This window comes from Chrysemys picta, chromosome 25, assembly GCF_011386835.1.
Source record: "Chrysemys picta bellii isolate R12L10 chromosome 25, ASM1138683v2, whole genome shotgun sequence".
Lineage (NCBI taxonomy): Eukaryota > Metazoa > Chordata > Testudines > Emydidae > Chrysemys > Chrysemys picta.
Genome location: NC_088815.1, coordinates 3,006,192 through 3,076,049, shown reverse-complemented (window position 1 = coordinate 3,076,049; position 69,858 = coordinate 3,006,192). Strand labels below are relative to the sequence as shown.

Below are 69,858 nucleotides of genomic sequence, written 5' to 3'. Positions count from 1 at the left end.
CTACCAGGCACAGGTCTACATCCCTATTAACACTAAATGGACCTAAGCAGTGCTATCATAGGTGAGGAGCTGATCCTCCCCATGACCCCAAATGTGGTGGTCTGAGCTTCTTTCCTTATCAGATGCTAATCAGCCATTATGTGGGCAACAGACAACTTTTCCCACCAGGAGCTGTAGAACAGCGAGTTTGCATCCTCTTTTTCTTTTTAAGCAATGCAATGGTAAGGCTGTAACTTTAAATACAAAAGTTGGGAAACAAAAAGTTAATACACCTCTACCCCAATATAACGCTGTTCTCGGGAGCCAAAAAATCTTACTGTGTTATAGGTGAAACTGCGTTATATTGAACTTGCTTTGATCCGCCGGAGTGCGCAGCTTCGCCCTCCCAGAGCACTGCTTTACCACGTTATATCCGAATTCATGTTATATTGGGCCACGTTATATCGGGGTAGAGGTGTATTTCCACAGCAATATTAATTCAGCTATGTGAAACAGGATTTTGAGTTCTTTGCAAGGCTAAAAAGTAACTATCATGCAATTATATGCAACAGAGAAAGTTAATGTTGCTATTGAACTCTTAAGTGTGACTGACAAAAGAGAAAAAGTAGGTATTGCTTCTTTAGGAAGTGTAAAGAGGTCTGAAAACCTTGTGGGTTTTTTTCCCCAGCTTTATTATTTACCTTAGAAATACCAGGACAGTCCAGTCTGGTTTTGCACTCCAGAGGTCTCAAACATAGTTCTGAACACTTTTAGTCCCTGATTGGTTGGAGCACAGTCTTAAAAATTCAATATGTTTCTCCAGCATTTTAATTAACTATAATAATTTATTTAAAAAAAACCCTCACAGGTGTAAACTGTTTGAATAAAACTCACTCCCCTTCATGATCAAGTTTTCCTTGCGTGGCATCGGATAGGATTACGCTATTAGATCCTCAGAGTTTCTGCCCCTCCCTGCCTCCCAAATAGAGAGACAAAATTTGCATTTCTAATATAAAATAAGCAGAAAGCAACAGAGGGCAAGGAGAAACTTTCAGGTCTTTATGTACTGAACTCGGAAAATAGCACTAAACCATTTTTCTACTTTTGAAGGTCTCCTTTAACTTTTACAGTTCCTGAGATTTGTATTTAAATTGGTAGCAACAAGTTACTAATAAATATGATAATTTTGTCTAAAGTTTATTTTATCTTCTGCGGTTACATTTAAAGTTCCTATACGTGAAAGATTAGTGAGAACAGTTGTTTTCTCTCTTTTTACGCTAAGTTGCCCGTCTGTATTCAACAGCAGTTTGGGTCCAGTTAAGCTTCCCCCTTTCCGCTTTGCGGTTGGAGAGTTTCAGCTGCAGTTGGTGCGGAGTTTCACACACACTAACAGAAGGAGAAGGGCTTGCCTAGGAGCAGTCCAGCTCTGTCCCCATCTCCCCGGATTTACCTCTTGGAGATCTCCGTGTACCGAAGCTGCAGCTTGGCTTGAAGGTCCCGCTGTAAAGAAGACGAGAGGGTCTCAGGGAGGTGCCAGCCCGGGGACAGGGGGTCACAAGTGCCCGGGCGCAGGGCGGGAAGCACAGGCTAGTAGCCCCCACCCGGGATTCGGACAGGCCCGCGCAAGCCCCCGCTTACCCCCGCCACCCAGTTGCGGAGCCACTGGATGAAGCGGGTGGAGGACACCATCTTGGCCGCTGCGAAGGGCGCCGCCGCGGTGCTCTCTGGGAAGCGGCGCGGCGCTTGTCGGGAACGGAGAAGACGCAAGCGGTGCGCGGCGCACGCCGCGAAGGGGACAGAGCGCGGTGCACGCTGGGTCTCGCGATAGCTGAGGTTATATAAACGCGCGAGGGGGCCGGGCCCCCCCTCTCCTGTTCGCACCCGCAGCAGCCGCCATGGATACGAGCCGCGTGCAGCCCATCAAACTGGCCCGGGTGCGAGTGAGCGAGGGGGCGGGCGGGCACCGAGGGCGAGCGAAGGCGGGCGGGGTCGGGGCCGGGGCCGGGGCCGTGCCGGGCTGGGACCGAGGGCGGGGCCGGAGGGCGAGCGGGGCCGGGGCCGTGCGGGGGGGCCGGACTGGGACCGAGGGCGAGCGGGGCCGGGGCCGTGCGGGGGGGCCGGACTGGGACCGAGGGCGGGCGGGTCTCTGCGCCTGGCTGACCCGAGTCTCTCCCCGCAGGTCACCAAGGTGCTGGGCCGGACGGGCTCGCAGGGCCAGTGCACCCAGGTGAGCGACCGGGCGGCGCTGCCCGCCCCGTGACCGGGCTCCCCGGGGCTCACCCGGCGCGGGGCTGAGCCGCGGGCGGGCGGGCGGGGGACGATCCAGCGCTGCCCTGGCCAGAGCGGGTCAAGCGCGTCCTGGGCTCCCCTCCCCAGTGCGCTGTGACTCGCCAGGGGCTTCCAGTGGCGGAGAGTTCCGCAGTTTACTTCTCTCCTCTCGCCCCCCCCCCCCCCCCCCCCCCCAGCATGGAAACGTTTCCTGTTACGGTTTTGATTTGTCCACCGTTTAATTGCCGGTTCCCTTGTCCCCGTGTTGCGAGATGGGGGCACAGGCGTTCCCCATCTGCCATTTGTAGACAGTCCGTTTTTATATCCTCTCATCATAGCTCCTCCTGCTCCTCCCCTGGGACTTCCAGAGTGCCCTGAAACTCAGTGGGGCATGTGAGCTGAGGCCTAGGACCCACGAACTGAGCCGGCATGTCCCAGGGCAAGTGGCCCAGTAAAATGGGTGTTTAGAGCATTTCTGTTCATTCTCTGCTGTGGCTGTCAGGTTCGTGTTGAATTCATGGACGACACCAGTAGATCCATCATCCGGAACGTAAAGGGGCCTGTCCGTGAGGGGGATGTCCTGACGTTGCTGGAATCTGAGCGTGAAGCCAGGCGATTACGCTGATCTGCATGCTGCAGCTCGGTAACTCATTTCATTTTCGGGCCGTAATTAAGCCCTTATTGTCTCTGAGATGTTAATCTTCATTGTGAATAAATTAAACACCCAGCCAGAATTTTTTTTTAAAAGTGAGCTTCTGGTTAAAAAGCCAGAAAATCATTAGTTTGTCTAGGTCTAGAGCATGTGCCTGGGTTCTGAGACCCCTTCTCTGTAGAGTGCGCACGGATGTTTGCTTTGAGGCCATAACAACCTTAACACTGAGTATTTGAGTCTTGTGCTTTGTCTTGAAGACATAATAAGGTTAACCCTAAGGTTTGCTCTCTAGGGAGTGGTGCACATCGCTTTATTGCGTATAACTGTGACATGCCATGTGTTGGTCCGCACTCTAGCAGTGTTTACAGTGTGTGAACACAGCTGTGAAGAATTGTTAGCAGTCATGAGAACCGACCACAATTTGTCTGTCTACACTAACTGCAAAATCATAGTAGTTGCTTGTCATCTAACTCAGTTCTTCATAGAAACAATGTTTTTCAGAACTGTTCAAATACAGTAACTTTTTGTAGTGTAGACAACAAAACAGATGGAACGATGAGATCCTGGTCTGTGCCTAGGGCTCCAAGGTGTTATGATAATACAAATAAAAAACTTGTTTGAAGGTGATTTGTCCAGGTGCAGCCTTCGATCCAGGCTGAACCTCAGGCCAAAGAGGAGCCGTATGTAATTGTTATGGAGTGCTCAGGTTCTGCTGGCTGTGGCCTTTCCTATGTGTAAACTGGAGAGCGCAGCCTGTTTCTGTAGTAGAATGTTCTACTTCTGGGGCTCAGGCACGTGTCTGGGCAATTAACTAGCTATTCTGAAAATGGCCCAGAATATTTCCATTTATGTAATGATCTCCTGGCCACGGGAAGCTGTAACTGGTCCTCAAGTTTCGATGAAATACGGTGGGTGAGAGCAGGCGGGTGAAATCCTGAATTCCACTTACTGCAGTGACATGTGCAAATGCCCCATTAACCACGTTAGGGCTGTTTGGCTCCTGAACTAACTCTAGGAGCAAAATGAAACTCTGATTTTTCAGTTATCTCTAGTCCCTCTTCCCCCCACCTCCCCTCCCAAGTCTTGGAAGATAATGTAAGACTCAGATCTGCATTACACTTTCTTTATAGATGGCAAGCCTGATGTGACTACCATTTCTGATTTCCTGTAATGAAGAGGCGACAGTTCATACCTACTCCGCTTGACTTAGTGAAGAGGAATGTTGTGTTTCAGAGACTAAAATAAAGGATTTTTTTCCAGTAACATCTGTCCTTTCTTTCAGTTATTTAAGAAACAAATGTTTGCTGAAACTTCACGCTGGAAGCCAGTGCATTTCTATACATCCTCAGACTTCAGCAGTACCAAGACTGACACTATTCATGAACAAAAAAAGCTTTGAGACCGTGGACTGTCAGGCATGAGATAACAAGTGCTTTTCAGTTGTAATTAAGGCTAAAATGATGTCGTGGAAGTCACAGAATCCATGACTCCAGCGACCTCCGTGACATTGGCTAACCAGCCGCTGCCAGCAGCAGGGGACCCTACAGCAGCCCAGCCTCTGCTGGGCAGCTGCGGGTGGCAGGACCTCGGCAATTGACCGGCCGTTGGTGACGACCCCTGAGCTGCCCAGCTGCTGCAAGCAGCTGCCCCTCCCCAGCCCAGCCACGGCCACCAGCAGCAGAGGGAACCTGGAGCTGCTCAGCGTTGGCAGAGGGTCCTCCGCAGTTCCCAGCCCCGCAGGGTGGCAGGGGGACCTCCCAGCCACTGGGCAATGGAGTCCCTGCAGCCCCCAGCTGCTGGGTGGGGGTCAGGGAAGACGCTGGACCCTCCCTCAGGGACAGGTCATGGCTTCTGTGGGCTTTTTTTATTGCCTGTGACCTGTCCATGACTTACTAAAAAAATTACCCATGACACAATTGTAGCTTTAGCCATAATTCCTTTTGGCGGGGGGGGAGGGGGGGAGGATTAGAGCTGTTTTTAGTAGCTGTAGTAGCAGCTAGAGGCCTCAACATAGATCAGAGGCCCATTGTGCTAGGTGCTGCATGTGTACAGAGTGAATGATAGTCCCTGCCTTAAAGCTGCCCTGTGCTGGTCTTAAGCTAAGAGCTTCTGTGTCTGGGTAACTTGAACCAGTTGAACTTTGGGTGTGAGTTAATTAAACCAGTGCAACTTTCTCAGAGGGACAAAATAAGGGGACTTGGCTAAGGTCACCCCAGCAGAGCAACAGCTGAGCTGGGCCAAGAAGCCAGGTGTCCTGACTTTCATTTCACTAGCTCTTTCTGCCTCGTGTAGGCTGTTACCCCAGAGTTATCAGGACTGGGTCATTTCCCTCCATTCTGGGTACAAATACCTGCATCTTGACAGGCTCATCAAGAGCCTGTGCTTTTCTGGACCTGCCTCTTACAGCCAAAATATGCATGCAGGCCCCCTAACCTCTCACTGAGACTACTGTAGCCGACAGACATTGCCCCATCCAGTCAATCGCTCTCCTGTTGATCCTTCACCCCTCCCCTACATCAAATTCAAACTGCTTCTGGCACACAAGTCCCTGCTTCCCACCTGTCCAGTCTTACTGTGGAGCCTCCAGCCTCCATTAATGATGCCCCATTTGTTTATTTTCACAGCCATGGGTGCAGGCTTCCCCTCAGCATAGCCTATGCAGAGAATATCAGGCCACTCCCCCTTATCTCACGTTCCTTTTCTACCACAATGTCCATAAAGAATGAGTTAGCCATGGCTCTGTCAGTGTATTTGTAATATAAAAACAAATCTCCCCTGGTTGTGCCCACAGCCAATGATCCTCTGCCTGATCTTGTTGCTGTGTCCCCCCCACCCTGTTTTGTCCCCCCCACCCTGTTTTGTGTCACTTAGAATCTTTTGTGGCCTTATGACACTTATCCTGCTTTGGGCACTTAAGGGGCCTGTGTGCTGGTTCTGGGTCCACTCTGATCCACAAAGCTCCCACCCCACACCGTAGGCATGTAACGTCACTTGGCACCCAAGTTTGCAGGGTAAAAGTCCCCTCAGGGCATGTGGGCTGCTGCCTGTTAGCTATCTGAATGCCTATCACTTGCCTAAGCAATTCACAAAGCTGGGGAAGACAGACATTTGTCCACCTGTCTTGTGGGCAGGGCTCTGGCTGGTAGGTGTGCTCAGAGACTGCCTATTGGATTTGGTCAAGTTCAAACTCTAGCAGTAGGAGGTGCTACCACATTATAACTGACCCAAGCACTTGCCTGGGGTGTGGGAGTCCCAGGTTCACTTCCTCCTGCTGGAAGAGGAGAAAGGCTTCAAAGAGATCTCTGTATGGTCCACTTTGGTCAATTTCATCATCACAGGATTTTTAAAATAAATTTAAAGATTTCAGATATTTAAATCTGAAATTTCACAGTTGTAACTGTAGGAGTCCTGACCCAAAGATTATTATAGTCAGGTTGTGGTATTGCCGCTCTTACTTCTGTGCTGCTGCTGGCGGCTGCGCTGTCTTCAGAGCTGGGCACCTGGAGAACGGTGGCTGCTGTCCAGGAGCCCAGCTCTGAAGGCAGCAGTGCAGAAGAGTGGCATGATATGGTATTGCCACCCTTCTGTGCTGCTGCTGGAGGGGTGCTGCCTTCGGAGCTGGGTACCTGGCCAGCAGCTGCTGCCACTCTCCAGTCATCTAGCTCTGAAGGCGGCACAGAAGTAAGGGTGGCAATACTACAACATCCCCCAGGGTCGAGGATGGACACACACACACAGTTTGAGAACTGCTGGTCTCCCCTGTGAACTCTATATAGCATAGGGTAAAAGTACACAAAAGATGAGATTTGACGGCTGTGAATTTGGTAGGGCCCTACTGATAGGTGCAGTGAGTGCACAAATACCAAAGAGATGATGCTAGCACTTGAGCTGGCCTCCAATATAACCATGTGGGCCTTAGTCTAACCAGCACATCAGGACAGAGCAAAGGGGCCAGGGATTGCAACTGAGAAATTAATTCATAGATTTTAAAGTCCAACGTGAACATTTTTGCTAGGCTGACCTGCCTAACACAGCTGAATATTTCACCCAGTGATTCCTGCATCCAGCCCACACCTTCTGGAATGCTGAATGGGGGAAGGCAGGCAGAATTGCTTCGGCCAACGCATGATAAACTTGGAAGAAATCGGGTGAAACAACAAACTGTGGTAGCCAGCTCAGGTCGCCTTGTTCTGTAAAGTTCAGGTTCTGGACACCTCAATTGGAGGCGGCCTTAAATGGTTAAGGGGAGGCTGATGGCACCTTGACTTGATTTTAAAATAGATTTAACTTTACATTTTATTTATATTTTAAAAAATAAACAATATTAAAATATTAGCAGAGACACCAGGCAAACGCATTCTAATGGGTGGTACATACAAAGCGAGTGTAAGCAGCTGGGTTTCAGTACTAGAAAGTTGCTGGGAGCATCCCACATCGATTTCACTGTATAGCAGACACAGGCCTGCTGCAACAAGCAGGGAGCCTCAGCCCAGATCCTTAAAGGGATTTAGGCACCTAACTTCCACTGAAATCAATAGGGATTAGACGCAGAAATACCTCCGAGGCTCTGGGCTTTTGCCCATCAGAAGAGCAGTTCTCAGATGCTATAAACTTGGCTCAGACAAAGTCTGATTGGGATAAACAATAACAACTGGTCTGGGAGAGCCAGGCTAGAACTGCTGGCTCTATACCAGTAGTCCCCAAACTGTGGATCGTGCTCCTCTATGGGGGCATGGAGAAATGGCCAGGGGCTGCGACGGCACCCTGCTCTGCCCCACTCTCAGCCCATGGTCCCCACCTCCAGCCACCACTTGGCTCCCGGCTGGGGTGGGGGGAATGTGGACACATTCCATTACTGGTAAGTGGGAGGGAGAGAGGAAAAGTTTTGGGACCACTGCTCTATACTGATAGCATGGAAGCAGTCAGTGATAACAAACCCAGCTGTAAGCTCTCAAATGCTCCAGCATGGTTGTCCACTAACCCAAGGGCGTGTATGTGTGTCCTGGCCCAGCCTTTGCTGTTCTGAGCTCACACACCTGCTATGTGACGGGAAGGTTTTTCACAGAGCTGCTGGACAGCATTGCTGTACACGAGAGAAGGCGATCACTTTTTCAAACCCCCTTACATTTTTCATGACCAAATATTCCGATTTTTATAGCTGGCGGGAGGCCCCTCCCAGAGTTAGTGAAACCTCACAGTGCAGTTGCTAGTACCATGCCCTGTAAGTGGAGTATGTTCGGCCATGCAGTACGTTTGACAGGTTTTGCGTCCTTCGAGAAGAGCCGAGTGAAAAATTGGGCTGAAAAGGGGCTAAGGATCAGATCCTCAAATGAATTTAGGTGCCTAACTCCCATATAAGCCTAAGTGAGCAGGCCCTCTTGGAATCGGGGATACCAGTCCATCCCATGCACAAGGGGCATTGGGAAGCCATGGACTATGATGTGTTGGATTGTGAGTGGAAAGGTGCAGTGCTGGTGTGAGGCCCACACAGTGTCTCCTGTGCGGAGATCAAGGGAAAGGAGTGGGTCTCTCCACCTGCTTTTCAGACTGCTTCCGGAGGGCATCACCAAAGCTCCAGGCGAGAGCTTCTCAATGATTTCCAGCGGCTGGGTCCAGCTCCTGCCCCAGTGAAGGAGGTGGCAGGTCTCTAGGAGTGCCAGCCCTTTGCTCCCCCAGCTACTGGAAACTGGCGGGGTCACTTCCACTGTAGCCGAGCAGCAGAACCTAAAGCCCAGTTGTGACGTGGCCCAGGAAAGCCCTGCTCTGGTTTAGATATTTGCTGTTACATTCCATGGGTGTGTCGCCCCCCCCCCCTGCATTCATCCTCATGGACCTATAATCTTAGCTCTTCCCCTCCCCGCACGAGCTCGGCTGCCCTGGCAGCTGCTACTTCCACTTTTCGCTCACTTATGTAACCTTCCCAGCTGCCCCTGGCTCCTCCCCACTGGCAGGGCCGGGTGGCAGGGCGGGTAAGGGGCAAAAACTGCCAGATTCTTTAAAAGGGGGGGGGGGGAGTTCTAAAGGGAATTTCCCTGCCTCCCTCCCCCACCCCATTGGAGAAGGGGGCCGGCCCCAAGTGGGAGAAGGCAGTACCAGCTGTGGGAACTCCAGAAAAGCCCCAGCTGCCCAGTCTGAGTGGATTCCTGGGTATGGGGCTACCCCACTCTGGCCCACTCTGGTATTCTAGCCCCCTCCTGACCCCGTGCACTACAGCCAACAAGAGCTAGCTCCTGCCACGCTGATTAAACTAGTAATTTAATTTTCCATTGAAACTTTTTAAACTAAAATATATTTTTTCATTAAAAGTGCAGGTTCTCCTACAGAAATGTCAGATTTTTTTGTTGAAAAACTGAATGCCTGAAAACCAAAGTATTTTGATTTGGAAATACTGCCATGTGCCTCATGGGAGGTGTAGTTCAGGTACTTCATGTCCCCATTATCCTCTGTGGGCCTGCCTCACCAGATGGACTACATCTCCCATGATGCACTCTGGCCATGGACTTCGCCAAGAGAGGAGGCTGGTGCATCATGGGAGATGTAGTCCAACAAGGGAGCACAGCCTATGTGCTGAGGCACAACTCCAGGAAGAGGTAGCATGATATCTTGCAGGAATTGAGCGCCAGGTGCAGCCAGAACACAGGGCAGTGATCAGTACCACAGCCACCACCCAGACCCAGAGTTATGTTTCAAATGCTAAATAAAATCCTTTCTATAAAACAGCATCCGTTTCATAAAGTAGCAGAACAACACGCGGTACCAGAAGTGGCCGGAGGGAAGAGCACTTTCTGGAGAACATTTAAAGGCAGCATGTTAAGGAAAGAGGGATTGTTTCAAGCAGCCTTACATCAGAGGAGCTCCCCCCTCTCCCTGCTCCATAAACCCACCTTCTCTGCAACACAGGCAAAAAAAAAAAAAAAAAAAAAAAAAAGAAAGGCTAGCATAAAGCCACCACTGGAACTCAGGTTAATGGGGAACATAGAGGAATCCTGGCCGAGGTTTAAACATTGTTTGTTCTATACGTGATGGCAATAGATGCAGACTCCTTGAGTGGAAGCCCAGAAAGCAGCCTCATTGCTAACTGCAGCTGGAAGGGAAGCTCTAGATCTTGTTAACAGCTTCTAGCTGTCCCCTGAGGACAGGGAAGATTTTGATAAGGTCTTAGCACAATTTCAGACTCATCACATTCCTAGAAAGACGGAAACTTAATTTTTTCCCCACACATAAGTGCAAAAGGAAAACAAAGGCATTGAGGATTACGTCACAGACTTCAAGCATAAGAGCCAGTCTTGCATCTTTGGGCCCCTAAGAGATTCCTTGATTAGAGATAGGCTGCAATGATCTACAGCTACAGGAATGTCTACTGAGAGACTGACTTAACTTTGGAGAAAGCCATAAACACCTGCAAAGCAACAGAATAGGCAAAATACAGGCTTTAACAAAGAGGGTACCAGGGACATGGTGCAGGAAGTCACTGCATAGCAGGACAAGGAGACGCACACAAAAAAAGTGATAAACGGACACCAATCAATATAAGAAAGGGCAAAAAAAAATAATTCCGTGGAAGAGCCATTCCAAACAAATGTATGGGACGTGTGGAACCAAACTTGTGTACAAACAATGCCCCGCATTTGGACAGAAGTGCAGTGTGTGTCTCAAGTACAACCATTTTGCTAACCAATGCAGCCAGCAGCAAACGGTGGATGCAATCCAGGAATATGGTGATAGCTCCAATGAGGAGGCAGTGTATGTTGATACCCTACAGCTGCTAGAAGACAAGAACTGGTTCATCGCTCGTAATAATAATGGCTCACAACTCATATAATGTAGATACAAGATTGACACCAATGTACAACCAGCACAATGGTGGTGAACTTTAAAATATAAGACCCCACTGACGAAACAGGTAAACATCCAGACAGCTCATGATGGACTCCTGTGGTGGGCTGATGCTGGCTCATTCTCACATGCAAGAAAGAAAAGACTAAGTACACCTTTCTTCCTATATTGGGCCTGGAATCAGGTCAACAGTTGGGACTAATACACAAGCTGATTAATACAGGACACAACTTGTCGCAAGGCACCAAAACTTTAGTAGATACAGATGTGTTCAAAGGCTTGGGAAAATTGACAGTCATGCATAAAATAACTTTGAAGAAGGATGCAAACCCTGTTATACATACAGCCTGGAAGGTACCTGTGGCCCTGAGAGGCAGACTCCAGCAAGGACTGCCATGTCTCTAAGCCATGGAAGTAATAGAAAGTGCTGAGGAACCCACAGACTGGTGATAGTACAAAAGAAATCTGGATCTTTGCGCTTGTCTCTCAAACCCAAGGAATTAAACACTAACATAACACGAGAGCATTATCACATACTGACCAAGATGAACTCTTGGGAGAGATGGCGGGTGCCAACATTTTCACCATTCTAGATCTCTTAGAGCTCACGATTGTGTGCAGTACTTGTAACACTCCTTTTGGCAGATACTGCTTCCAGTGTCAACCTTTCGGAATTTGCTCTGTACCTGGAGTATTCCATAGAACAGGGGTGGGCAAAGTTTTTGGCCTGAGGGCCACATTAAGGTTGCAAAACTGTATGGAGGGCTGGGTAGGGAAGGCTGTGCCTCCCCAAACAGCATGGCCCCCGCCCTCTCCCACTTCCCGCCCCCCTCAGAACCCCTGACCCATCCAACCCACCCCTGCTCCTTGTCCCCTAACCGCCCCCTCCCAGGACCCCCCACCCCTAACTGCCCCTGGGGACCCCACCAAGCCCCCCAGGACCACACCCCTATCCAACCTCCCTGTTCCCTGACCCCTATCCATACCCCCACCCCCTGACAGGCCCTCTGGGACTCCCATACTTATCCAACCGCCCCCTCCCCCCAAACCTCCACCCTTTTCCAACCCCCCAGCCCCAGCCCCCTTATCATGCCGCTCAGAGCAGCATGTCTGGCAGCCGCGCCGCCCGCCCAGAGCCAGACACGCTGCCCTGCAGGAGTGCCAACCCCGCAGCCCAGAATGCTGCCCGCACGGAGGCATGGCTGCAGGGGAGGGTCCAGGGGCTGGCCTTCCCGGCCGGGAGCTCAAGGACAGGGCAGGGCCAGATGTGGCCCGCGGGCCATAGTTTGCCCACCTCTGCCATAGAACCATGCATGTTTACTGGATGGCACTGAAGGTGTCAAGGTTACATAATGATATTTTCACCTGGGGCACTACAGAACAGGAACACTGTGCACAGCTTGCCACTGTTCAGCAGCTTGCCAGGGACAAAGGATTGAAGTTGAACAAAGGAAATTGCCAGTTCATGAAGACAGAACTTCTCTGTACAGGGGAAATCTCGTCAGAAAGTGGTGTCAGGCCTGATCTAGGAAAAGCAGCCTTAGGATGCCAAACCCAAAGCAAACGAAAGACTTACAAAGGTTTATAGGTTTGGTGACTTGGCTGGGCAACTTCATAGATAACCCGGCTGATACAACAAAAAATACGAGAAAACTATGACTTAATGGTGTGGAATGGAAGTGGACTAGAGTGCATGAAAATGAATACAGCAAACTTGGATATAGAGACATGCAAAAGAAGGGCATGGGAAGCACTCGATTGGCCAGGCATGAATGACGACATCACTGATATGGTAAATACCTGTGCCACATGCCAAACCCATAGGCCAGCCATATCCAAAGAATTATTGTTACATATAGATGTGTCAGCTGGTGTTCGGGACACAGTGGGAGCAGATACCTTTACCCTACTGGACAGAGACTATGTGGCTATATTAGATGCATACTCAAACTACCCAGAGGTAGAAATACTGATGGATGCCACATCCTACCCGGTCCTACTGAAACACAAAGCGACTTTTGCCAGATTCGGGATTTCACAAGTAGTGAGGACTGACAATGGACCTCAACTTGTGAGCAGAGACTTCAAGCCTTGTGCAGATGCATATGATTTGAATATACGACTTCTAAATACCTGCAGGATAATGGGCTTGAAAATGGGGCATGACATTTCAGAGTGTTTAGAATGTGGTAAGTCACCTGTAGAGCTTGTGCTAGGATGTCAGGTACGAAATCAACTTCCTCAGCCTAAGATCAAACAGGGTGCAGCTAAAAAACAGAGGCACAAACAGGTACAGAAGGAACGAGAAAGATGAAGGCATAAAAATGTGCTATTATGACAAAACCGCGGTGCACCCGAGGGAACTACGCCCTGGAGAATCTGTTAACATTTGGAATAATGGTTCGGGGGAGATAAGACTGAGGTGATTTGTCCGGTTGCTCCAAGATCACACGAGATCAAAACAAGGATTTTTGTTGAGACAGAGCCATAAGCATCTCTTACTGGTACTGGTGATAAACGTCCCAGATGAGCTACCTCCACATACAGTGCAGAACTTCACAGTAAAACCACCCACACACCAAACTAGGAACATCCTGATAGCAACACTGACACATACCAAAGTGATATCTACACTACAAGGGATGTGGACCTATCAGACACAAGCTCATTGGATACCCGGGTCGGTTATCTGGGAAACACACCGCCGTGACCACAGGAAACTGATGCTGTTCCAAGACTCCCAGCGGAGGTGAGAACACATTACGACACAATGGTCAAAAAACCCGAAAAGACTCATTGAAAGCTACTGAGCAGCAGCAGAATCACATCTCACCGTTGTATGAACAATGAGGGTATTGTTTTATTTGTAGTTTGTTTGTTTTTTAAAAAAAGGAAAGATGTGTGGAGTATGCTAATGAAGTTATGCATATGCATGACAAGGGCACAAACCCAGGAAGTGGCAGACAGACATCTTGCAGGAACTGGGAGCAAGGCAGAGCCAGGGTGCAGGGCAGTGACCAGCAGCAGTTGTTATGTTTCAAAGGTTGGTACGACAGAGTGTACGTGTCAGAGAGCAGCGGAACAATACCGCCCGGAGAGGAGACTGGGACCTGAGCAACTACAGCTGCAGCTGCATTTCCCAATCAAACGGTTGATTTTTGGCCTTTTGTTTTGTTTTCAGCCTCAGGTATTTTGGTATTCAAATTTCCACTGAAAAATTAAAATGTTCTGTGGAAAATTTAGATGCAGATGATTTTTTCCTATTTTTGCTGAAAATTTCCATGATGAAACCCAAGTTTTCTACCAGCTCTAGGTCTGATGTTATAAACAGTGCTCATGGCGGCCCCGGGTAGGGGACTTGCCCGGTTTAGCTAGACGAGCATCAAGGTGGGGAGAAGAGAGGAAATGCTGGAAGTGACCCTCTGTTTCACTCTACAGCAGCCCCCGTGACACAGATTAGTGCAAGTTGCTTCCCTTCAGCGGAGATTGGGTTAATTAGGCTGAGAACAGATGCGTGTCACACTTGACAGGAATATAAACACATGGGACCTTAGGGGATGGTACAACATATGGACTGGGCTCGAGTTCTTGGATGTGATGAGATATGGGGGAGTTTCCGTTTTCAGGACTATGAGGAGAGAGTGCCTGGAGAATCCAGCTGCCTGGGATGTGAAGGCTGCTCTAATGTTTCTTCATTAGGTTGCTAGAGCTCTTCAAGGCTATCGGTGGGGTCCCCTGCTGCAGAGAGAGAGAACGTCAGTCACTAAACTCTTCTAGGATGCAGAAACAACAGCCTCCTCCTCAGCCCCCCTGTGTGTGTGGGACCAAAGGGGAAACTCCTCTCGATCCAGCCCCCGATGCGCTGTTCAGCTAGGGCAGTGGGAGGACAGGCCCCAGCAGTTCAGTCTGGGGAGCATGCAAAGCCACGCCTGAGCTCTGCTCAGTGCCCAATTCCTTGTTGATGCCTTATGAGAATTTTTCATCTACATTCTGAGTCACCCCTTCTCTTGGGTGTAACCCAGATGGGCATCTCTGGGTGAGCCCCTGCGGAGAACGCCAATCACTGCAGAACAGCATGGATAGGGTTAAAAAAAAACTCTTCCAATTTCATCAGTTCAGCAGAGTGGCTCCTTACCCCTGGCCCAGGGACAGGACACAATTAAAAGTTTGATGCTGCTTCAGAGTCAACTAAGTGCAAAAAAAAGCATCTGAAAATATATCTGAGTGCATGAAATTACCTCTCCGCTTCCAAACGCAGAGAACTTCCTAATGGCTGAAGCTGTCTGCTTCAAACTTTCACCCAAAATATGCATCCCAGCTAGGAACCACCCTGAGAAATGCCAGCCTAGCTCTTAGTCTTCCTAGTGTGTCAGTGCTGCAGCGCTAGGACATATACTGACAATTCTGGAAGTTCGTCCAACTTTATAATACAATCAACGCCAAACAACAGAAAATCACGTACAGTTTAATAATTGTTTCAAATATAATAATGTAATTTACTTCCTAGATTCTGCTTTCCTACCATGTATTGTGATTTATATGCATTTGTATGCGTGTGTCATTGGGGCACTAGGTAAAGCTGATGTTCTGATTGAGAGCAATAATTCCTGAGTCTAGAGGCAAGATGGAAAAATAACAACTGCATTTCAGAAGAGCTGAGCACTAGAGAGGAACTTCTGGGATGTTCCTTAGAACTCCACCCCCTCGTCTCTCCACCACCAGGTGGGTTGAGTGACAGCTCACTAAGCCAATGAAACACCAAGTGGGAACTTAGCACAAACTCTCATTGAGGTGGGTGGCACATAGTTCTGAGGCCATTCAGAAAGATGCCTTTTCCAAATTCCCCCTTTCCTGGGTGTCAGAAGCCAGTTTCACATACATTGTAGAGCAGATCACTTGACGGTTGCCCTGTTCTGTCAATTCCCTCTGAAGCACCTGGCCACTGTCGGAAGACAGGATACTGGGCTAGATGGACCTTTGGTCTGGCCCAGTATGGCCGTTCTTATGTTCTCATGAATAGTTCTCGCATATATGGAAAATCCCAGCTGTTTTGCCCCCTTAACAATTCCTAATATATTCAGTACAGATTATTCTCCCTCAGCCTGGGCAGGCCGGTCCCCACAGAGCCTACCCTGGAGCTCGGTCTTGCTCAAGGGTTAAACAATTCCAAGGCTGGGGCTTTCACCACTTCCCTTGGGAGACCTCGCCACTAGCCCTGATGGGAAAGGTTAGTTCCTATCCATCTTAACCTTGCCTTTGGGCAGGTCCATTGGATGACTTCTTGTTATTCCTCCCCGAGCCCCACCTGGCAAGATCCTTCCCTTTGATAAGCTGGCAGCAGAGAGTTCAATTCCTAAGAGATTTATTTGCAGTCAGTTCACCCTGCTGTTGTCTCAGGTTTTCATAAGCCTCCAGGCTTGGAGAGGGCCGATGCTCGGACCTGTGCTAACCCCCTGGCCTATCACCCAGTGAGAGTTCAGCAGCCAATTGCATTTAAAAGCCAGCTCGGGAAATGTCCGGACAGTGCTTTCAGCAGGTCCCGGTGAGCACGGTGACCTGTTTCCTGCACAGTACTTTGGACGGTCTGGATGGGGCCAAAGCTGTCATGATTTCCACTGGGGGAGCCTTCGGTTACTTACGGGTGACTGTGCCTTGGAGTTGTTGAGGTGGGCGTACATCAATACTGCAATGTTGTTGTGACCGGCCTCCAGGGCGATGGCCACGGCATTGTTCCCATCCTAGGGAAGAAAAGGAAAAGGGTTCCTCAGAGAGCTCCTAGCAGGAGACTTGGTGTGACCATTTAAGTAACACAATACTGAACGTTCGGCGCTTCCAACCCCTTGGAACAGGCAGCAAACCACAAGGCCAACAGCCAGGGCCTGATAGGCTGGGCAAGTTACTGAACTTCTCTGCCAGGTAAAGGTCCGGGGCTGGAATAAAGGATGGTGTGATGACATAGGAGACAGGTTCTAAATGGGAACTGGCATGGCTTTTAAAAAGCAGGGCCTGCCAGACCCACCTCCCCTCTTGCTTTTGGACTGGCCATGGAGTGCAGGTGTGACAGGGCCTGGTGAAACCTGCACAGCAATGCTTTCATTCTGCCGTTGGCCCTCTAGTTGTGGGCTGTTTCTTTGAACGGGTTGGTGTTTCCATGTGTTTCCATGGGGCAGTTCTCTGGCCCGTATTGTACAAATCAGACTGTGGGCCCTTCTGGCCTTGCAGTCTCGGAATGTCTGGGGCACAGCTGTTCTTTACAATACCTGGTTTCACTTGCAAACAAGGGCATGCACTGTGCACTAGTCCCTGTTAGGCAGGCAGGCAGCAGAAACACCACCCGAGGCTGTAGATGATCAATCGGATGCTGTGTACGGTGACTAGTCCAAGTGGACGGTTTGTCAGCTCCTGACAGGCTGAGGTTTGTTCACATAAAGGGGTTAGTCAAACAATCACTGAGCACAAATACACTGGGAAAAATCAAACTCTGTTTGTGGATAATTTGCAGGCCAACAAAAGGTGAAAATCCCCAGGCAGGAGTGATTCACCCAGCTCTGTCATACAGGGAACTGGTGAGGTGGCAGCACATCGGCATATGCAGCACAATGCAGCAGGGGTGAGAACCCAGCACTACGGTCCCTGGGGGTGAGTGGGGCAGGCAGTGACTTACGTTATCCACAATGGAGACGTCACAAGCTGGCTGGGCCAGGAGCAGCCTCACGGTCTCCAGTCGCCCGTGCTCGCAGGCGCACATCAGGGCTGTGGAGCCCTCCTCATCCTGCAGGTTGACGTCGGCTCCGCAGGCCAGCACGGCTTCAACCATCTCCTGCCTGCCATGGCTGACGGCCAGCATCAGTGCCGTCTGGCCAGCCTGCAAGCGAGAGGAGAGGTGAGGGGAGCTGCATGCAGGCGAACATGGAGAAGAGACATGGCACGGTCCCCTCCAGCTGGGAGAGGGGATATTAGTAACAGCTGGATGCTCTCCTAGACAGACAAGTGCCCAGGACCCACAGACTCATACTAGGCCAGAGGGGGTCACGACTGCAGGGAGAGGACAGCGGCTACTCAGCCATGGCTCGTGTGCCCCACAGGGGGAGGAGGGATTCTCTCCACTTCCGCTGGGTCTTCTCCCCCGAGGACCTGCTCGGCTTTGCCCATCCCTCAAGTCTGCTGGCTACCCTCTTCGCCCCCAGACCTGGTTCCCAAGGGGTCCCAGGCACCGAAAAGGGGCAGCTTCACACAGAAGGCAAATCTAAATAAGGAACATGCTTGGTCCTGCCAGCGACAGAGCACTGAGCACAAGCAGGATCCAGCCAGCAGCTGCTGACGGCGACAAGTACTATTTGGGAACCTTTCGGAGACTCTAGAGTAGGCTGGCTCGGCTCGTGTTCCCGGCCCCATGTGGGGAGCCGCCTGCAGCCAGCCTGTCCCACCCAGAGCTCACTGGGGGTAAAACAAAGCTTGTTTTGGTCCAAAGCAGGAGTAGCTGCCGAAGCTTAGGGCAACCAATCAGGGGACAGACACGAGCCCTGTCACTCAGGTGAGCCGGCCCACCTGCTCACAAGCTGTTCTTTCCAACAGTCGAGGACAGAGGCGCAGCCTGGGAGCTCAGCAGGGCTGAATCTGGGGGTTTGGAGTAGAGGTGACAGCTGCAGGGAGCAGCCCTGCTAGCACTGACCTGGCTCGCCTTGGCATTGACGTTTCCCATGCTGAAAAGTCTCCTGACAACGTTCATGTCATCTTCGTGCTCCACCGACGCCAGAGCTGCCAGCATGAGGGCTGTGTAGCCGGCTTTATTCTGATGGTCAACGTTGCAAACCCCTGCAGAAAGAGAAGTGGGCCAGAGCAAACCCCAGCAGGCCAGAACGCTCAGCAGCAAAACTGCCCTCGGTTCTGCTTCCAAGAGCTTGTCTCAAGTCAAGGAGCTGCTGGTGCTGAGCTACGGCGCGCGGGGACGTCTGGATTCGGGGTGGCCATGCTCATTGTGCGGTGGATGCAGAGCACCTCTTGCGCTGGCACTGCTAGGCCAAGGCACAGTCACCAGACCGTCTGGCCCCCACCCTTCTCAGGCGCGGGGTCAGACCCACTCGCCGTGGGATGCTCTGCAGTGTGGAAAGGCCTTGTTCCCTTGATGTTGCCATATGGTACATGTTTGCTGGGCAGCCCCCGCCTCCACAGCTGCGGTCCTGCGGGGAACCCCTTGCTGGCTTCCTGGGGCTGCAAAGGAGGTTTGACATGCTCTGTGCAGCATGGAGCCTTGAGCAGCTCCATGCAGGACTGGAGGATCTGCCGCTGCATGGAATCTCCTGTTCTGTTCCCCACCCTGCCAGGGGTGGGCCACATCAGGGCCCGCGGAAGCTATTTCAGCTACCTGGGCTCATGACAAATGCCTAATGACTGCACACAGTGTTCTGCACAGGGACTCATTTTCACATGCCCCTGCAATGGCCACTGCCTGGGCTGCGTCTTGCTCTCTGAACGCAGGCGGCACCTTGAACTGCAGGTGGGGCATGAATGAGGGCAGCGAGCTCAGGCCCCTTGTCACAGCACAGACACCAAGACCCCGTCTATGTGTTTGTCACTGCACCCGCCCTGTGGTGCCCATGGGCAGCACTTCTGCATCAGATTCTACCACTACCAGAATCTGCTGGCAGAGGAACTGGGGACCCTGGAATGGATGCTGAGGGCAGGAAAATGCTTGTGTAGTAGGTTCATTTTCAGGCCTAATTCACTTGACATGTCTGTAACCCCAGGGCATGGGCCAGTGATGCGTTCTACACCTGGAGCACAGGCTAGTTTCTTGGGCTAGAGCCTGGCCGCTAGGGGGCGCTAGGAGAGGGAGGCAGACTGGCTCCTGTCGGGAGGAGGCGGTGGGTCAGGGCTCCCGGGTGAGTGTGTTTCATGGGAGAGCTCGGGGATCAAGGTCTCTGCTTCCGTCTCCTAGTGCAGAACCCTCAGCTGAGCCATCCCCACTTCCGGGCTGGACAGGGTTACATCGCACCCAGGGGTAAGCAGAAGGCACTTTGTGCTACTAACCTGTGTCCAGGAGCAGCTGCACGATCTGGAAGTTGGAGTGTGAGACGCTGTAGTGGAGAGCTGTGTTACCGTTCCCATCCGAGAGATTGACCACGTGGGCCAGCATCCCCGGAGAGACCTCCGCGAAGGCCAGGAGGTGGCTGGCGACCAGCTCTGGGACAGAGGACTTCTGGCTGGACACTCGGAACCACTCCTGGAGAAGGATGCTGCTGCTGGCCAGCTGGGGAAGGAGAAGCGCAGGCCTCAAGCTGGGAAATGCTGATCTCCAAGGGAACATGCTCATCGGCCAAAGCCGTTGCTGCTCTCAACACTTCCTCTGCTAAGTTTCACCCTAACACGAAGCCCGGGGAGCCTGAGTTCCCACGAGCAGCCACACCATCCCCAGCCAATCCTCCCATTGCCACAAATACAGAGCAGTGCAATTCCCTCCACCTCCCCCCTCGATAACATGGCACGGATCCGAGCTGCACCAAGGCTCTGGATGACAGGCCAGTGCCGAACCCTCTGGACTGAAGCCTTACACATGGCGCTTGGCATTCCCTGGGCGGGGAGTGGACACGGACAGGAAGCCCCAGGAGGGAAGGCACAGGTGTCTGGAGACATGGGTAGCAGGCAGCAGCTGGCTCTGTGCCGGCTCTCAGGGCTTTCTCAGCATGCCGAGGGGATTGTGTGTGCAGGGTAAGAGCAGCCCTGGATAAGTCCCCTGGGGTTCTGGGGATGCAGGGAGCACGGGCTGTTCGGCCTCCAATCTCTTCAGGTCTGTGATGCCTGGAATGTCAGGCTGAGCCCAGCCGGGAGGAAGGGTTAGTGACTCAGACCATGACTCCACGGTGATCGTCTCATCTGACCTCCTGCACGACACAGGCCAGAGACCTGCCCAGAACAATTCCTTCTGCACTAGAGCAAAATACCCCACCCCCACCTCCCCAACGGGGCGCTCCAGGGTGAGCAGAGTGTCCAGCGTGTGGCATGCAGGGGAAGGACTAGTCTTCCATTGTCCTGGCTCACACTCCTTTTCCTTGCGCTCAGTGTGGCGGATTACGGGCTCTAGCCGTGGGGCCAGGCAGGGCTGGTGTACAAGGGGTTGCAGAGGAATTTGTGGATCCAGTCTCTGATGAGCTAACGGAAGCCTCTTTGGGGAGAATACCCCCAACTGCTGGTCTCCATCCCACCTAGGGCAAGCCCAGCTGTTTCACTTCTCGGCACCCCCTCCTACTCACCACCTCTTTGCTCTTCACGGCACTGGGATGGCTGAGGTGGTGCTTCACAATCATGCAGGCCTCTCTCATCCTTGGGCTCAGTTCAAACCTGTGAAAAGCAGTGGTGGGACGGAGCTGTCTGCAGTGTTACCCCAGAGAAGTAGGTGGCCTGCAGAACAGCAGGGGCAGGCCTCGAGCGGGCGCAGCTGCCGGCTAACAACCTGATCCCAGAGTTCCTGACGGGCATGTGCAGAAACATCACGCCAGCTTCTAGCCACGCCTCAGGCACGCCGGCACAGCCAGGAGCAGCTTTTAAATCTCTGGCAGGACAGGCTGGGGGGAGGGGGGTTGCAGCAACTAAGTTAGTTGCTCATTAAAGCACAAAATGGGGGGGGGGGATTCATCAGCAATAGAGTTAAAGGATTGTTAGGAGAAAAGAAAACGATCCACGTGCTGCTTCCATGCATGAGTGGAGACAGCCCTGAACCCTCCCTCGGTACGCCCTGGCACTACCTAGCAGAGACATCTGTGGCTCCCCTTGTCAGCGGATCTCAGCACCTCACAAACATTCACAGATTCATCTGCTTCTCCCCATTTTGAAGACAGGAAACCGAGGCACAGACAGGAGGGTCCCTGGCTCCCCCAGGGAGCATAGAACGGAGCGAGGCATTGAACCAAAACGTCTGAGTCTAAGGCAAGTGCCAGAGCCACAAGATTATCCTTCCTCTTCTGCAGTAGGGACGCTCTTACCACTCAGGTGTTGGGCATGGGATTCTGACGCATCAGACATTGGTAACAGCCAGAGACTGGATCCCAGAGTAAAGGCACGAATATCTGATCTGGTGCAGCAGGGAGGGTCAGGCTAAAGGGGTCAAAGGGCCGATCTGGATTCCTGCCTTCCCAGGGAGCTGCCCTGGAAAAAGCCCCCATTATTTCCATCATTCAGAATCCCATTTGTGTTCTGCACGGGCCCAAAGGTTCCCGGACTGCAGCACTCAGGGAGCGTGCGTTTCAATCTCTGCTTCCCAGGAGCTCCCAGAGAAATGATTACAGGCCCTAGCAAGCAGCAACATTGGAATGGAGGGACTGCCCAGCTGGGTTAGACCAAAGCTCCATCTAGTTCAGTGTCCCGTCTCCAACACTGGCCAGTCTCAGATGCAAAAACCCCACAGTGGGCAATTATGGTATAACATGGGCACAGCAGAAATTTCTTCCTAACCCAGGGGTTGGCAACCTTTCAGAAGTGCTGTGCCGAGTCTTCATTTATTCACTCTGATTTAAGGTTTCGCGTGCCAGTCAGACATTTTAACGTTTTTAGAAGGTCTCTTTCTATAAGTCTAGAATATATAACTAAACTATTGTTGTATGTAAAGTAAATAAGGTTTTTAAAATGTTTAAGAAGCGTCATTTAAAATTAAATTAAAATGCAGAGCCCCCCCAGACCGGCGGCCAGGACCCGGGCAGTGTGAGTGCCACTGAAAATCAGCTCGCGTGCCGCCTTTGGCACGCATGCCATAGGTTGCCTACCCCGATTAGTGGTTGGCTGATGCCCACAGCATGGGGTTTTTTAACCATTCCAAGCTTTGTGGGTTTTTTAATCCTAGCCAATGTGGATGTTCTCATATAAATGTTGTACCTATTTTTTAATCCTGCTGGGCAATTGCCCTCAATTATATCCAGAGGCAGTGAATTCCACTGGCTAATCTTGTGTTGTAAAAAGGAAGTCTCCCTATTTCAGTTTTAAATTTTCTGTCTTGGAGGTGTCTTTGTTCTTGTTTCAGTGGTGCCCGATCCAGCTTTTCTGTACCATTCATTATTTCCTATACCCTTATGTTCCCTCTTATTTGTTTCCTGTCTAAATTACATGTATCATTGTACCTTGCCATTTATGAATGGTTTTCCAGTCATTCAGAAGGGCTGCACTGGGGAACACATGCTACCCCTTCTCAAAAGTACAGCAAGGCTCTCCTGGACACATGCTCCCCTGATTGCCCCTGGAGGCATTATGGCTTTTCTTGCTAGGAGCTTCAGTAAAGGGCAGTGCACTTCCTTCCTCTGGCCCTAGGAGCGGGTGACTGCACCTTTAGCAAGCTGGGTGCACCTGCAGATCGAAGGTGGCTTTCTTTGTGCATGCGTCATCACAGATTTCAAAATGGGCGGATTGCTAAATTGAAATCTGTTTTTTCCCCCAACAGAACAATGTCCCCAGAGTAGTTTGCACCCAGGCCTATTTTCAACCTTCCACTGTTTTAATGAAGCCCTGCTCAAAACACCAAGCAGGGAGAATTCCCCCCTGCCCCCCCCCCCTCATAACACAGATACAGAATTTTGCTCCAGTTTCCTGAAAGATTCACCTTCTAGCAGAGCCCAACCAGGACAGATGCCAGCCCCCAAGGGGGGATGTTCTACAAAGCTAGGAGCAGGTGGAAATGGGGGTAGAATGCAAACTGTTTAGCAACCTTAGCTTCACTGGTTGCCACTAGTGATGGCTCTAACAGCGTCTGCTGGCAGCGTCCAGCTGGGAGATGCTGGCTTGCCCGGGGGGGTGGGGCTAGGATGAGTTTGAATGGCCGATCTTTTTACTAACCAATTCAGCTGAGATTAGGGCCGGTCGGATTTTTTAAACTCAATTATTTTTCCTGTCAAAAAAATACAATTCAAATGTTTCACCAAATGGGTCCAATTGTGGCCACAAAGAGTTGGGAACGAGATGAACATTGTAGCTCTGTTTTGTCTTGTTCACTGGGGGAGGGAAGGAAGTGTCTATGGCAAAATTAGAACGAAATCGTTTCCTTGGACATTTTTGCAGAAATAAAATTGGCTTTTTCGGCCAGGAGAGGGAGACGGCAGCTGGAACTGCTCCTGGCCTGAGACGTTTCTGTGGAAGGGGCTCTAGACAACTCCTCCTCCCTCCCCATTGGCTCCAGGGGGTTTGGGGCTGGAGTGCTCTCATATAACTGGGCCTTTCTGACTAATTCCAGCCCTGGGGAGACTACCCTGCACTTACTTCTCCTTCACCTCGGTGGGGTCCAATGCTGGTGCACTCTCTGTCCCCTGCTCCCCGTTTCTCTTCCTCTGCTCTGTGCCCGGCTCAGGAACCTCCACGCTGCTCGCAGTCTCACCCACGTTCGCACCGATCTCCTCGTCCCAGGTGTTTGCATCATCCTCCGCGTCGCTGTCAGAGCTGGTGGGTGAAATCTTCTCAGAGGAGCTGTCTTCACTGTCCTCCTCCTCCTCCTCACTGGACGTGCTCTCGTACCTGCCGGGAGAAAGAGCAGGGTCAGGGCACTGCAGTGAGATCTGCCACCTTCTCCCATGATGCCCGTACTGTGCAGAGGGAGAGCTGGGGTGATGCTGCTCCCTGCCCCCAACACACACATTGCATGTTGCAATCATGGCAGCTTCTTGCCCTGCTGTGGGACTAGGATGCAGCCAGGTTTACAGAGATCTGCGAGTGCTGGAGCTTGTGCCCTGGCAAGAGATGGAATGAAGGGCACATACTCCCCATTCAGCACGCCCACGAACTGCAGGCTCTTCCTCCCGCCCTCGGCCTCGCTCTTCGGAAACCCGTCTCGCTTCTTCATGATCGACTTCAGTGCACCTGAGGAAACAGATGGGAAGTCACATGGTGGAAAGCTCTGCCTCTGGCATAGACACAGGGCCAGGGTCTCACTCCACCCACCCCAAGTTCCTGGAAAGGAGGCTGGGTGGGGCGGGAGGCTGTCCAGGAGAGGCTGGGGTGGGAGCGCTGGGGGTGAGAACAGGCTGTTCCTGTCCAGAGCCTGCTGGGCTGGGGGATTCTCCGCTTGTCGCTCCGTCTCCCGCCCCGAAGGCCTGGAATTTGTTCTACCTTCGTCTCACTAGAGAGCAACAAAGCACAGGGGAATCTGCTGCTCTGTCCATCTGGACACCCCGAGCTTCAGCAGAGCCACAAGCCCAGGCAGTGTCCTGCATGTGCCGAGGAAGGCAGCTCCAACCCACAGCACTCGGGGCTCTAATTCGCAATGGCTGCCCAGGTGTGGGAGCTCCTAGCCATGCCCAGGTCTTGTCCCCCCAAACACAAGCGCACAATCCCTGCCCTCTTACCCCTCCCCCAACCCCCCCCAACACAATGGCTCCACCTGTCCTGCTCCACACAAACACTGCGCTCCCCCTCCCCCAGCCTGAAGATCCTCAGTCACCCCACAAACCTCTGGGCTAATTCACTGGGGGACTGGAAGCATGTGGTTACCAGAATCGCTGTCACATGACCTATGATGAGGTCATCTGCCCAGGTGCCTGATCAACACAGCCTCCTCTCAGGTTGGAAGTCTCCTCTCACTGACACTGCTGAGTAGCTCCATTGAAGTTAATGGGATGGTGTCAAACCGGTGTGAGTGAGTGGAGAACCAGGATCCTGGGGGGTCAGGCTCCAGCTAACTGCTTGAAAAGAAATGCAAATGGGCGTATTCCGCCAGGGCCTGACAGATGCGAGACTTGTCAGCATGCAGCAGATGCTGGCGTAAGTGACTCACCAGCCCCAGGACTCAGAGGAGCGTTACTGTCCTTCTCCAGAGGCCTTTCCGGCGTTGCACTCGCACACTCGTGCACCCCTTTCCTGGAGTCCTGGGGAATTAAACGTGACCCTTGCTCCACTTCCACCGTCCCTGTCCCTCCCTGAGGCATGGCTGTCTTAGTGCCACTGGCGACGCCAGACTCAGCAACGTCCACCTGGTTTCCACCTTCTCCGGCTCCATTGGGGGTTTGTTTAGACTTATCACCAGCCACACCTTGATCTGTTTCTTCCATTGCTGCATCGATTCCTGCCTCTATATCAGCTTGGGTGTCCTTCTCTTCATACAGGGCTGGTGAATCTGGACCTACAGCAACTTCTCTACTTTCCAAATTGCAGTTGACTCCAATGCACAACATCTCTGGCGAGCAATCCACACCCTTATCGATCATTTCCAAGTGGCTGCCCACCCCCTGGCTCTGCATTGGTACCGCAGCCTCTGCCTGTGCTTCTACCATCTGAGGCTTGGCCATTATTTCCTTATCTATCAAAGTTCTTGGCCTTCTGGAACAAACCTCTACTCTTAACTCCTCAAGCTCCTTAGTCGCGTCCTTCAAGTGGCCTTCCATCATGGCGATGACCTCTCTCTGGTGGCCAATCGTGTGCTGCAGCAGCTCCATTTCCTTCTCTGCTTCCGTCGGAAGCCCTAACAAGGACTCCACAACCCACACTGCAGCGTCCTTGGTCTCAGTCTCTTGGCCAACGGCAATCTCATGGCATGGCTTCTGAGATCGGTAGTAGAACACGGCCTCATTCATGTTCACCCCCTCGCCCACACCTACAGACTTACACGCTTTCTCCATGGCCTTTGCAGGGCGGGCAGCCGCCTTGCTGGCTCGCACGTTCCTGTCTGAAGCAGACAGTTTCTCAGTGAGTCTCCTTAACTCTGTGATTTTACTTGCTCGAGCCTTCACCGACTCCAATTCCCTTTCCAGTTCCGCGGGAGCCTCCTGGCTTGCCCTGGCAACCTCTGCACCGAGAGACCTGGGCGGAAAGCTGAAAACAGAAGCCTCGCTCGTTTCGGGCAGGGGTTGCTCCTGCAAACCCGCCATCAGCTTCTCCTTCTCCCGCTTCAGTTTGCAGATTTTCATTTCTAGGACTGGGATCGTCTTAACTTGTTCCTCCAGCTCTTTGAGTTGCTTGAGGGCAGCAGCCATCTGCTCCCGCACATGCTGCAGATGCGCTGGGCTGATGTTGGTGGCCGGGGTGCTCCTTCCGGAATTCAAAGGGCTCATTCTCATAGAGCCCGTCAGAGACGGGCCAGGTGTGGCTTGGCTGTCCCCATTTCCATTCAAAGGGACAGCAGAGGAGGAGCGGGTCTGGTGAAAAGAAGCGGTACTGGAGACAGAGATCCATGTTTTGGAGGGACTGCTGGGTGGCCCAGTCATCTGGGCATCTCCACTACTCAGCAAATGGAGCTGTTCTAGCTCCAGCCTCCTACTTGTCTCTTGCAGGGTTTTCTCCACCCGGGGATTTCGCATGAGGGATTTGGGGGCAGGAGGTGGGAGGAGATTTATAACTGGAGTTGGAGACACAGGGTTGGAAGCCTGTTTGCTCAGGGGCTCTCTCATTTCTGAGGACCCAGACTGCGTTCTGATGCGTGGAGATAACAGGAGCACGTTCCTTCCATCCTCGCTGGCCGTGGATGCCAGAGACTCGGTGGAGGTCCATCCACTGGCGTGGCCGCTGGGGCTTCTCAGGGAACTGGGCTGCTGCTTGGGCCCTTTCGCTTTCCGGTGCTTCGGCACCTTCTTGAGAGTTTGGCCACTCTCAATGTCATCGACATATTTCAGAAAATCGAGGTCTAGCAGGAAGCCATAGGGGGTTTCCACAGAGTAGGAGCTCTTCTCCCCATCGTCCTGATCTCTGTACAAGAAGGGGCCACCTAAATCTGCCAGGAAAGCCAAAAGGAAACCATTGGTACAGTAAAGAAAAACCTAAGTTCGTCAAACCCATCTCCTGTCCCTGTCTCCAGAGGTGCTGGAAGTAGGAGTGTGGGGGGTGCGGTAGCACCCCCTTGCTTGAAGCGGTTTCCATCATATACTGAGTTTACAGTTTGGTTCAGCTCTCAGCACCCCTGCCTGTCTCCATGTTCTCAGCTTTTCCTGCTGGATGCAGGGCAAGTGTTAGATGCCACAGAAAGTTCACGTAGGTGCCCAGACTGGACAAAAAGGCCTGGGGCTTTCTCACCTGGCAGAAGATGGGAAGCAGGGGTCTGGAATAACCCCATGTGCCCTCTGCTCTGAGCACCACTTGGAGCCTTTGGGGAAGCCTGGACCCATGTGAGTGTCACACCCAAATTTGAGGGTGAGGATTAATTCAGGGTCTTTAAGAGGGAGGTGAAGCAGCATGGTCAGTCCATGGACAGAGGATGCTAAACTGGGGCATGTTCAGCAGGGACAGGGCCATGAGACAAAGTGACCTAGGGCCTGATCCAATGTCCATTGAGGGCAGCGGTGGCAATAGTCTTTGGATCAGGCCCAGAGAGAGGTTAGGAGTCTGCGCTTCATGAAAAGGCCTTCACTCTGGTGTTAAAGTAGAGGGGAGCAGCGGGGTGGGGGTGGAGGGCTGGGCGGGGGAAGGGGGAGGTGCCCAGCTCCCCATCCCTGCCTGGTGCAGCTGCCACTCAATTCAGGTGTATGGCTGAGCCCCAGAGCATCTGAAGGAAACCCTCCGTCATTAGTACGAATGGACCGACAGCGAGAGTGTCTGAGCCCTGGGATCCCCTCTCCACTTGACTCAGGTGTGTGACCCTCCCACTGGATTAGCTCTGAATCCTCACTAGAATCCTGCTAGAGCTGGTTGGGAATTTTCTGTCACAGTGATTTTCTGACACAAAATGCAGTTTCCACAAAGTCAACATTTTCAGTAGGAAAATCTTGATTTTACCAAAAATTTTCAATTTTCCATCAGTGATAAATCAAAATAAAATATTCCACTTTGTCTGCGTTTGACCCAAATCAGAATATTTTATTTTGTTGAACTGACCCAAAACAGATCATTTCAAATCTGTTCAATAAAACATTAAACTACATTTCCCTGAAGCACAGGGCCTTGTAGGAATTGTAGTTCAGCCCTGCCCCCTGCGTTAGAATCATAGAATATCAGGGTTGGAAGGGACCTCAGGAGGTCATCTGCTCAAAGCAGGACCAACCCCAACTAAATCATCCCAGCCAGGGCTTGGTCAAGCCTGACCTTAATAACCTCTAAGGAAGGAGATTCCACCACCTCCCTAGGGAACCCATTCCAGTGCTTCACCACCCTCCTAGTGAAATAGTGTTTCCTAATATCCAACCTAGACTTTCCCCACTGCAACTTGAGACCATTGCACCTTGTTTTGTCATCTGCCACCACTGAGAACAGCCGAGCTCCATCCTCTGGAACCCCCTTTCAGGTAGTTGAAGGCTGCTATCAAATCCCCCCTCACTCTTCTCTTCTGCAGACTAAATAAGCCCAGTTCCCTCAGCCTCTCCTCGTAAATCATGTGCCCCAGCCCCCTGGTCATTTTCATTGACCTCCCCTGGACTCTCTCCAATTTGTCTACATCCTTTCTGTAATGGGAGGACCAAAAGTGGACACAATACTCCAGATGTGGCCTCACCACTTCCCTCAATCTGCTGGCAGTGCTCCTATTAATACAGCCCAATATGCCATTGGCCCTCTTGTCAACAAGTGCACACTGCTGACTCATATCCAGCTTCTCGTCCACTGTAATCCCCAGGTCCTTTTCTGCAGAACTGCTGCTTAGCCAGTGTGTCTGCAGCCTGTAGCGGTGCATGGGATTCTTCCTTCCTAAGTGCAGGACTCTGCGTTCTCTCCTATGAGCCAAGCTCCCTGGAGGACTACATCTCCCATAATGCAGTGTAGATTACCCTCAGCCCAAGCTGTGTGGTGCATCATGGGAAATGTAGTCTGGGAAGGGAGTCTGGTTCATAGGGAGAATGGGACTCCTGAGCTCCCATGAGGCAAAGTACCAAAGGTCCATGCAGTTTAATGTTGAAATGACTGGAAAGAAGCATTTTGAGTCATTTCAACGAAACGAACAGTCAGCATGGATTCACCAAGGGCAAGTCATGCCTGATTAACCTAATTGCCTTGTATGACAAGATAACTGGCTCTGTGGATGAGGGGAAAGCAGTGGATGTGTTATTCCTTGACTTTAGCAAAGCTTTTGATATGGTCTCCCATAGTATTCTTGCCAGCAAGTTAAAGAAGTATGGGCTGGATGAATGGACTGTAAGGTGGATAGAAAGCTGGCTAGATCATTGGGCTCAATTGTTAGTGATCAATTGCTCCTGTCTAGTTGGCAGCTGGTATCAAGCAGAGTGCCCCAAGGGTCAGTCCTGGGGCCAGTTTTGTTCAATATCTTAATTAATGATCTGGAGGATGGTGTGGATTGCACCCTCAGCAAGTTTGCAGATGACACTAAACTGGGAGGAGTGGTAGATACGCTGGAGGGTAGGGATCGGATACAGAGGGACCTAGACAAATTAGAGGATTGGGCCAAAAGAAATCTGATGAGGTTCAACAAGGACAAGTGCAGAGTCCTGCACTTAGGACCGAAGAATCCTATGCACTGCTACAGACTAGGGACCGAATGGCTAGGCAGCAGTTCTGCAGAAAAGGACCTAGGGGTTACAGTGGACGAGAAGCTGGATATGAGTCAACAGTGTGCCCTTGTTGCCAAGAAGGCTAAAGGCATTTTGGGCTGTATAAATAGGGGCATTGCCAGCAGATCGAGGGATGTGATCATTCCCCTCTATTCAACATTGGTGAGGCCTCATCTGGAATACTGTGTCCAGTTTTGGGCCCCACACTACAAGGAGGATGTGGAAAAATTGGAAAGAGTCCAGTGGAGGGCAACAAAAATGATTAGGGGGCTGGAGCAGATGACTTATGAGGAGAGGCTGAGGGAACTGGGATTGTTTAGTCTGCAGAAGAGAAGAATGAGGGGGATTTGATAGCTGCTTTCAACTACCTGAAAGGGAGTTCCAAAGAGGATAGATCTAGACTGTTCTCAGTGGTACCAGATAACAGAACAAGAAGTAATGGTCTCAAGTTGCAGTGGGGGAGGTTTAGGTTGGATATTAGGAAAAACTTTTTCACTAGGAGGGTAGTGAAGCACTGGAATGGGTTACCTAGGAAGGTGGTGGAATCTCCTTCCTCAGGGTAGGTCTACACTTACCCGGTAGTTCGGCGGCAAGCAAATCGAACTTCTGGGTTCGACTTATCGCGTCTTGTCTGGACGAGATAAGTCGAACCCGGAAGTGCTCGCCGTCGACTGCGGTACTCCAGCTCGGCGAGAGGAGTACGCAAAGTCGACGGGGGACCCTGCCTGCTGCGTCTGGACCGAGGTAAGTTCAAACTAAGGTACTTCGAACTTCAGCTACGTTATTCACGTAGCTGAAGTTGAGTACCTTAGTTCGAATTGGGGGGTTAGTGTAGACCAGGCCTTAGAGGTTTTTAAGATCAGGTTTGACAAAGCCCTGGCTGGGATGATTTAGTTGGGGGTTGGTCCTGGTTTGAGCAGGGGGTTGGACTAGATGACCTCCTGAGGTCCCTTCCAACCCTGATATTCTATGAAAGGTTTCAACATTTCCAAATAGAAATTTCTCAGACTTTCCATTTTATGAAAAAGTTCTACATTTCCACTTTTCATCCCAATTTGTGTGAAAAGAAACGTTGCCATACAGGAATTTCCTGCCGGGTGGAAATGCCGGGTTTTGCTCAGCTCTACCAACAGCCCCCAGAGAGATACGGCTGCAGCCAGGGCCAGCCTTACATAGGGGCGAACTGGGAGAAAGCCCAGGGCACCGTTATAAACGGGGTGCCCCTCCCCCTGCTGCTCTGCTGGGGCCTGCAGTCCTGCGGCTCTGCCCCCTGCCTTGGAGCCGCCCCTGGCCAGCTGCTCCTGGGAGCTTCCTGCCTGCTGTATGGGGGGGGGGGGGGTGCTGATGTCACGGTGTCCCCTGCCCTCCCCCCCACCCAAGTACCCCATCTCCGCAGAGCAGGGTGTGTGTGCGTGAGGACAGGGCTCACCAAGAGAGGGACTGAGCAGCTGGCGGCGGCTGCCGTGTCTGAAGGAGCTTTCCTTAAGAGAGCTGCACTCAGCAGTCTGAAAGGGCCAGAGCGTGGTCTCTCACACTCATCCCCCAACGCATACTTATATTGTTGGTACTTCCTGCAATGCGTATATGTTCTCTGTAATTTTATTCTTTCGAAGTGCTGTTATTTTAGTTTTTTGACTGGTCTGTGCATTTCGTAATTTTATTTCTCTCTCATGCTTACATTGAATTCTTTGAGTAGTGAGTTCTAAAATGCCTAACCTGTCCTGGCTGGAGTAATTATGATTATTACCGTTATTATCATATTGTGCTTTGTCATTCATTATTTAAAGTGGTACAATCAAATAACAGTATCCTTCTAGAACAGTGGTTCCCAAACTGGAGTTCGTGAACCCCTGGGGGTTCGCGAAATGTTACAGGGGGTTCTTGGGAAAAAATTCCCTAATGGTGGACAGAGCTGTCCATAGGAACTCTGGGCAGCATGTGGCCAGCAGCTTGGAGCCTCTGGACTTCCAAGAGCTAAGCAGATCAAAGCAAGCATATCTATCACACTGAGGAGATTTACACTTCAAGACTCCTTATAAGAAATGGAAAGGGAGGTGGATATTTTTTGCTGTTTTTAAAATGAAACAGGCAGCTAGTATTGTTTTTAAAATTATTATGAAGAACAAGTTTAAGCTTTGTTGCAACATGTGGTGTTGGCCTGGACTGCTCAAGATCTGAATGCTTGTGTAAGAGGAACTCTTTGAGTTGGCTTCTTAAATACCTTCATACTGTTTCACATCTGATACTCCTTGATGAAACATAGGAGCCTTGTCTTATATTATATAGGCTTATTCAAAGTGATACAAGCTATGAAAGTGAGTTCTTGGAAGAGTGTTGCCATTTTAATAATGTAATAAAAATACTGTAATGATAAATAATTAATAATAAATAGTGTGTAATAAGCATATCATAAAAACAAATTTTATATTTCCAAGATCACTGCTTTTATAATTTATACTCAGGTAAAGGAGAAAATCCCTGGAAATATTCATTTTTAGGAGGGGGTTTGCGAGACTTGACATTTTAGTGAAAGGGGTTCACAGGTTGTTAAAGTTTGGGAACCACTGTTCTAGAATGTAACTTTAGCTTGTACTCACCGTAGCAGTGCCAGTTTAAAAAACATTAGCTAAACGCATAACTTTAGACACTGGGCAGATGAAAGTCGCTTATTTTCAAATTGTATTTTTAGTTATATCTGTAAAATAACTTAAAATTTGCATGAAAATAACTGCAGTTCCAACTCTGATACCAGTAGTAATGATGGAGTCAAAATGTTAGTGAGTCACATACATGACTGTGATCGGTAAACATAAATGCCAAAATAATTAGAAAAATAAATTCCCTTTCTTAATAAAAGAGCAAAAAACCCTTATCACATATGTTCAAATTATGTTTTTAGTGAAAAACAATTGACTAAAGTAGATAATGGCAGTAACACAGATTTTAAGCCGATTTTATTTATTTTGATGTCTCTCTAATAAAGATAGTGTACAAAGTATCAAACGTGTAAAACTCCAGAACTGATGCCTCAAGGTTTGGGATTGGGAATATCTTGCTGTATTATCTCCTGATTGTTCTAAATTTACATAGAAACTTTAAACGTGGCTTTAATTGGTGTTTGTATATTTTTTTCTTTCTTTATATAACAATTAGATACAGCGCTCCTGTCAGCTAATTCCTACGTTATTATCTGCAAAACCCCTGGAGTTTTCAGGTACCTAAGCAGTCCCTGGACTCACGGTTAAAGTTTCCTCCCCCCAAATCTGAAATGGTGCCCTGGATGAGCCAGAGGTCGTGGGCGCTGGCAAGATGCAGCCCCCATGTGACCGCGAAGCCACATGTCGAGCATGAGGCACCACAAGGGTGTCAATACACCGTATGCCAGGCCCCCCTTCTGCGCTGCTGCTGCTGGCGCTGCCTTCGGAGCTGGGTGCCCGGCCAGTATCAGGCCACCCTGCCAGTGCTTAGGTCTAGCCTCTGGCATCTCTTTCAATACAAATTAAACACTAGGGGAGGCAGTGGGGCCCAGAGGTGATGGGGGGAGGGGAGGGAAGGGAAAGCCCAGGGAGCCTGTGGGGACTAGGAGTGATGGGGGGAGGGGAGGGAAGGGAAAGCCCAGGGAGCCTGTGGGGGCTAGGAGTGATGGGGGGAGGGGAGGGAAGGGAAAGCCCAGGGAGCCTGTGGGGACTAGGAGTGATGGGGAAATGCCAAAATACAAGTTCCCCAGGGTGCCATTTTTCCTAAGGCCGGCCCTGGCTGCAGCCTTGGAGGTGCAGACGACTGTGATTAGGCTGCAGCCCCTGCCATTTGCATTCATGGCAGAGGTTGGTCACCCCTTTCCATCTCTTTTTGTGGGAGGGCAGGGGGTGCCCCATCTTTACATTCAGAGTTGGGCACTGGGAGAACACATCATCCTGGTACCCCTTAGGTAGGAGCTGCCCACGTCTTTACCTGGGAGATTCTGGTTCAGGTGTATGGGCTGTGCCATCTTCTCCTAGGGGATCACAAAACCATAGACCAGCGGACTGCGAATCTGAAAAGACATTACGAGCCGGAGTGAATTCCTTCCTGGTAGGTAGGTTGTGACTCTCAGCAGCACAGACTAGAAGGAAGCCCGTCTATGCAACCCCAACTGCCCTCCCGCCTTCACACCCCAATTCCACTTCATACGCCAAAACATCACAAAGAAACCCCAATCACAGGGGAACAACCTCCCGCCGCATCACACCACCACACGGCGAAACCTGCCTCCCTCAGAGAGCTCTGTGCCCAGATAGCCTCCGCGGTCCTCCTCCCGCAGACACGGCCTCATGGAACGCTCAGCGCAGCAGGAGCCTGCGTTTCCCACACAGATTAGACGGGGACCCTCTGTCTCCCTTTCCCCAACTCCATTCTGCAGCATTTGTGTTGGCTCCTGCCCTGGAAGCCTTTAGCCACCCCCACCCCATCTGGGCAGCCTGCCTCACAGCACAGCATAGGAGGATTAGGGGAAATTGCAGCTAGACTCTGCAATGCATTCTGGGGCACAGAGGGAAGGGGGAGACCTGAAGTGAAACTTGGAAAAGAAAATATAACCTGAAAGGTAAGGGAGGAGAAGACCCTGCTCAGGCAGCAATTGCATCAGAGAAAGGGCAAAATCTGTACCATGCCCCAGCTTCTGTTCAGCACTTGTCAGCTGGAGACACTGGACTGAGGCTCAGGAGACCTGGGTTCTGGTCCTGGCTCTGCTGCTAGGTGACCTTAGGTACAAGTCACCTTTCTGTGCCTCAATTTCCTTATTTGTAAGATGGGGAGAATGACACTGACCTTCTCTGCAGATCTACTGAGGAAAAGCACCATATAAGAGGTAGGGATGGTTATTAAAATGCTTTACAATGAAGATCACCTTCCCCAAGATCCCTAATGCAAAAATCTCTGTGTGGAGAAAACCATCCTGGAGACATGGTGGAGGCTTGAGCAAGAGCCGAGCTATTTGCTGAAGATTGGGAATGTGGAGGAATTTGAGACACAGAGAGGAAATGACTCACCCAGGGCACTCAGTGGTTAGGGGCAGATCTGGGAACAGCTCTATGGGGCGCCCACCCCTTGAATACTGTGTCCAGTTCTGGTCACCTCATTCCAAAAAGGATAAAGTGGAACTGGAAATGGTCCAGAGATGGGCAACAAAGATGATCAAGCGTATGAAATGGCTTCCATATGAGGAGAGTCTAAAAAGACTGTTCAGGTTAGAAAAAGAGATGATTAAGGGAGGATACGCTAGAGGTCTATAAAATCATGATGTGGAAAAAGTGAACAGAATTATTTACCATTTCCCACAATACAAAAACAACAGGTGTCACCCGATGAAATTCATAGGCAGCAGGTTTAATACAAACAGGAGGAAATACTTTTTCACACAATGCACAATTAATCTGTGGAACTCATTGCCAGGGGATGGCCAAAGGTATAACTGGGTTCAAAAAAGAACTAGATAAGTTCATAAAGGATAGGTCCATCAATGGCTATTAGCCCAGATGGCAAGGGATGCATGCTCTGGGTGTCCCAAAATCTCTGACTGCCAGAAGCTAGGAGGGGAAGACAAGGGTGGATCTCTCCATAGTTGCCCTGTTCTGTGCACTCCCCTGGAAGTTCTAGCACTGGTCCTTGCCGGAGAGAGGAAACTGGGTTAGATGGACCATTGGTCTGATGCAGCATGGCTGGTCTTATGAACACGGGTCTCCCAAGTCCCAGACCAGGACCCTGGCCACTAGACCCTGCGGACATAGTTAAGGTAACAATGGAGGTGGAGGGGTTTCTATCTGAGCAGGGCCTGGGGCTGTCTGGGACATGACGCACACACTGAAATGAGCTCTTCTGGAGGAGCCACTCTCAGCTTCTCAGTTCCCGCTGCAGTCTGGCTCCCAGGGCACCAGTGAGATTTTTAGAATCAAACTGTCTGCAAGACCTGGGGTTGTAAGTGCATTTCTGGAATGTTTTCTAAGCTGTTTCTGGAATGTTTGAAAGGCTTTTTGGCCTGTCTCCCACCTCAGAGGGAGGTTCACTCTCCACTGCTGACACCCCCACCCCTAGCAGGGGCTGGGGCCTTACGAGCATTTCACGCAGCATGTGGACAGAGACATTCAGTCCCAGGACACCATAGCCAATCCCCTCCCTGCTGCTTAGGGAAGAACTTCAGGGAGGGTGTGCTCATACCCCAGTTCTCCCCTGCCAGCCCAGGCCTCTCCAGCAGCCCTCCCCACCAGGATGGCAGCGGGGCTCAAAGGATCTCACTGGCATTGAGGGGCAGTTTGGACAAGGTGTTTTGGAGGTTCGGAGTGGGGCTGGCCTAGGCACGAGCTTTGTGCAGTGGGACTTTGCCCTGCTTTAAGGCCTTGTGTAGCAGGCTGCATCTCTCGGTTTCAGCTGGGTTCGTCTGTACTGCAGGGGGACTGGTTGCTACGGGGTTCCTGGTTACAGAATGGGCTGTAGTTTTTTATACCACTCTGGCTACTATATGGGCATCGTCGCGATCAAAGCGAGGGACACCAAAAGAGACAGCTTTTCCTTCCCAAGGAACAGGCCAGGGTCTATTCCATTCTCTCTGCTTTGGGGAGGACACAATGTTGGTCTGGTATCAGAGGGGTAGCCGTGTTAGTCTGGATCTGTAAAAAGCAAGAGAGAGTCCTGTGGCACCTGTAAGAGTCCTGTGGCACCATAACCTTATGCTCTAATACATCTGTTAGTCTTAAAGGTGCCACAGGACTCAATGTTGGTCTGGCTTCAGCAGCACACTTATTGTAATGCTGCAAAGTCTCTGAAATGCATAGTGAAGTATGAAGACGCTGGTGCAGATCCTGGGCTGTCTCCAGCTGGATTGCGGTTGCTTTGCACCCCCAGCACAGCATAAATCAGACTTCCTATTAGGGATGCAAAAGGTTAACCGGTTATCTGGTAAGCATTAGGCTTACGATTAACCCCCCTGGCTGGCTGCACCTGGCCAGCCGGTGGGACCCCAGCCCCAGTCGTGGCGGGCGGGCCGGAGCGGCCCCAGCCCTCCCGGGCAAGCTGGCGCAGTCCCAGCCATGCCGCACCCAGCCCCAGCCACACCGGGCCGGCAAGACCCTAGCTCCTGCCTCCCCATGCCAGCCCGCCGCTGGAGCGACATCAGTTAACAGTTAACCAGTTAAATGATATAATTTTAATCATTTAACCGGTTAACTTTTTAAACCAATATTTGCATCCCTACTTCCTATTATGTAGCTTGGTTCCTGCACCAATGATCTGGTGTCAGTCCAGAAATCCTGCCAGGCAAATGAAGATCTCCCACTTTTCACTTCTGGCCTATGAGTCTCCCTGCTTCGTTCCCAAGGTTTGCTGGAACTAGGGCATCTCCCATCAGTCGTGGGTTGGGTCTTCATGAGGACAGTTGGCGCTTAACTATGGTTACATGAACAGAGATGGAGGTTCCTGGATGTCTGACATGCTCAGAGCGGGAACCATAAATGGAAGGGTGGCCAGTGGGTCGCTTTGGGTCCGAAGCAGAAGGCAGAGACTGCCCTTCTCCAAGTGTCATGGTAGAGGTCAGTGTGGAGGGCTTTCCGTTCACCTTGTCCATGTCTCACCACACTCAGCAGTTGCTGATTATCTCTGTTGCAAGGGGCTGTTCATGAGCTCTCGATGGAGCTGCTGCTCTGAGTCATGCCTGCTAAAATTAGCTCCTTGTACATGGAGCAATTCCATACTAGGTGCAGAGAGAGAGAGAGAGGGAACGCTGCTCCTGCTTCACTGATAACACAAGAGGTGCCAGAGATGAGGCCCAATCTCAGTCATTGCCAAGGAGAGTGCACAGGAAGGGGGAAGGGACAGTAGCCAGGGATGCAAGAAGCAGCAAATCAGACTTTTGAGGAGCTTAGGCCACAAGAGGGCTTGGAATCCTTCTCACCCTTTGCATGGCCAGATCGTGAAAATGAGGAGGGAGGAGAAGCAGAGGGAGAGGATGAGAGGAGACAAAGATGAGGAAGAGAAAAGCAAATGGGTCACAGAGGGGTGCAGAGCTGAACAATTTTAGTGTTTCCTTTAATCCATGTACGTGGCATGTTGCTATCACAGTGAAGGCTCATTAGAAGATGCCCCAGAGACACCTCAGTCACCCTCCCCAGCTAGCCACAGGACAATCAGGATAACTCGTTCAGGCCAGAGAAGCTAAACTCAGAGCCGGGCGCAGATTCCAAGGGTGTAGCCCAGGGCTTTCTGGAACTTGCGCCTCGCTGCTAAGGAAATTATTATCTGGGACCAAGACAGTTAGATTTGGGAGGCAAACAGGTTGTTTTATACCCAGCCTGAGGGCAGCTAGAAGTCAAATGACCAATGACAAGGCTGCTGCCGCAGGGGAGATTACGGCGTCCAATGGACTCGGCAGGGTCTGAATCTAGTCCCACTTGTCTCCTCCCTGCTGGTCCAGCTGGGATTCTTGTGTTCTAGTGCCCATGTGACCAGATCACCTGACTAGCTCCTAGAGCACCTGCTCCAGCATCCTGCAGTGATAAATGTGGCTCAAGCAATGTCCGAGCATTCTGCAGTTCACCTTTGGAAGCCCAGTGGCTCCTGGCTGCCAGGGCTGGGTGGAGCTGGACTATCCCGGGGAGGAGGAGCAGCAGGCCAGCACTAAGCATGGCATCAGGACATGTTGAGAACCACACTTCTAGCGCCAGAGCAGGAACCGCTGGGTGTGTCGTCAGGCAGTTGCAGGGGGTGCGGTCTAGCTGGTGTGAGCTAAGCTAAGGGAGTGAGAGGCACACAGTCCACTCCCACTCCCGTGCCATCTGTCACCTCAGGCCTGTAATCATTTCCTGGTGACCACACCCTGCCGAGCAGGAGCTTTCCACAGGGGTGATGGCTTTCCAGGAGCAGCGTCCGAGGTGACCTGCAGCAGGAATGGCTCCTTCGGCAGCGCATTCAGGCCGTGCAGATCTGCGAGGACGGGAATTTCTGGTCACATGGGACTGAGCTCTCCTGGGGACAGAGTGTGAGCCGAGCCCCAGCAGGGAGTGTTGGGGCTGCAGTCGCCCAAAGACAGATTTTCTAACCCGACTTTCAGATGCACACGGCGGGCTGGAGTTGAGAGCAAATGGGAATCAGTAACACTGTAGCCACGTATCAGGGGGTAGCCGTGTTAGTCTGTATCCACACAAACAACAAGGAGTCCGGTGGCAAATACATCTGTTCGTCTTTAAGAGGCCACCGGACTCCTTGTTGTTATTGTAGCCGAGGCCTTGGGGGGGGGGGGGGGGGGGAGGAGTGTGAGGAGGGAAGGGGGTAAGAGCGGGAGAGGGAGAGAGATCAGGGCAGTGAAACTGAGCAGAGCTCCAGGAGCGAGTCGGAGAATTCCATGAAATGTGTGTGTGTGGTGGGGGGGGGGGGGGGGAAATCTGTTTTTGAAAGAATTCCAAGAAGTGAGTTAATTAGCTGGGGAGCAGAGAACAGCGCTGAGCCGCTGGAACATCTGTCTGCATCTGCTGGCCGACTGCACCGGCGCTGCGGGAACAATGATGTTTGCTTTTGTGGGAAATTGCTGGAACAAACAACCCTGCAGTTTGGGGAGCGAAAGGGAGGGGAGTTTGTAATTCCCAGAACCAGCGCCAGAGCGGAGCAGCCAGCACCCCAGACCCAACAGCTCATGATAAACTCCAGCTCCAAAAACAACCCTCTTATCAGATGTGATACATCATTGAAAGCCGCTCAGCCAATCACAAGAGATTTACTGCGTCCCACAGGCCGCTGATTAGAACAAACCCATACAAAGTGAATGCAGCAATATCTCCAACACTGGGGTCCTCCTCCTGCCGCACCCAGAGATGAGCAGAGATGAGCACAAGTCACTAGACTTGGCTCCGCCTCTGGATTTTGACTCCCACAAAGGACAGTGGGGCTGGATCCAGAGTTTGGGGTGAAATCTGCAGCTAGATTTGGACTCCCCAAAGTCCAGGGATGCTGAGATCTGGGGTTTGGTTTCAACCCCTTGCTAGGAATGAGATGTAACATAGTGACATGGCAGCATGTCTCTCAGTTTGAGTCTCCTGAATGCACCAGAGCTACTCAGATTCCCCTGAATTTTCCTACACCAAGAGCATGTGGATGTGCTGCTATCCACAGTGCCTGCAGAATTGTTCCAAATAATGGTCACGCTAGACATGTCAGTGACAGGAGAGGCGATGGTGGGGGGAGTCATGCGAGGTCATGTGCACCCCCAGATTTGCTGCTTGTGAGCATGCTCAGTAACATCTGCTGAAGCCGCTGCCCTCACTCCCTTTCCCCCTCACGCCCCACTCTCGGCAGGTACAGGTAATCTTTGGACTGATGCACATACAGGTTTCACTTGGTGGACACACACAGAAATCTGAGATCTCTGCGCTCTGGCACACTCTGTCTCCTGCAGAGATCATGGGGCTGCGGCATGCCAGAGGAGAAGCCGGTGATTACAGCTGGGACACAAGAGACCCAGGTTTAATTCTTAGCTCAGCCACAGACTGTGTGTGTGACCTCAGGCAAGTCACTTCATCTCTTTGTGCCTCCCTCAGCTTCCCTATCTGTGAAATGGGAACAATGATCCATCCCTGCCTGGCCAAATGTGGGGAAGACGAATGACTGTGACGTGCTCAGCGCCTGCAGAGACGTGGGGCATACAAGGGTCCAAAAGGCAGGCTGGGAGCTGCCAGGATAAATGGGGATAAAAATAAGAAACAGAAAAATGAGGTCAAGTATCAGAGGGGTAGCTGTGTTAGTCTGAATCTGTAAAAAGCAACAGAGGGTCCTGTGGCACCTTTAAGACTAACAGACGTATTGGGAGCATAAGCTTTCGTGGGTAAGAACCTCACTTCTTCAGATGCAAAATGAAGAGGACTATTAGGGAAAAATGAGGGTGACTATTAGGGAAAGACTCTGCCAGCCTCCAGGGCAAGGCAGGGGGTGGGAAACTCTCTCCAAGGAGGACTGACAGGGGTCGTGGATGGGCTAAGAGATCTCCAGCATTATCAGAGATGTTTATTCTTTAAACACTGCAGCACATTTACAAGAAAAACCCAGTGTTGGGGAGGGGGAAGGCAGGTTTTGTCTGATAGCTGCAATACTTGCGGCTGGCAGCAGGGGGCACCATACTCCGCTCCTGATCAGAAAGGAAGAAAATCAGAGCCGGGAAGCTGCTGAGAGCAGGATTAGCGTCAGCCTGTGAGAACAGGACATGCCATACCAGACCTTGTGTGTCACACAGCCGTGGCCCAGACGGGGTCAGAGCAGAGTCCAGCTAGGCCAGGATCCTATGGCAGGTAGCAGGTGTTTCAGAGGAAGATGAAAGAACCCCCTAGTGATCCTGCTCATAGGAAACATTGGTTCCTACTCCCTGTCACTTAGTGGTTGGCTTATACCCTGAAGCTGGAAGGTTTATAACCCATCTGCCTAGTGTGACGATGGACGTGCCCATTATCCATAGAAATGTCAGTTCTTGGTTTGAATCCTGCTCTAAGCGCTTGGCCACAGTGATATCTTGTGGCAGTGAGTTCCGCTGGTCATTGGGTGGGGAAAGCATTCCCTTTGATCATTTGCTGATCTTTCAATTTCTTTGAATAGCTACTTTCTCTTGTGTTATATATGGTCATGATGGAGGGGCAGCCAGGCCAAACCCGAGTGGTGCTGCAACCCCGTACACCAGAGCAGGGCTCAGCCACCACTGCAGGATGAGTGCAGGGAAGGCATGCTCTTCAGCCTCCACCACCTGGGCCCTCCTCTTCCCACTGGGCCAGCAACCCACCGTTTGGGGAATACTGCTCTATTAAAGTCACGGACACACAGAAATAGCCCAGTATCCATGACTCTTATCATTGTGACAAACCTGCGGAACAAGTTATAACTATATAACTTCTGCTGCGGCAGCATGTAGAGGACTCAACCAGAAGAGGAAGGCTGGCCCCGTGGTAAGGGCACTAGCCTGAGGCACAGGAGACCCAGGTACAATTCGCTGCTCTCGGCAAGTTGCTTAGCCCCAGCTCCTCAAAGGTATTTTGGCTCCTAACTGCCACTGATTCCAATGGGAGTTAGGAGCCTTCCATACCCTTGAGGGTCTGTGCCTTGGCCTCTCTGCCACTCGGTCACCTCTCTGTAAAATGAGGACTGTGACAGACGTGGCAATTTCCTGCACTCTGCTGGAGAAACCTCACCGAAGTAAGTTTCAGTGTCTTCCAAGGTCATTGTATTGATAGTGCAAATGTTGATGTGTTATTGTGGGACTGTCAGTAGCCCCTTTAAGGGGGAGCCAAGACAACATAACCCCTGGGAAGTGCCGTGAGCGTCAAAGGATTCTTAAAAAGAACAGGAGTACTTGTGGCACCTTAGAGACTAACAAATATATTTGAGCATAAGCTTTCGTGGGCTACAGCCCACTTCTTCGGATGCATATAGAGTGGAACATATATTGAGGAGATATATATACACACATACAGAGAGCATGAACAGGTGGGAGTATGCATCCGAAGAAGTGGGCTGTAGCCCACGAAAGCTTATGCTCTAATAAATGTGTTAGTCTCTAAGGTGCCACAAGTACTCCTGTTCTTTTTGCGGATACAGACTAACACGGCTGCTACTCTGAAACCTGTCATTATGCAAGGCACTGCATTTAGCCGTATGGAGTGGAAATCCATCAACTTCATGAAAAAACTCGTACAGATACAGACAGACATCATCTTCCTTTCCAAATGCAAACAGATGGACATCATACCAAAAGGACTAAAGGTAAAAAATCCATTACAATCTACATATCACACAGACTATGCTGAGAGACTGTCACACACTCTCAAAGAAACTGTGAAACCACCTGATCAGCATCCTATACAGCAAACAGGGAAAGATTAAGAATGAGCTCTCAAAACTGGATACTCTCATAAAAAAACCAACCTTCCACACAAACTTCTTCATGGATAGACTTTACAAAAACTAGACAAGCCATTTACAAGACAAACTTTGCCTCTCTACAAAGGAAAAAGGACACTAAACTATCTAAACTGCTACATGCCACTAGGAGCCACAACAGTAGTTCCCTTAACCCACCCAGCAATATTGTTAATCTTTCCAGCTATACTGTTAGCCCAGCAGAAGAGTCTGTCCTATCTCGGGGCCTCTCCTTTTCCTACATGCCTCCAGCTTCCATCCAGGACACACCACACGATCCATTGTCTACAGCCAAGCTCTAAGATATAACCGCATTTGCTCCAATCCCTCAGATAGAGACAAGCACCTACAAGATCTCTATCAAGCATTCTTAAAACTACAATACCCACCTGCTGAAGTGAAAAAACAGATTGACAGAGCCAGACGAGTACCCAGAAGTCACCTCCTACAAGACAGGCCCAACAAAGAAAATAACAGAACACCACTAGCTGTCACCTTCAGCCCCTAACTAAAACCTCTCCAGCGCATCATCAGAGATCTACAACCTATCCTGAAAGATGATCCTTTACTCTCACAGATCTTGGGAGACAGACCTGTCCTCGCTTACAGACAACCCCCCAACCTAAAGCAAATACTCACCAGCAACCACACATCACTGAACAAAACCACTGACCCAGGAACCTATCCTTGTAACAAAGCCCGATGCCAACTCTGTCCACATATCTATTCAAGTGACATCATCATAGGACCTAATCACATCAGCCATACCATCAGGGGCTCGTTCACCTGCACATCTACCAATGTGATATATGCCATCATGTGCCAGCAATGCCCCTCTGCCATGTACATTGGCCAAACCGGACAGTCTCTACGCAAAAGAATTAATGGACACAAATCTGACATCAGGAATCATAATACTCAAAAACCAGTGGGAGAACACTTTAACCTGTCTGGTCATTCAATGACAGACCTGCGGGTGGCTATTTTACAACAGAAAAACTTCAAAAACAGAAGAATGCATCCGAAGAAGTGGGCTGTAGCCCACAAAAGCTTATGCTCTAATAAATGTGTTAGTCTCTAAGGTGCCACAAGTACTCCTGTTCTTTTTGCGGATACAAACTAACACGGCTGCTACTCTGAAAAAGGATTCTTAAAAGAATGGGCCAGTTGAGACTGAACTGTTGGTTGGGTGAGTTTCCCAGGAAATACTTGGGAGGCGGGGAATGCAGATTACCCACCTCTGGACCCAGCCTTTCCAAGCAAGGCCTTGCAGAGAACCCCACTGTCTGTCTGGTTACTTACTCACGGGCTCTGCAGACCACACACACAACATTGGCTAAAAGGGCATCTGCAGAGTCATGGGTGGGCTTGTGCTGAGTTAGGAGCTGTTCTGAACTTGTGACCACAGAAAAATTCCTGGATGGGGTTGGGAATAAGTTTACTGGCATGGGGGGAGGTTCTTATTGTTTTCAGTGTGGTGTTTTCTCTGTAATGCTTCAACCTTAAGAATAAATGTACGTGCTTAGACAGTGCTGAGGTAACTTGTGCCTGTGGTAATTATGCCAGTCATCATAGCCTTCAAAGAGTGAGCAAAGACCTGTTCAAGCCATCGGTCTTGCTGTGGAATAACCCACTGTAGGCAGGGAACTGTGCAGCGGGGAAAGACCTTGGTGAGGAAGGAGACAGAGGCAGGTCTCCACCCGAGAGAGGCCAGCTGAGGAGCCAGGTGCCTAGAGTGGGTTCCCACGAGGGGGAAAATAGAGCTGCCATTGCCCAGACTATGCCAGGGCTGAGAGCTCTGTCCTACCCACGGGGTAAATCCATTCAAGATTGGGTGGTGCTCAGATCCCACGGTGATGGAGCTAGGTAAGTACCTTCGAGGAAATCCCTGACCCTTGTGCTAGGTTCTGCAGAAATGTGACAATTCCTGACCCAGGGAGCTTAAAGATAAGAGCCACCAGACCAGAGAGGTCCAGCCGAGCAGTAACAATCCTAGGGAGTGGTAGTGCAGACTAGCTGTGTGAGCCAGGCATGGGAGCAAGAAGCCAACCAGCAGCCTCAGCCAAGGGTCGTCGTCAATCACCCCCTGCAGTTGTCTGCAAGCATCGGGGCAGGGATGAGTTTCTAGACGTCTGAGCAGCCTCAGACTGGGCCGACGACCGAGCCGTGAATGAAAGTGCTGGGTCTCTGCAGCTAGCCTGCCTCCTAGCGCCACTAGCCATCGCAGTGTGAGAACGCAGCGGGGGTCGGGAATTCCCAAAGTGGAGGGCGCAGCAGTGTCCAGATCTCCAGCTTCTTAGCAGTTCAAAGGTGCCTGCGGTTGGTGCGGAATCTGGTTGCCTGCACCCAAGGGCCATGCCAGGGCAGTGATGCTCTCGCTGCTGATCAGAAATATCACACCTCCGCCAGGGAGCTGACTGTCAGCAAGAGCCCGAGAGCCCAGATCTCAGCGCTCCCAGTGGGTGGACACGACACAGCTGCCGTGTGGGCTGCTAAGAGAAGAGGAGGGCTTGCTCTCTGGAACAGCCGGCTCACAGAGTCGCACCTGCTTTGGGAATTGCCAGCAGAAGAGCTTCAAACCAGCTCCCTCTGACAGCAGAGAATATTTTTTCAGACACGCTGGCAAGCGAGTCCCCTGGCTCTAAGCCCTATAATTACACGGCTAATCACAGACATTAGACAGCAGCCTAATGCAGCCTGCCAGTTCCTCGAGGAATCAGTTACATTCACGGAGAACATGCATTTGGAGCTTGTGTGTGTTTCCTTGTTTATAGGCCCCATCTGCCTAGAGAAGGAATGCTACCTACTGGCCCAAGACGGGAGGTTTGTAACCTTACCGCTGCTCGTGGGCATCCATTCTCCAGTCCCGTGCCCCTGCTTGCTACAGCTGTACAAATATTCCTTCCAGGCTTCACCTGAGCTTTCTGTAAAGTCCTCCAGCCCAGAGGTTCTTCCCAGGAGCTCTGCAGGTGCTCCAGCCGTGCCTGCGAGCCCACTATAGTAACAGCTATCTGCTGTTTGCTGGACTCCACCCAAGGCCTTCGAGCGCATCTGGCACATGGCAAACTTGCCAGTTTTACAGATGGAAGGGCCTTCAACCTCTGCCCGGGGCCCTCCCTGTCCTTCCCAGCTGCTCACTGAGCAATGTCCCACATCCAGACATTCATGGAAATGGCAAAAGTCACCAGCGCTCGGCCAGGGGACCAAGTCCCTTGGGATCTGTACATAAAGGGGCCCCTAGTCCTGCCTGGACGGTGGGGTTAGCAGCCAGGTCCGCACACCATCCCCTTCCCTCCCAGTCTGGGCCGGCGGAGACTGGGAGCCACACATGGGGACGGCATGGAAGGAGTAGGTCAGAGGCAGGGCTGGGGACACTGTCCCTCTGAACTACAGCTGGCAACGCTTGGTAACCAGCCCCAAGTCACCGCGAGAGGCACACACTGCGACTGGCACTGGCTCCAGCTACAGACCGGCTTCGAGGTGCAGCCCCTGACAGCGCACGGCAGGGATCCAGCCTCCAGGGGCCAGGGCGTGCCTGCAGGAGGAAAGGTCACAACCTGCTAGCCAGGTGCAGCTGAATCAGTGCCCTGGGCACCTGGCAGGTGCCGAGACACTGATCGGTATCCAGGAAGTCAGACTCCCCCAGCCAACAGGGCTGGAACAACCTTTGCCAGGCCAAGCTCTGACAGGTACGGCCTGATGCCACAGCAGTGGGGCAGCCCCGAACCTCTCCTTCCCCCTGAATCTGTGTCTGGGTTTGTTCTGCCCTCCCCCCAATCGGTTAGCCCTATTTGTCCAGTCTGAGTCCCAGGCAGTTAGCAGCCACTCAATTTCCCACTTCTCCAGGGCCTGATCCAGATCCCACCGTGTCTCTCCACTGACTTCCGTGGGAGTCAGATCAGACCCTCTGCCAGCACTATGTCTCCTTGGCATCCACCCCCTGCCAATTCCGGGAGGCCAAGCCAAGGCTCCGGGACGCTCTGATGCTCTCTCATGGGATGAGTCATCACAGCTTCAGCCTCCAAGCCCATCCCAAAGCTCTCGCATGCTCTGCCCACTATTATCAGGAGCCGTGTGGTGCAGACAGACCCTGCTGCGTGGAGCTCTGGGCCAGGAACTTTCCCCCTCCCAACTGCCAGGCAGCGAGTTCACAAGTTAAAGCCGAAAAGGCCACAGCCTTGTTCTTCAGAGCCTATTCTGGACAGATGGAGGCTGAGGGGAGCAGCCAGCACGGAAACCCAGCAGTCACCCTGGATTTTCCCCAGCTGCTGCAAGGAAACACCGGGACCATGAGAATAACATTGCTTTCCTTCCCCTTGCCCACAGCTCTGCAGACTCCCTCCAGGCACACAGCAGCCCTGCAGAACCCCAGCGCCTTCCGCAGCCAGCAAAGTTCTCACACTTTTTGTCCTCCTGAGAGACTCAGGCTCCCAAACACACTGGATTAGATTTTGCTCCCAGTAACATCCCCACTGAATTCAAGTAGGTCACTTTAGATTTACACTAGTGTCATTGACAGCACAGTCCAACTGCACCAAGGCCGGAGCTCCCAGATATTGCAGGGCATTTCACAATGCACCTCAATCAGGTTCCCTGTTCTGCAGAGGACAGACAGACCAACCTACCATTCAAATGCTTTGTAGCTTAGGGGGAAGTGCACTGAACTGGGAACAAGGATACCCTGCACTCGAGTATCCCACCTACTGACTGCTGTTAATGTCTCTATGAACTTCTCAGCTCTTGCAAACGAGCAAAGCCCCATGTCCTGTTCTAGGCAGTACCATTCCCTCATTTGATAAACATGCTAAATGAGAGGTTACCCAAGAACATTTCTGGCAGAGTGCAGAATAGAACCCAGGTTTCTGCTACTCAGCCACATTGCCTTCCAGGCTGATTGTACCAGATCTATGTGTGTGGCTATCCTGTCTCTAGCCACTAGATCACGCTACCCTCCCAGAGCCAGGAAGAGAAGCCCAGGTTCCCGATCACTTGCATTCTATTGCTGTCTGGCCAATAACTGTGTAACCCACTGGCAAGGGGTATGTCACACCCCTCTAGTGGTAAGTCCACAAAGAATATGAGTTGCCCCTTCACCTCACGTGGTAGAGGTCTGGGGATCTGAAAGTCCTGTGTTCAAAGCACTAAGGATGGGCCATATGGGGAGAGCTTACAGCTGCTCAAGACAAAACTTCTGGTTTCCCAGTTTCCTCTTTCAGAAAAACATGGATTATTGCACTGACACCGTGAGAAAACAACAGCTTCTATAGCAAGTAACAGTCATAATCTGGCACTTGTGGTGGGACATGCAACAAAGCCCAGATTCCCACATCTGCAGGGCCGGCTCCAGGCACCAGCTTACCAAGCAGATGCTTGGGACAGCCAAGGGGAAGGAGTGGCACGTCTGGCTCTTCAGCGGCGGGTCCCTCGGTCCCTCTCGAAGAGAAGGACCTGCCGCCGAATTGCCGCCGAAGAAAGCGGTGCGGCTGAGCTGCTGCCGATCGCGATCATGGCTTTTTTCTTTTTTTTCCCCGCCGCTTGGGGCAGCAAAAACCCTGGAGCCGGCCCTGCGCATCTGTCATATGTTTATCCATCTAAGGTACATATCTGACCCTCTCACCACAATATCTGAGCACCTGCCAGTCGGTACCATATTTACCCTCCCAACCACTCATGAGGCAGGGCAGATGGGAACTGAGACACTGGGAGCCAGTGACTTGCCTGAGGTCACACCGGAAGTCTGTGGCAGAGCAAGGACTCTCCAGAGGCGGAGGGTAGTGCTCTAGCCTCTGGACCATCCTTCCTCTCAGGGGAAAGAAGCCATGGATTTCCACAGCTTGTGCCACACACTGGCAGGTTTGAAGGCTGGGAGGACATTACCACCCACAGTGTCAAACTCTGATGCAGTGGACAGGTGGTTATATAAATCTGGGGCAGGGGGGTCTCCTGGCACCCCCATGCAGAGGTGCTGCTCTGGCCCCACCCTGGGAGCGGAGGGGCACTGTGCATTTCAAACACGGGCAGAGTAAATTCTCCTCCCCTGCACCGGGCCTATGCACAGCTTCTGTTCCTTTCCGAGGGCTCAAGTGGGACATACAAGGAGCACAGGACTCGGGCTGGCCCCAGGCACGGGGTGAACCCCACCCTATTTGCACCTACTGCATGGGAAAGGAGGGGAGGGAGATGGACATTCTCTGGCAGCAAAGCCAGGAGAACTGCCTTGACAGAGCCCCTCACACAAAGGCTCCTGCTGCGGGGATTGCGGCTTGAGGGCGGCCGCTGGCTCATCACACGCTCACAGGAGGCAGGACTAGTTCAGTCTCTCTGCTTGCTTAGACAGAAAAGCCTGGTGCCGTTATCTGCCAGAGCCCCGCCAGGCTCTGGGACACACCGCGAGGAATCAGACAGACTCCTTAAAATAACCCCAGCAGGCTGCCTCCCCGCACTGCCGGGCCACATCCACTGACCTGAGTGACCGAAACAAGTGTGTGCTGCTTCTTACTCCTGGTAGCTCTGCCGAGCCAGCCCAGGGGGAGCGAGCAGGGCTCTATTCCTGCCTGGGGTGATCACCCTGCCTTGGGATTTCTTACAAATCCAAGCTAATAACAAATCAGCCAGTGACGGGCTTGTTCATTACATTCCACTTGGTGACGTGTGCAAACCCATCCGCACCGAAGGAATTGCACAGGAGTCACCGGGGCCTACCTTGGTGCAGAATCTCTGTTACTGGGAGGGCCCAGCTTGGCGCTCAGAGGCCAGGCGGACACAGAGCTGACAGAGCCAGCTCTTAAGCTTCCCTTCCAGCAGCCCCTGGTGCAGAAGGAATCTTGGGGGTGAGGAAGAGTGGCTGGAGCACATCACAATCCATCTGGGCGCAGCTTTGTGGATGGTTCCTCAGGGACCGCTACTGGCTAGCGCACATTAGAGCATCCCCCAGGCCAAGCAGAGAAACATGCAGCAGTAACCATCTCCCTAAGGGGCTTCTCCATCCCCTAAGGCTCCAGTCACAACATGACCCTGTATTTTCTCCTGTTTGTCTTCATCTGGTGTACCCATGCTCCCTGCCCTCCAAAGGGCATGTCTGTCTGTCTGCCTGTCTGTCCAGGCATTTCTACTGCACTCCTCAGCATGGTAAGTGAGTGCTTCTGTTAGAAACCTGGCCACATATAGGCCTTGCTTTAAACTGCTTTGGGGTGATTTTCAAAAGCACCTTGGGGATTTAGGAGCACAAATGCCATCCAAAGCCAAAGAGATTTAGGACCACAGTTTCCTTAGGTGTTTTTGAAAGCATCAGAGCATGCTGGGAAACCACTAACCTCCTTATACCTAGATCTTAACACTCCTTCCTCCAGCAGACTCCAGGACAGGCTGACCCTCCCGGAGGGGTTCGCACCCGGAGAATAAATCAAACCAGAGGAAAAGGGACAGTGACAGACCGACAGCTATGTAGCCATCTCTTGCATCACAATTAATTACCCTGCTTCCTGAGAGAAGGGAAACAGAGGAGCAGCTCCCATCCGCTGGGAAACCTGGCTCTCTCCTGTGCGGGGAGCATGCCAGGAAAAACCTTCCGCACTCCATCGCAGACTTCCTGAGGAGCTTCAGCCTTCAAACAAACCATCTGGGAGACAATCCAGGGCTCAGCCACTCTGCCTTTGAAAATATCCCCAGCTGCCTTGTCCTCCCTCCTGCCCTCCAGCCAGAACCTGCATCCATGTCGTCTGCCAGCCATGGAGAGTGGGTTTCTCCTAGAGTCCAGTCCCATCTCACAGCACATCGCAGTCACAGGCAAGGAGTCCTGGCATGTCAGCGGTTGCCCTGCACATGAAGCTGCCAGGAGGCATCCTAGCAGAGTCTGTTCTCCTTGGAGCTAGGCTCCAGATGAGCATCCCCCTGCATCACTCTGCTGCTGTGATCCGGACCCTCCCTGCCCCTGTTGCATGGCAACATTCCCAAAGGAGATTCTGGCCAGCCCTTGTGCAGAGGTGCGAGGGGATGGGGATTCCTAGTCTCCTCTCCTAGCTACCCAGGTACCTGCTAGCAGAAATGGGACGCTAGACTGGCAGAATTGCTATAGCCTCAAGGTGCCACAGACATGGTGAGGGCAGCCTTGACGTATTTATTCCAGCTGGTTTAAACTGATACCACTGTTATGTGTCGATCAACCCTGGGGAGAAATTAAATTGACTGGAAGATCGTGGCCCGTGTCACAGATCCACGGGATTGGGGCTACGCCCCCAGCTTTGGAACAGTCTCTAGGATGAACCCTTCAGTGTGGCAGACCCCCGAGGGGTGCCACTCTTCCTCCAGAGAGAGCCACCCCACCCCCTCCTTAGACTGGACCTCTGGGCCTGCAGCCCTCCGGCTTCACCCCCTGAGCTCTGTTCAGCGAGTCCGGCTGAGACGTGTGCACTCTGCAGGCATTGCTGCAGCTCACCAAGCATTTGCAGTGACACTCACAGTGCTGTCAAAACAGTCGGGATTTTTCCTTAACTGGAAGGCAGCATGGTAAGTCCTTAGCTTAGCAGAGAACTGAAGGTCCAAACAGAGACCATCCTGGTCAGCCCAGAGCCCAGCCAAGCTGCAGTGAACCCCACTGTTCAAGCTCTGTCTGTCTGTGGTGAGAGCCCCGACTCCTTCCAGCAGCCAGCTCTTGTGCCCCACCTCACCCCTCCCAGTCCTTTGTTCTCAAGCTTCCCTGATGAGAGGTGGGGAGATCTCTCCCCGGTGATTGCTAGGTGTCAGCGTCTTCTTGGATTTTCCACTGATATGGGGTCGGCCTCAGCCAGTCTTTTTCCAATGACCCATCCAGGCTCAGACCACTGGGCAACGTTCATACCCATGTCTCTTCGCCTGCCCTGAGAACAAGCAGTTCTGTCCCACCCACTGGGTAACAGTACAGCATATAGGAGAAACTGAGGCACACATAGGATTCATGAAAATGTTACAGAAAATTCCCACGTCCTCACAACCAGGATCTCGTCTGACTTTTTTTTGAAAATCAGAACCGCATTTGCTTTCTCCAGTCTCCTGGTAGCTCCATGGTTTTCCATGACTTTTCAGTCGTCCGTGGTACAGTACCACATTTCTTAGTGCATTCCCTCGTTGTTCTGGGATGTGAACCAGACAATCAAGACGGATTTGAATAAGTTCTCATTCTCTGGAGGTTCTGTGCTTTCTCTTCATCAGTCTCTCTTTTACCAGGTCTTCATTACTTATCTCGTTGGCCAAACTTCTTTTTGATATTTCTCTTGTTGAAGACAGGTTCTTAAAGAGCAGTTCAGCATCTCAGCCATTTTCATAGATGATAAAGCGAGAAGGGACCATTGTGATCATCTGGTCTGACCTCCTGTATAACGTGGGCCAGAGAACTGCCCCCAGATAATCCCTTTTTGAACTAGCCCAGTGGTTTCCAACCTTTTTTCATTTGCGGACCCCTAAAATTTTTCGAATGGAGGCGCGACCCCTTTGGAAATCTTAGACTTAGTCTCCCCCAGAGGTCCGTGGACACAGGTTGAAAAGCACCGAAGTGAAGCATCTCTGCTAGGCCTTGCACTGGTTACTGTTCTTGGTTAGGTCACTAAGAACTTGTCTAGAGTAGAAAAGTTGCAAAGGTTAAACTACATCTTTTAAAACTAATCTAGTTAAACCAGAGCAAACTCCTCATGTAGATGCACTTAAACAGGTTTAACCCATTCTTAAATTGCTTTGGCTTGCACGGGTAAATTATTGAATGAAGCTAAACCAACTGAATTGAGGGGTTAGCTGGTTTAACTGTGTTTGCATTAGGGGTTTTCACCAGTTGATTAGATCTATTTAAAATGGAGATAGTGAGAATGGTCTTAGTGGCTGCGAATGTGCTAGGAAGCTGAGTGCATCTAAAACCTTGCTCTTTTCATCAGAGAATCTCAAAGCAATTTACAAACAAGTCAGTTTGTAACAGATGGAGAAATTGAGGCACAAAGTGGTGAAGTCACTTGCCCAAGGTCATTCAGCTGGTCAGCAGGTGGCAAAGCTGTGAACAGAATTTCAGGTCTCGTGAGTCTCAACCCACTGCTCTCCCCGCTAGGCAGCACCTCCCACCCCCCGTTATTGGGGTACAGTAGGGCGATCTGCCATAGCCACATTGCACTGCAGAGGCAGCAGTGTTAATCCAGGTGCACTGTTCTTTAGTTTGCTCCTTTCTTGGACCGGTTGACACATTCAGGAACAATCCAGAATAAGAGTGCACAGAGCTGAAACCAAAAGGGGCCAGACGTCACTGAGGCAGGATCCCAGCCCCTCTACCAGCCATTTCAGCAGGTGGCCATGGCACCTGGGGCAGAGACCCCACCCTCTGCAGCCCTGAATCCAATCAAGCCTGTCTGCAAAGAGCGATGCCTGCCCGGGGAGAGCACAGTGATCCATGTGTTGGAGACACGTGGCATCAGCTGCCCCAGTCAAACATTAACCAGCACCGTCCACGGCAGCAGCTCTGGCCAGGTCCCTCTCCACCGCACAGCTACCTTTTCTGAGGAGGGGTCACAAGCTCTATTACAGTAGTAGCCAGTGCCGCACTGCATGAGCCAATGACCAAACAGTCTAGCCTATCCAGCAGGATGGGCAGCAGAGCCAGTGCCCCAGGGTCATGCCCAAGGCCAGTGGCAGAGCCAGGATTAGAACCATGTCTCCTGAGTGCCACCCCAGTGACTCCAGTGGCTCAGCCCCTCGCTGCCACTGGCAAACAACTGACTTCAGTTACTCCCCAGTTAGCCCAGCAGGAGCAAGAGGAGAATCAGGGACCCTGCTTAGAGGCCTCGCTGGGTCACTCCTTAGCACACAGGTCGCTGCACGCTCACCAGCGCCTCTAGCCATCACAACAGGCTAGAGGGGACGCCACAGACCCGTGACTCAATGGGCTTGGGGGGATATAAGGGGCTCGCCCATCTCAGGCGTTCCTTCACATCTGGGAGGAGTTCTAGGCCAGGCTTTCAAGGGCTCAGAGCCCAGCTCTTCAGGTGCCTACACAAGAGATAAGAATTTGAAAATCTGGCTACTTTCACCTTCCAGCACGCGCACACTGGACCTTCCCACCACCCCTGCTGCGTCTGAGCAAACGCCCCTGGTTTGGAAGTTTCCTGGCCTTCGCTCTCAGCACGTCTCCGCTGATGCTGGGCAGGTCTGTTCTCCAGTTTCCTGCTGCTCGGGGGTTTCTCACACAACAGTGTTAAGTCACCTCCAAGCCCTTCTTTGGCACTTTCCACGGACCCCGCTAGAGAGGAAGCTGTGCTGTTATTTTGAAAGGCAGGGGTGGAAACGGAGCCCCCCCGGCTCCCTCGGACACAAGCACGTGCTTTGCTCGGCTCTTTCTCCTCGTCTCGGATGTTTAGACGGGGTTCGTCAGCTGCCCAAGCAGTCACTAGCTCTGGGTGTGCTGCCCTTCTCTGGCCTTTGGGGGGACAGTTCATGGAGCTCCCCCTGATTTTCCAATCCATCTCCCCCGGGAGTTCGAAGGGCTGGACTGTTCTTGAGCAGTTGGCCTCGGCCAATTTGCTAGACTATAAAAATGAAAAAACTCTGTGGCCGTCCGTGCAAAGCTCAGAAAGCAGGGCCAGCTCCATACAGCATCACTGGAAACCCTCCCGGGCCAGGCAGCGTAGAATTCAATGCAGCCCAGCTCCCATAAACACTTCCACCGTGAGTCACATTCCCAAACCACGTACAATGGCAGGAAACGTCCAGGGAGCCAGCACTGTGGAATGTGCAAGTGGAACAGAGCCTGGACGCAGACTCTGCACTTCTCGCCTGGCAAGCAGCAGGTGTGTGGAGGAATCTGGGGGCTCCTGGGGCCTGATTCCAAGTCAGTCGAGTGACATGGCACAAAGCACTGTGGATAGACCAGGCCCCGGGTCTCTGTCTTTATTTCTCTGAATGTTCCTTGCTGTGTTTTTATTGGCCACAAGTGAGGTCCCAAATCCTCTGCAGCACGCTGCACCTAAGTTATGCAGCAGGCTCCCACTTTTCTATGGGACCCCCTCTGGATTTATACAGCCCCGCAGGAACCTTCTGCAGCTGTGGCAGGAACAGAGAACTCGCCGCCTCAGCACATGGCAAGTCTGAAGCTGGAGAGGTTCTGTGGCCAGCTGGGGGGCTGGGGGAGCAGCCCTTGCCCAAGGGACAGAAATAAATGTGGAGCCATGCTCTAGCCTTGCAGGCCCTTTGCCCAGGTGCAGACCTTCGAAGGGGGAAGCAGGGGAGCGTCCCAGGAGAAGAGCACCAGGCAGAGAAGAGGCAGTTGGAGGAGGCGAGAGCATTTGTGTGAATTGACCGTGCAGCAAGCAGCTTTGCTGCAGACACTTGAGGATAAGGAGAATCCCGTGGCCATTTGCACAGCTGCGAATCAAGCTACATGTGGAAGGCACTGACCTCAATGAGACCTTCTCCTCCACTCCAGCTCCCCCAGCATCTGCCTTGCCTGGTCTCTAGCTCTCTGCCCCGACACAGTCTCATCCTCAAGAATCCCAAAGCTCTTAGAACGTCCCCCGATCGCCTGTTACTGTACATGAAGCACTGAGCCTGCCCTGAAATGCAGCCATGTTGCTATCTGAGATGGGGCTGGCTCCCAAGTGGGGGTTGCAAGGAAAAGACTGGCCATTACTCATAATGATATGTGGTGAGATGTACCGGTCCCATCCAGGGGATGGCAGTAAAAGTCTTAACTCAGTGGGTCTCAAACTTTTTACTGGTGACCCCTTTCATATAGCAAGCCACTGAGTGTGACCCCTCTCATAAATTAAAGACACTTTTTAATATATTTAACACCATTATAAATGCTGGAGGCAAAGTGGGGTTTGGGGTGGAGGCTGACAGCTCACGACTCCCCGTGTAATAAGCTCGTGACCCCCTGCGGGGTCCCAACCCCTAGTTTGAGAACCCCTGCCTTAACTCCTGGAGCAGAACGAAGACCTAAGCAGGGATCATTCCTAGAAACTGTGAGCTGACACCCTGCCTGCCTCCTGCCCCACTGGTTTGTATTGGTTTCTTGCCAGGTCCAAACCTTGGCTGCACAAAGCCACCCATTGTCCTTTTTTGACTAAGATCAGGTAGCCGCCAGGCTGAAGGAAGCCGTTTCTCGGAGTCTCTGTTCAAATCCCTGACTGAAAAGATTTACTGTTGTCAGCTGAGGGCCAAGGCCCTGGAATAGTGGCTCCATCACACCTTCTGTCTAGAAGAAACGGACTGCAGTGCTGCCAACTCTCGCAATTTTATCGTGAGTGCCGTGATATTGGGGTAAAGCCCCAGCTCCTGGAGCCAGGTGAATGTGGGCAAATCTCAGCTTATAGTTATGAAAAACATCTCTAGCTCTCCTGAATGTGGAGAAAAGCTGGGCATGTGACCCTGGACAATGCAACCTAAAAGCTCAGAAAGCTAAAAAGAAAAAAATCTTTAAAAATCTCATGATGTCAAACCCAATCTCTTATTTGAGGGCCTGACTCCTGGTTCTTGACCATTTGAGATCAGCCGTACTGTGATAGCTTGAACGCTGCATGGAAACTTAACTCTGAATTTTCTGGCTTTCCAGACTGCAGGGGGTCTGGCTGGGCTCTGTGTGTTTTGTGGGGGAGTCTGGAGTGTGTTGTCATATGGGGATGTGGCTTTTTTAAAAGCTTCAAATTCCTTTAAGCCACTTTCCAAAAAGGTCAGTCTGATGTCTGCTCCCCCCAGCTGCAGCACAGCCCAGGAACGCTTCTCTAGGCGATTTCGAGTGGGATAAGTGACCGGGATGGTGGCTCCAGCTGATCCTCGTGCTCCGCCAAATCATTGAGGTCATCAAGAGTGTGAGGGGGACAGTGCCCAGAGCAGCCTCAGGCTGATTTATCTTTGCAAAGCACATTTCCCCTTGAGCTGGGTCATAGAGATAAGCTCTGAAGACCCAGCACTGAGGCTGTTCCAAAGTTAAAGGGAAACCTCTCAGCAATCAGGCTGCTTCCTCTCCAGTGAGCGGGCAGAAATCCTCACCGAGAGCTGCCAAAGCAAGGCTGGGAACGCCAGGCCCCAGCCAGGCGAGAACAGCAGGAGAAGCTCGGAGCAGGGGAGATGGGCTGGCTGCATCGCTCGCTCGGGCCTGCTTTTCAGAAGGGATGGCCACCTGTAATGCTGGCTGCCATCTGGGCGCTCGATGTCGAAGATTCGTCTCATGTGGCCTCTCCAATACTGGAGGTTTGCAACCAAAGTAGCCAGCCCTATACCATCCTCTGCGAATCTCTGGGGCTGAATGGTCCTTTTGACGTTCCCAGGATACCACATCCTCCACCCAAGACGATTGTTTCCTCCCTAGTGTTCTCCTGCCAACAACTTCCCCTTCCATTGGCTGTAAACATGCATCCCACTGGACCTCTTACAGTGTGCCCTTCCAATCAAATCGCTCTCCAGAAGCTCTCTGACTCGTGTCTGCACAGTTCCATGGTTAGGCACCCCAAAGCAGTGGCCACTCTTGGAAACATTGGGCCCAAGTGTGTAAAGGTCATTTACGCCTGCAATTAGTTGGGGGCTTAAAAGTGAACTCCCCAGACCTGGAGGCCCATGATGTCCTCTGGAAACGTCTCGTGTGTCCCTCACCATAGAATTCATTGTACTCCGCTGGAGAGCAGTAACCATGCTGGGCAGTACCATTCTGCCCCTCATGCTGGGTACGCAGCAGAGAGGTCATTCTGTCATGCCCAGACCTAGACCTCTGACCCGAATGTCTTCCTGAGCAATTGCCTTGTTAGCTGTTGTAGCATTGGACCTGCTGCTGAAGTTACAGGCTCACTTGTCAGTAGTTTCTTTTTCCATCTTACAGGCTGGTTCCACACATGGTCTTCTCCATGCATCTGACTTCTCACCTCTTCTCCAGGAGCCACCAGTGACCCTGACACACCACATATCAATCTGCAGGTGAATGCTCCCTGCTTTGTCTGACTGACAGCAGGAAGGTAAGAGTGGTCTGAGATGCCCAGATGTCGTCTCCAAGACAACCCAGGGATATACATCCCAGGCATCTTTGTGAAGGTTCTCAACTATTCCAAAGTTCATTCAGGAGCCAGCCACACCAGAAGGGGTGTAGTTGGTCTGACTCACTGAAGTCAGGACTGGAGGGAAGGAGGCAAGCTTGAATATCCTCAGTCGTCTAATTCCAGGGTGGAGTAATGATTTATGGAGTTATCATCATCACAATCTAACCCTCTTCCTTCTGCAGAACAGTGGGCCTGTCTATACTAATGCAAAAAAGGCATTATTGCAAAAGGGCTCTTGGAACATCCTGAGCTTGCGACACCTGGGCCAGATCTTCAGCTGGTGTAAGTGGCATGCCGATTACACCAGCTTGGATCTGGCCCAACATTTCTAGTTATTTAGTTTGATGTATGCATATGCTCCAGTAAAACGGGACATCCATCCATCCCCCTCTCTGCAGGTTCCTGTCAATTCCTGGAATCTACATATAACGATATAGACAATGGCTTGAACCTGAATCAATCCAGCAGCAAAAGCACATTGACCATCTCCCACCGACCGCAGCAGGTGACCCAGGCTACTTGAGACCAATATGGGAGTCAGGAGTAAGGTGTCCATGGATGAAATGGTGGCATTTTACAAAGAGTCAACACCCACTTTCAGCCAGGATAACTCGCGATTTACATTACACGAGTCAGAATGTGCACACACAATCTGTGCAAATCTGCATGTTTGTATGTGTGTGGGCACATGTGTGTGTATTTGTATTAATCTGAGAACGTCTCAGTGCAGCAGGGCACACGTATAAAAAGTGTGCTTGCAGTTATTACTACATTGGTTCACAAATACATTTGCATGTGCACACACTTCCTTTGAAGGCATGCAGGTATGTTTACACACCCACGCTGGGTTGACACACATGCATGTTTGTGTCTCCTTGCACATGTAGTGTCTATATGCCTGTATACATAGTATAAACTCTAAACTACCAGCCATGTTTTCATTTTCATTTTCCTTTCCCTTGGGGATGAACGTTCATCAGACTTTACAACTGTGTTTAATACCCACATAATTTAACTCTACTACCAGGAACAATCGTGCAAGTTCAAACAAGTTCCTAGGCCGCAGCTTTTCATCAGACACTAGAAAGAGTGTGCCAGTGAACCCCACAGGCACGCATTTCCAGCAGCCCTGAATGGCACTGCTGGACTTTGTAACCAAGGCCCTGCTGCTAAATTATACTTCATACAACCAGGCTTGAGTCAGAACTCACTAACCCTGGGGGGAATCAAGAGTAGCCTCATTGAGAACAATGGAGTCCAACCTGTGTCAAACGGGGGCAAGGGGTTCAGAATCAGGCCCAATGGCTATGAATCGATACTGTGGCTGGGCTAGGAGTCTTGTGAAAGGGTGGGGCAAATTAACTGCTGTTTCACGGTCTGAGACAACATGTTTGTGCTTCAGCAATAAACCTACTGCAGGCAACAATAAAAGCCCTTGTTCTCTCTCCATATTACTGAGCACATGTCCAAAGCTCTGGGAGAACCTTAGCTAACCTCTCCTGCCTTTGTGAGAGAATCTCTCCTTTGCTCTGTTGTGCACCCTCCCCACCTGTATCCTCATTAGCACCAAGGGCTTAGCCCAATGAACTGTGCAGTCACTGACCTGGGCCCCACCACTGCAATATCTCAGGACTTGTGTATGGCGTCAATAAAGGGAGCCTCACAGGTACCTCTCATGTAACCGTCCGTACAATGCCTTGCACGGCTCTGGTGCTGTGTGCATTCTGACTAATAACGGCATTGATGGCAGGTGTATGTGCTTCGGCAGCTGGCGTGTCTCCAGGGGGAGCAATTATCTTGGGAAAGCTAATCTGAGGTGGTTCAGTGGGACATAGAGGCCCGTCACGACCCACATGGCAGGACGAGGTAATCAACAGGATTGCAGCGTTAGTACAGTACAGGGGAAATGGAGGCCTGTCCACCCTGCAGAATTCAGGCTCACCACAACAGCTGAGGCCATCAAGCCCATAACAACTCTCTCCTCTTTAGAGGATAAAATCAATACTGAAAAGCAGAGCAATTTGGTTGCAACCCAGATACCTTGGGGGAGCTCAAGGCGTTCGCTCCCAAAGTGGGTCTGGCCTGTTCCATTCCTCTGCCTCTTGGAATCCACATACGCTTCCTTAAATACAGCATTTATGGTGCAAACCAGCATAGCTCCTTTAGCTTCAATAGAGCACCAGTGAGTTACACCCGCTGAGGATATGGCCCCACAAGTCTAATCTAACAAGCCTGGCATTTGGGTTCAGTATAGAAAGATCTCCCCCTTCCTGGGGTGGGCATTTACAGCGGACATTCCCTTACGCGAGGGCTGGGTCATTGTAGTCTTTTGAAATGATGGTCCAGAAAACTGGGGAAGAACAGGTTCTTACCCTAACCGGCTTTCCACTTTGTTCCTTTTATTACTGCTTAATAACAGTGGACACCAAATCACCAGCCTTCGCAAATAATCCATGTTCCTGGTATCATTGCATTAGACAGACGAGAAAGGACAGAGCAACAGGGGGCTCAGACTGTAGCTGCAGGAACCTGGGCAGTTATGGGAAGTTGGGGATCAAGTCACTCCTTGCCAAATTCCCACACGAATAGATTCCTAGATCCTCAGCCCTGAAGAGACGACTGTGATCATCTAGCCTGGCCGTGTGTATAGCGCAGGCCACAGAACTTCCCCCAAATCATTCCTAATACCGACTCCGAGCTTTTCGAATGATGTCCAGTCTTGATTTGAAAACTGTAATTGATGGAGAATCCATCACAACCCCTGGTAAATTGTTCCAGTGGTGAATTACTCTCCCCATTAAAAATATACAGTTTATTTCCAGTTTGACTTTTTCTAGCTTCAACTTGCAGCCACTGGATCACGTTCCACCTTTCTCTGCGAAACCACTCAGAGCTGCCAAACCCCAGAGTGAGCTCCAACTGACAGGGTCCTTCTCGCAAGAATCCGATAGGCGTCTAACAGAGCCACTGGCCAGGGCAGGGAGGGCATTTCTATATGTACCATAGATAGATATGGTGCCTGAGAAAGTATTTCATTGACACCCGTACTTCATGTAGGGAATGGCTGATTTGGAGACAGCGAGGTACTTCTGTACAAGGTACGGTAGGAAAGTCAGTCACGTAAAACTCGGTCTGTCCACCTCGCTGCATTTCAAACGTGCCCATCACTGTGGTGTGAAGGCGCCATGGACATAAACAAGCTACCCCATGAATTGGGTGTGAGACAGGATCTCATCTCCACACAGCCATGGCCAGGGATGGGAGCTCCCCATTAGCAGAGCAGACTGCTCTTTGGGGGCTACCCCGCTCTGTGGCTAGCATTACTGAGCCATTCACAGCAAAGGCAAGGAAGGAAGGAGGAACATAGGCGCTGGAACTAGGGTGCGGGGGGGGGGGCTGTCGCACCCCCTGGCTTGGAGTAGATTCCAGTCTATACAGGGTTTACAGTTTGGTTCAGTGGCTCTCAGCCCCCCACCATAAAAGTTGTTCCAGTGCCGCTGAGGGGAAACCTCCAGCCCTGGGCTCCTCTCACGAGCTGAGGTTTGGGGATGGAGCCAGGGCTCTGCCCCAGCCCCCGGCCATGGGACAACACCCACCGCAGAGCTCACCAGAGCAGCCCCCGGGAAAGCCCCCCGCCCCGTCAGTGAGGGCAGCTCCAAGCGGGGGCCATTGAGCCCCCCGTGTCTGAGCGCGGAGCCCAGGGGACAGGCTCCAGCCCTGCGGGGCCAGTCCACGCGTCAGACACGGACCCACGTGGGGCACCAGCCCGCGGCTCTGCAAGGGGCCGGCGGGGAGGGGAGCAGAGCCCGGCGGGCAGCGCATGGGGCTGTGCCTGGCCCTGCTCCGCCTCGGGACCTTTCCCCGAAGTCAGGCACCGGCGGGTGCCCGGCCTCCCGCTGCACCTGTGCAAGCGGGGCTGGGCTCGGCGCGGGACTCGCCGGCTCGTGTCGCCGCGCCCGGCAGCCCGGGGACCCCGCAACCCAGCGCCGCGAGCGGCCCCCGAGCCCCGGCTCTCCGCGCCGCCCAGAGAATCCCTCCTGACCTGCAGCTGCCGCCTCCCGTCCGGCCCGGCGCGCCCCGCGCAGCGCCCGCGACTCTGCCTGCGGCTCGGCCGGCCCAGCAGTTCCCCTCGCTCACATCTGGCCAATTGCGCGCCAGGGGTGGGACCCGGGACCCGCCCGCGGGCGCTGCCTGCCAGGAATGCGCTCGGACGGGCCGCGGAGCCGGGGTCCGAGCGGCGCTGGGCATTTCCCCACGCCGGCAGGACAGAGCCGCCGCCACCCCTGCAACACCGGGGAGCCCGCGCGAGCTGCCGCTAAGCTCACTCAAGGCGCCGCCTGGCTTGTCAGCGGGGGGTCGGTTCTTTGTTTGCATTACAGCAGCGCCTAGCGAGGGGCCGGGACCCGCCGGTGCTAGGCGCTGTACGAACCAGGCTGGCCTTGCCCCAGACAGCCAGCAATGCAACCCTAGCGCGTCAGCTCTGGGCGCAGGGACTGTACAGCGCACGGTACTTTGTTATTTGCATTAGGGTGACACCTAGGGGACTCCAAGTGAGATCAGGCCCCGACTGCGCCCGGCGCTGCAGGGACACCACCCAATGATTCTTACTGAGGCCTTGTCTACATTTAAAAGTGGTGTCAGCTTGGATATGTTGGGGGGTGAGGGGAAAAGATTCCCCCCCAACATAATTGTGCTGGTAAAAGCCCAGTGTAGCGAAGAATGTAAGAATGGCCACACTGGGTCAGACCAATGGTCCATCTAACCCAGTATCCTGTCTCTGGCAGACGCCAGTACCAGATTCAGGAGGAGTGCACAGAACAGGGAAGCGGGAGCATCCACCTCTGTCTTACCCGCCCAGCTTCTGGCAGTCAGGGGTTTAGGGCTGCTCAGAGCACAGGGTTGAGTCCTGGATCATCTCGGCTAATAGCCATTGATGGACCTGTCCTCCATGAACTTACCTAGTTCTCTTTTGAACCCAGTTGTACGTTTGGGCCCCTTTCATCCCTATTTAATGATGTTCTTTTAATGGAAAGTGCCCATTCTCATAAGTGCAGGAGTCTCATTCTTGGGTCTTATGCTTCTAGGGTGATACATGGTAGCAGGATTTGATTAAAATGTAGACACTATTAGCCCATGCCTACGAATCTAGCTCCTGGAGTCACCCAATGAGATCAGAATCTCAGCTTTATATTTCTAATCCTCCTCATGGATACAAAGAAAAGCCTAAACGGAGTGTAATCAATACCTGCCTGAGTCTGCTGACAGCCTGAAACAATAGCTTGCAAGAGGTAGAAAGGGCCCAGTTCAGTTTAACTCTGCAACCTGCTCCTACCCTAAGGAGGAATGGGGCAAGGGTACAGGGACAGAGCCACAGCATGAGGCAGTGGCATGGGGCCCCCAGATACCCAGTGGGGGTATGTTGAGGACCATGGGTGGCTGCTGAAGGGCGGAACTCTTGTATCTCAAAGAATTTTTGATCCTTGAGTGAATTGTCATTGTTAGTATGAAGGAGCATGAAAACAGAGGTCCAAACCAAGCTGTAATGTGCTGGCACTGTGTACCATTTTTGCAGCAGTTCTATACCTAAGAATGATTTTAGTTAGAGAGACAGTTGAAGACAAAACAGACTTTGCTGGTGGTATGCTGTGCGTCTCAAAGAACTGCATTAGTGCTGACAGATAAGCATTACTGTAAGTTTTAACTCCTATAAATAAGCAAGACTATCTGAGATAGCGCCATCTGGTGACTCCCAATAGTATTACACTGGCAAATGTTACCAGTTTTGCATCTACTCTTAAATTGCTCATTTCAAAGAAGAGAGGAAATTAGAAGGGCCAGTAATAGAAGCCATCTCTCTGTGTTCTTTATTCCTAAATTCTATTTCTATTTAATTTTTCCTAAATCTATATAGACACAGAAAGAACAGTTACAAAGGCTGATTAACATTTTACGGTAGAGTTAAACAATATGTACATTACAGAGCATGCAGGAACTAGTATGAGCATTAATTAAGAAAATGATTTACAAAATTCCAAATGACAAGAATAGACTCATCCTATTATCTGAGGCATACATGCTTATGAACATACCCCTTATAAACAGAGACCAGAGATCTGTGCATAATTAGAAGGGCTCCTACAGGGCAGGCAATGTAACCCTGTGCCTAAGTTTCCCCATCTGTAAAATGAGGGTAACAATACTTCCTTTGTAAAATGCTTCGCAATCAATGGATGTAAAGCACTGTACTAGGTTAAGCTATTGCTTAAGGTACATTTGAATTGCTGCTGTCATGCTCATGTGACAGCTGCCATCTTGGCCAACACACCGTGGATGGAACCGGGAGCCAGCACAGCTCAAAGCACAACTGCTAGCATTCCCTAGGCAGGGCTCTACCCCGCTCTCCTCTCTGGACAGGCACAGAGGAGCCCTGGTAACAACTCACCAGTCAGTACTGGGTTTACAACGGCACTAGTGGCACCATGGAGCCGAGTCCATGCTCAGAGGGGGCCCCCGGCCTGCTCCTCTTGAACTACATCCTGAGACTCTGCCAGCCCACTGGTTCCCCCATCCATCACTTGCTCCTCTCTGCCCCCTGGCCAGACCCCAGTGCACCTCCAGCTCCGGGCACTCTCTGCTTTCCACCCACCTGTCTCCCTGGAGCTGAGCCACCTGGGACTGGTGCGGAAGCCTGGCCAGTCTCAGCAGTCAGGAGGGGGGAACAGTGTGGGGGGCTTGGCTGGGCCCCTCCAGGCAAGTAGTGCCAGGCCCACAAAAGGTTAATCCGGCCCTGTCACCAGTGGTTACACTAGGTCTGCCTTTTCTCATGCTGTTGGTAATGGGATCCTGTGTGTCCACCAAGCTGTGGGTTAATCAAGGCAGATTCAGCATTAACATTGTTTGTGATACTTTTGGGAACATTTAATACTTGAATGAGTGAGTGGGAACTGGATACATCAGTGTGTTAAAGTACCGGAGCCTAAGGAACCTCTCCCCTGGGATCAGTGCAGCCTTTCAAAGCAAGGGGAAGGATATTTGTAGACCGGAGGCTGGTCTGGGAGGGACAATAGACATTCCTGTCTCCGGAAGGACAGTCCAGCCTCCCACTCTGCCTGTGTGGGGGAGACTCACACTTTTAGCTCCATTTTCCTTTGCTCCAGACCAACAGCACAAGTCTCCTCATTTGGAGAGCTGAGGAGACACTCTAGGCTGCACTTGGCAGGATCTTTAGGGTCAGAGACCTCCAGGACTCTACAGAGATGTAGCCTAGACAGTTTTCAAGCAGGGGCCTGAGACCCTCCAGGGAGGATCAGGACTTCCCTCTCTTTCATTATGGCTGGATGGGAGGTGGGTCCCAAAACTCCCTTGTATTGTAACATGGGGTCACGGTCTGGAAAAGGTTAAAAGTGGTGCCCTGCAGCACAAATCCCCCATCTACCCATGCCATAGACTCAGAGCTCCCAATGGTATTTCTAAACACAGGTATTTTGGTTATTTACGAAATGGTATTTCAGTCTAAATCTGCAGGGCAGTTACTGCTCGTTGGGTCTGTCAGCCTGCCAAGGTTGGCTTTCGGACGCTGAACTGTTTTTAAAATTGTCCTAGGGTAAAAGACATCTTAAGAGTGGCCCTGTAATGATGGCATCATTACTTCCATGTTTACTGACTTTCAGTAATTTGCATATAAATGCACCAGCCAGCTTTGCACTCAGTCTGGGACCTGAGAGTCAAGCTGGGTTCCTTCCTTCTTGCAGAATAAATGTTCTACAGGCCAGGTTCTACCCCCCCGACCGCTGCCTCCACTGTGTTTGCACACGCTGCTGAGGTGTGTTAGAAGAGCCCAGGAGAACAGGCCTGCCCAAGAGTCAGGGAGCTGGTCCCAGTTCCCTGACAGCTGACCGGGTTCTCTCAGCCAAAGGAGAGAATCAGGCACAGCACTGTGTTTATTCAAGGCGCACCTGGAAAGAGGTCTGATATCTTCTTTGAGTCGTTGCCTGGCAGTCGCAGCTAATCAGGGATTGTTTATGCTGCACTGCACCCGCCAGGGCCTCCAGCCTGTCAGCTCTTTGGGGACTGGCTCTCCACTGCCCGGCACCTTGAATCCTACTGACTGTGTAAAGAGTGTGTGAAATGCTGTCATTTGGATGTGGATCCGTTTCACACTCACTGCGCACAGACGTGAATGGCCACACACGTGCGAGAAGGGGAGAGTCGGGCCCTGTGTTCTGTGCCTGCCCTGTCCCCTGATGCGAAAGCACTGCGTATGCCTGTACACCGAAATAAATAAACCAGCCAAGCATCAAGGGGGGCTTTGCTGGTCCCCTGCTGAGCTGCTCAGGGGTAAGCCCTGGGCAGGATGTCGTCCTGCCCGTTTGTGTCTGCAGGCTTGGGCAGGGGGACGGATGGGACAATTGTTTCCGGAGCTGCAGCATCCAGCCTTGAATCCCTCCCCTCAGGGGATTTTAACACCAGCTGCAGAGCAATGTAAATGACCCCCCCACAGTGCCCCATACACCAGCCAGCCCAACTGCCCCAACCCCCACACAGTGTCCCACACACCAGCCAGCCCAACTGCCCCAACCCCCACACAGTGTCCCACACACCAGCCCCCAAGTGTCCAAGCCCCCACAGTGTCCCACACACACCATCCCCCAACAGTCCCTACCCCCCCACAGTGCCCCATACACCAGCCCCCCAACTGTCCCTACCCCAGACAGTGTCCCACACACAAGCCCCCCAAGTGTCCAAGCCCCAACAGTGTCCCATACACACCATCCCCCAACTGTCCCTACCCCCCACAGTGTCCCATACACCAGCCAGCCCAACTGCCCCAACCCCCACACAGTGTCCCACACACCAGCCCCCCAACTGTCCCTACCCCCCCCAGTGTCCAATACACCAGCCCTAGCCCTGCACCTACCCCCCCCCCCCAAACGCTGGCTGTGATGTTCCGAAGTTTGGTTCACCCCTGTGGTCACACAAGCACCAGTGTCAGCGTGCTGGCTGAGTATGTGTCACTCTCTCCCCACCAAAGCCCCAGGGCGAGACACTGCCTGTCTGAGGACAGATACTGTACACAGCTTAGCCTGGGCCAGCTCCTCAGCTGGCGTAACTCCAGAGGAGTCAGTGGGACTACAGCAGGTACTGGGCTTGGGCTGAGGCATCACGTGAAGGTGGGCCAAGCCCGAGCGCAGTCTGGCCTCCTTTGTGAGGGGTTCGCAGACAGAGCAGGGAGCTGAGGGAGGTCGTGGGAGCAGGGCCGGTCCCTGGCAAGGGCCAGCTGGTAGGTCTGGTCTCATCTCCATTGATAACTGGGAGCAAAGCAAGCAGCAAGGTAACGATGATGATGGGCAATCACTCGTTACCAAGTATGATCCTCTTCCATGGGAGTTATGGGTCCTCAGGTGGCTGATAAGGCCAGTCCTTGAACCACAAGTGCTATTCCAATGAGGGCAGATGTTTTTGGGATCAGCAGGAGGCTGTTGACCATGACTGGGAGCCAGTTTCTCCTTCCTCCTGCGCCTCTTGTCCTCTTCGGCTTGTCGGTGAGCAAGTTCAGAATGCAGGGGACCATCCCGTAGGTAGGGTTACCATATTTAACAAATAAAAAAAGAGGACCCTCCACGGGGCCCTGGTCCCGCCCATTTCCCACCCAGCCCCGCCCCAACTCCACCCCAACCCTGCCCTAACTCCGCCCCCTCCTCCCTCCCACTCCCAGCCACGCGAAAAGGGCTGCCCGAGCGCTACCGGCTTCACGGTTTGCCGGGCAGCCCCCAGACCCTGCGCCCCCGGCCGGTGCTTCCCCAGCGCAGCTGGAGCCCGGGAAGGGAAGTGCCCAGCCAGGGGCGCAGGGTCTGGAGGCTGCCCGGCAAACCGTGAAGCCGGTAGCGCTTGGGCTTCGGGCAGCCCCTATGCCTCCGGACCCTGCGCCCCCGGCCGGCCACTTCCCCTCCCGGGCTCCGGCGGCGCAGGGTCCAGAGGCACGGGGGCTACCCAAAGCCCGTAGCGCTCGGCTCTTAAACAGAGCCGAAGAGTCAGGGGAGGAGCAGAGCCGCCGCGACCGGAGGCTCTGCTCCTCCCCTGACTCTTCGGCTCTGTTTAAGAGCCGAGCTGCCCGAGCGCTAGCGGCTTCGGGCAGCCTCCATGCCTCCGGACCCTGCGCCGCCGGAGCCCGGGAGGGGAAGTACCCGGCTGGTGGCTGGGGTCCGGAGGCAAGGGGGCTGCCTGAAGCCCATAGCGCTCGGGCAGCTCGGCTCTTAAACAGAGCCAAAGAGTCAGGGGAGGAGCAGAGCAGCCGAGGGAGGGGAAGTGCCCGGCCGGCATTTTCCCGGACATGTTCGGCTTTTTGGCAATTCCCCCCGGACGGGGGTTTGATTGCCGAAAAGCCGGACATGTCCGGGAAAAACCGGACGTATGGTAACCCTACCGTAGGACTTCACTACATTTTAATGTCCATCATTTCCTCTACCTCGGAAGTCATCTTTCATCCAAGGCAGATATTGATGCAGAAATTCAACATCGCCTGCGCTGTGCCAGTGTAGCTTTTTCTCGTTTACAGCACAGGGTTTTGAAGATCACGACATTTGAACAGACACCATTTATCAAGCCATTATTCTCCCAGCAAGGTAACAGTGCCCGGACGACAGTACCTGCCCAGGAGGGCAGCTCTGGCCTTCTCTTGGCAGCTCAGGGCTGGGAGAGGATTCGCCAAGCCAGTGCTCTTTGGGATAGCTCCTGGATACTTCTCTTCACCCCTCCCAATTCAGCACAAGAGAGTCTATTCAAGTTCTAAGCTTGTTTCCCACAGACGGAGGGTATGTCTTCACCAGCAACGTAGCGCTTTAATGTGGCTGTGTGACTACACATGGCAGAGAGCTTGGAGAGAGCTCTGCCAGCGCTGTAAAAAACCCACCCCCACGAGGGGAGTAGCTATCAGCGTTTTTTCACACCCCTGAGCGAGAAAGTTGCAGCGCTGTAAAGTGGCAACGTAGACAAGACCTGAGTGAAACCACAGATCTCTGGGGCCTGGGAGTGGAGTGTGTCAGGCTGTGGGGAAGGTAGAAGAGTCACAGGCGCTATTGGCCGTGGCAGTGAAATAGGGAGCAAGGAGACCAGTCCTGCCTCCCCGAGGAAAACAGCACAGGGGCAAGAGAATCAGGCGGGCCTGAACTCAGACAGGAAGCTTTTCAGAGACAGCTCCCCACGGGCAGGCCAGGCTGGCATTGCTGTGAGCTGGATGGTTCCTCCCACCCCTCTTTGACCTTTACAGAGTCAGCCTGAAGGAGCTGGGGGCCCAGAGAGGGGCAGCCGCCCTTGGAAAGAAGGAAAGTGGGAAGCTGATGCAGGGTCAGCTCTGGCTTTTTGGCCGCCCCAAGCAAAAATAAATAAATAAATAAACGGGGCGGCCAGAACAGTAAAGCAAAAAAAAACCCAAACCTGCGGCACGGCCGGAGCACGGGTACAGGGAGACCGGCTGGGGGGGGGAGGGAGTGGGCGGGAGAGAGAGAGAAGGGGGCGGCCAGGGCTACAGCAGGGGTGCTGCCACGCGGCCCCTCCCACAGCGCCGCCTCCTGCCGCCTGCCGCGAGGGCTCCGCTCCGGTCGGCGGGGAGGGAAGGAAGAGGACTGCCCTGCAGGGCGCTCTGGTTCTCTGCGCCGCTGCCCCCTACAGGGCGGCCAGAGCGGAACAAGAACAACAACAACAACAACAACAACAAAAAGTGGCCGTGCTGCCCTAGGATTGGGCAGAACGCCGCCTCCAACAATCTGCCGCCCCAAGCACCAGCTTG

General features: G+C 52.0%; 3 protein-coding genes across 11 annotated transcripts in view; 1 reads left to right on the top strand and 2 right to left on the bottom strand.

Moving 5' to 3' along the window:
- NDUFA7 (NADH:ubiquinone oxidoreductase subunit A7) overlaps positions 1–1,774 on the bottom strand; it is a 4,665-nt gene extending 2,891 nt beyond the window's left edge. The window contains exons 1-2 of the mRNA XM_005283787.4: positions 1,618–1,774; positions 1,430–1,479 (exon numbers count right to left, since the gene is read on the bottom strand). Coding sequence (XP_005283844.2) covers positions 1,430–1,479; positions 1,618–1,668 — 101 coding nt within the window. The 5' untranslated portion in view covers positions 1,669–1,774. The remainder of the gene's footprint in view (positions 1–1,429; positions 1,480–1,617) is intronic.
- A 4-nt stretch (positions 1,775–1,778) lies between these two features.
- On the top strand, positions 1,779–4,162 carry RPS28 (ribosomal protein S28). The gene is made up of 4 exons (XM_024107885.3): positions 1,779–1,913; positions 2,159–2,206; positions 2,750–2,890; positions 4,030–4,162. The coding sequence occupies exons 1-3, from the start codon at positions 1,875–1,877 to the stop codon at positions 2,870–2,872; spliced, it is 210 nt and encodes a 69-aa protein (XP_023963653.1). The 5' UTR covers positions 1,779–1,874; the 3' UTR covers positions 2,873–2,890; positions 4,030–4,162.
- Positions 4,163–13,573: 9,411 nt separating this feature from the next.
- Positions 13,574–62,361, bottom strand: KANK3 (KN motif and ankyrin repeat domains 3). Of its 9 annotated transcripts, none has more exons than XM_005283785.5 (11): positions 62,116–62,354; positions 34,078–34,159; positions 25,479–27,407; positions 24,466–24,565; positions 23,972–24,223; positions 20,986–21,073; positions 19,766–19,985; positions 18,408–18,550; positions 17,400–17,600; positions 16,375–16,473; positions 13,574–14,470 (listed from the first exon to the last, which is right to left on the bottom strand). In XM_005283785.5, the coding sequence occupies exons 2-11, from the start codon at positions 34,112–34,114 to the stop codon at positions 14,417–14,419; spliced, it is 3,123 nt and encodes a 1,040-aa protein (XP_005283842.2). In that variant the 5' UTR covers positions 34,115–34,159; positions 62,116–62,354; the 3' UTR covers positions 13,574–14,416. The 9 variants fall into 9 exon arrangements, 7 of the variants coding, with proteins under 7 accessions (XP_005283842.2, XP_005283841.2, XP_065434354.1 ...); XM_005283784.5 differs by having other exon boundaries at positions 13,574–14,473; positions 62,116–62,353; XM_065578282.1 differs by lacking the exon at positions 62,116–62,354 and adding an exon at positions 50,355–50,403 and having other exon boundaries at positions 13,574–14,473.
- Between the last annotated feature and the right edge of the window lie 7,497 nt (positions 62,362–69,858).

Bases quoted from the DNA above. Each gene is read 5' to 3' on its own strand.
- RPS28 (XM_024107885.3), top strand. From the start codon at position 1,875: ATGGATACGAGCCGCGTGCAGCCCATCAAACTGGCCCGG. The intron at 1,914-2,158 runs GTGCGAGTGAGC...CTCTCCCCGCAG, and splicing joins AGCCCATCAAACTGGCCCGG to GTCACCAAGGTGCTGGGCCG. The intron at 2,207-2,749 runs GTGAGCGACCGG...TGTGGCTGTCAG, and splicing joins CGCAGGGCCAGTGCACCCAG to GTTCGTGTTGAATTCATGGA.
- KANK3 (XM_065578280.1), bottom strand. From the start codon at position 34,114: ATGGCACAGCCCATACACCTGAACCAGAATCTCCCAG. The intron at 19,986-20,985 runs GTGAGTAGGAGG...CTCCTTCCCCAG, and splicing joins CCGTGAAGAGCAAAGAGGTG to CTGGCCAGCAGCAGCATCCT. The intron at 16,474-17,399 runs GTAAGTCACTGC...TTTCTTCCCTAG, and splicing joins ACGTCTCCATTGTGGATAAC to GATGGGAACAATGCCGTGGC.